Source organism: Arachis hypogaea, chromosome 2 (assembly GCF_003086295.3).
Source record: "Arachis hypogaea cultivar Tifrunner chromosome 2, arahy.Tifrunner.gnm2.J5K5, whole genome shotgun sequence".
NCBI lineage: Eukaryota > Viridiplantae > Streptophyta > Magnoliopsida > Fabales > Fabaceae > Arachis > Arachis hypogaea.
The window spans coordinates 84,678,405-84,750,493 of NC_092037.1; the positions used below are offsets into that span (position 1 = coordinate 84,678,405).

The 72,089-nt window shown below is 38.1% G+C and overlaps 1 non-coding gene and 10 pseudogenes across 1 annotated transcript; all 11 read left to right on the forward strand.

The window, feature by feature from the left end:
- The first annotated feature begins 7,586 nt into the window (after nt 1-7,586).
- On the forward strand, nt 7,587-7,694 carry LOC112766819 (small nucleolar RNA R71). The gene has a single exon (XR_003184568.1). It is a non-coding gene; the product is annotated as a small nucleolar RNA R71 (small nucleolar RNA).
- A 9,814-nt stretch (nt 7,695-17,508) lies between these two features.
- LOC112727145 (uncharacterized) lies at nt 17,509-19,049 on the forward strand (annotated as a pseudogene).
- A 1,146-nt stretch (nt 19,050-20,195) lies between these two features.
- On the forward strand, nt 20,196-23,111 carry LOC112727151 (uncharacterized; annotated as a pseudogene).
- An 856-nt stretch (nt 23,112-23,967) lies between these two features.
- Nucleotides 23,968-25,830, forward strand: LOC112727159 (uncharacterized; annotated as a pseudogene).
- Nucleotides 25,831-26,610: 780 nt separating this feature from the next.
- On the forward strand, nt 26,611-28,449 carry LOC112727163 (uncharacterized; annotated as a pseudogene).
- Nucleotides 28,450-29,248: 799 nt separating this feature from the next.
- Nucleotides 29,249-38,907, forward strand: LOC112727166 (uncharacterized; annotated as a pseudogene).
- Nucleotides 30,842-33,620, forward strand: LOC112727174 (uncharacterized; annotated as a pseudogene).
- LOC112727183 (uncharacterized) lies at nt 33,903-36,275 on the forward strand (annotated as a pseudogene).
- Nucleotides 38,908-39,854: 947 nt separating the features above from the next.
- Nucleotides 39,855-41,587, forward strand: LOC112727202 (uncharacterized; annotated as a pseudogene).
- Nucleotides 41,588-42,480: 893 nt separating this feature from the next.
- Nucleotides 42,481-44,295, forward strand: LOC112727212 (uncharacterized; annotated as a pseudogene).
- A 6,452-nt stretch (nt 44,296-50,747) lies between these two features.
- Nucleotides 50,748-52,373, forward strand: LOC112727234 (uncharacterized; annotated as a pseudogene).
- The last annotated feature ends 19,716 nt before the right edge of the window (nt 52,374-72,089 follow it).

Below are 72,089 nucleotides of genomic sequence, written 5' to 3' on the forward strand. Positions count from 1 at the left end.
AGAACCAGTAGCAGGAGTGTCCCTCCCTCCTACTGAGATCTCAAAAACCTTTCTGGATGAGCAACTCTTTGCTATTCAGGAAGTACCATGGTTTGCAGTCATCGCAAACTATAAACCTGTGAGATTCATATCCAAGGAGTACAGTAAGATGCAAACGAAAAAATTGATTTCTGATGCAAAGTACTACTTGTAGGATGAACCATATCTCTTTAAGAGATGTGCAGATGGAATAATCCGTAGATGTGTGACTAGAGAAGAGGCACAGAAAATCCTATGGCATTGCCATGGATCACAATATGGAGGACATTTCAGAGGTGAGCGAACAGCCACAAAGGTTCTCCAGTTTGGCTTCTACTGGCCTACTCTCTATAGAGATTCCTGAGAGTTTGTATATAACTGTGACAGTTACCAGAGAGCTGGTAACCTGCCTCACGGTTATACCATGCCTCAGCAAGGGATCTTAGAGATTGAGTTGTTTGATGTATAGGGTATTGACTTCATGGGGCCTTTCCCACCATCATACTCAAACACTTATATTCTGGTGGCAGTAGACTATGTATCTAAATGGGTAGAAGCAATTGCAACGCCCACCAATGATACTAAGACCGTGCTGAAGTTCCTCCAAAAGCATATCTTCAACAGGTTTGGTGTCCCTAGAATATTAATCAGTGATGGAGGCACTCACTTCTATAATAAACAGCTTGACTCTGCTCTGGTCCGATATGGAATTAACCACAAGGTGGCAACTCCGTATCATCCACAGATAAATGGGCAGGCTGAAGTCTCAAATAAAGAACTAAAATGAATCCTGGAACGGACTATAAGTACCCGTAGAAGGGATTAGGCGAGAAGTTTGGATGATGCTCTATAGGTATACAGAACAGCATTCAAGACTCCTATAGGGACCTCTCCGTACCAGCTTGTGTATGGCAAGGGCTGTCATCTGCCAGTGGAACTGGAATACAAGGACTACTGGGCAACCAGGTTCCTAAACCTTGATGCTAAGTTAGCTGGAGAGAAGAGATTACTCCAGCTGAATTAGCTAGAGGAGTTCAGACTCAATGCTTTCGAAAATGCCAAAATTTACAAGGAGAAAGCTAAAAGGTGACATGACAAAAAGCTGTCATCTAGAGTCTTTGAGTCAGGATAGAAAGTTACATTATTCAACTCTAGGCTCAGATTGTTCCCCGGGAAATTGAAATCCCGGTGGAGGGGACCATATGTGATTACAAGTGTGTCACCATATCGATATGTAGAGCTTCAGGATACTAACTGGTGGCGCGAAATTGTGAACAATACTTTTCACAACTCTCATAATCCCCGGTCATGAACCCCAAAAACTTGGTGTTCAATACCATGGCATTAACACAACTTCGCACAACTAACCAGCAAGTGCACTGGTTCGTCCAAGTAATAAACCTTACGCGAGTAAGGGTCGATCCCACGGAGATTGTTAGTATGAAGCAAGCTATGGTCATCTTGTAAATCTTAGTCAGGCAAACTCAAATGGATATGGTGCTGAACGCATAAAAACATAAAAGATAAAGATAGAGATACTTATGTAATTCATTGGTAGGAACTTCAGATAAGCGCATGAAGATGCCTTCCCTTCCGTCTCTCTGCTTTCCTACTGTCTTCATCCAATCCTTCTTACTCCTTTCCATGGCAAGCTTATGTAGGGTTTCACCGTTGTCAGTGGCTACCTCCCATCCTCTCAGTGAAAATGTTCCTATGCTCTGTCACAGCATGGCTAATCATCTGTCGGTTCTCGGTCAGGCCGGAATAGAATTCAGCGATTCTTTTGCGTCTGTCAATAACGCCCCGCCTGCTAGGAGTTTGAAGCACGTCACAGTCATTCAATCATTGAATCCTACTCAGAATACCACAGACAAGGTTAGACCTTCCGGATTCTCTTGAATGCCGCCATCAGTTCTAGCCTATACCACGAAGACTCTGATCTCACGGAATGGTTGGCTCGGTTGTCAGGCGAGCACTCGGTTGTCAGGCGATCAACCATGCATCGTGCAATCAGGAATCCAAGAGATATTCACCCAATCGAAGGTAGAACGGAGGTGGTTGTCAGTCACACGTTCATAAGCGAGAATGATGATGAGTGTCACGGATCATCACATTCATCAAGTTGAAGAACAAGTGATATCTTAGAACAAGAACAAGCGGAATTGAATAGAAGAACAATAGTAATTGCATTAATACTCGAGGTACAGCAGAGCTCCACACCTTAATCTATGGTGTGTAGAAACTCCACCGTTGAAAATACATAAGAACAAGGTCTAGGCATGGCCATGAGGCCAGCCTCCCAATGATCTAAGATAGCATAACAATGAAGATAGCTACCCCTCGATCTCTCAATACAATAGTAAAAGGTCCTACTTATAGAAAACTAGTAGCCTAAGGTTTACAGAAATGAGTAAATGACATAAAAATCCACTTCCGGGCCCACTTGGTGTGTGCTTGGGCTGAGAAATGAAGCATTTTCGTGCAGAGACTTCTCTTGGAGTTAAACGCCAGCTTTTATGCCAGTTTGGGCGTTTAACTCCCATTTGGGTGCCAGTTCCGGCGTTTAACGCTGGAATTCCTGAGGGTGACTTTGAACGCCGGTTTGGGCCATCAAATCTTGGGCAAAGTATGGACTATCATATATTGCTGGAAAGCCCAGGATGTCTACTTTCCAACGCCGTTGAGAGCGCGCCAATTGGGCTTCTGTAGCTCCAGAAAATCCGCTTCGAGTGCAGGGAGGTCAGAATCCAACAGCATCTGCAGTCCTTTTTGGTCTCTGAATCAGATTTTTGCTCAGGTCCCTCAATTTCAGCCAGAAAATACCTGAAATCATAGAAAAACACACAAACTCATAGTAAAGTCCAGAAAAGTGAATTTTAACTAAAAACTAATAAAAATATACTAAAAACTAACTAGATCATACTAAAAACATACTAAAAACAATGCCAAAAAGCGTACAAATTATCCGCTCATCACAACACCAAACTTAAATTGTTGCTTGTCCTCAAGCAACTGGAAATCAAACAAGATAAAAAGAAGAGAATATGCAATGAATTCCAAAAACATCTATGAAGATCAGTATTAATTAGATGAGCGGGGCTTTTAGCTTTTTGCCTCTGAACAGTTTTGGCATCTCACTCTATCCTTTGAAATTCAGAATGGTTGGCTTCTTTAGGAACTTAGAATCCAGATAGTGTTATTGATTCTCCTAGTAAAGTATGATGATTCTTGAACATAGCTACTTATTGAGTCTTGGCCGTGGCCCAAAGCACTCTGTCTTCCAGTATTACCACCGGATACATACAGGCCACAGACACATAATTGGGTGAACCTTTTCAGATTGTGACTCAGCTTTGCTAGAGTCCCCAATTAGAGGTGTCCAGGGTTCTTAAGCACACTCTTTTTGCCTTGGATCACAACTTTATTTCTTTTTCTTTCTTTTTCTTTTTTTTTTCTTTCTCTCTTTTTTTTCGAATTTTTTTTCTCTTTTTTTTTGTATTCACTGCTTTTTCTTGCTTCAAGAATCATTTTTATGATTTTTCAGATCCTCAGTAACATGTCTCCTTTTTCATCATTCTTTCAAGAGCCAACATTCATGAACCACAAATTCAAAGACATATGCACTGTTTAAGCATACATTCAGAGAACAGAAGTATTGCCACCACATCAAAATAATTAAACTGTTATAAAATTCAAAATTCATGCAATTCTTTTTCTTTTTCAATTAAGCACGTTTTTATTTAAGAGAGGTGATGGATTCATAGGACATTCATAACTTTAAGGCATAGACACTAATGATCACAAGACACAAACATAGATAAACATAAGCACTAAAATTCGAAAAACAGACAAATAAAGAACAAGGAAATTAAGGAACGGGTCCACCTTAGTGATGGCGGCTCTTTCTTCCTCTTGAAGATCCTATGGAGTGCTTGAGCTCCTCAATGTCTCTTCCTTGTCTTTGTTGCTCCTCTCTCATGATTCTTTGATCTTCTCTAATTTCATGGAGGATGATGGAGTGTTCTTGATGCTCCACCCTTAGTTGTCCCATGTTGGAACTCAATTTTCCTAGGGAGGTGTTTAGTTGCTCCCAATAGTTTTGTGGAGGAAAGTGCATCCCTTGAGGCATCTCAGGGATCTCATGATGAGTGGGGTCTCTTGTGTGCACCATCCTCTTCTTAGTGATGGGCTTGTCCTCATCAATAGGGATGTCTCCCTCTATGTCAACTCCAACTGAATAACAGAGGTGACAAATGAGATGAGGGAAAGCTAACCTTGCCAAGGTAGAGGACTTGTCCGCCACCTTATAGAGCTCTTGAGCTATAACCTCATGAACTTCTATTTCTTCTCCAATCATGATGCTATGAATCATGATAGCCCGGTCTATGGTAACTTCGGACCGGTTGCTAGTGGGAATGATTGAGCGTTGAATAAACTCCAACTATCCTCTAGCCACGGGTTTGAGGTCATGCCTTCTCAATTGAACCGGCTTCCCTCTTGAATCTCTCTTCCATTGGGCACCCTCTTCACATATGATTGTGAGGACTTGGTCCAACCTTTGATCAAAGTTGACCCTTCTAGTGTAAGGATGTTCATCTCCTTGCATCATGGGCAAGTTGAATGCCAACCTTACACTTTCCGGACTGAAATCCAAGTATTTCCCCCGAACCATAGTAAGATAATTCTTTGGATCCGGGTTCACACTTTGATCATGGTTCTTGGTGATCCATGCATTGGCATAGAACTCTTGAACCATCAAGATTCCGACTTGTTGAATGGGGTTGGTAAGAACTTCCCAACCTCTTCTTCGGATCTCATGTTGGATCTCCGGATATTCACTCTTTTTGAGTGAAAAAGGGACCTCGGGGATCACCTTCTTCAAGGCCACAACTTCATAGAAGTGGTCTTGATGCACCCTTGAGATGAATCTCTCCATCTCCCATGACTCGGAGGTGGAAGCTTTTGCCTTCCCTTTCCTCTTTCTAGAGGTTTCTCCGGCCTTGGATGCCATAAATGGTTATGGAAAAACAAAAAACAATGCTTTTACCACACCAAACTTAAAAGGTTTGCTCGTCCTCGAGCAAAAGAAGAAAGAAGAGAGTAGAAGAAGAAATGAGGGGAAAGGGAATGGCTTTTGTGTTCGGCCAAAAGGGGGAGAAGTGGTGTGTATGTTGTGTGAGAATGGAGGAGTGAAGGAGGGTTTATATAGGAGTGGGGGAAGGGTAGGGTTTGGTCATGTATGGGTGGGTTTGGGTGGGAAAGTGGTTTGAATTTGAATGGTGAGGTAGGTGGGGTTTTATGAAGGATGGATGTGAGTGGTGAAGAGAAAGATGGGATTTGATAGGTGAAGGGTTTTTTGGGGAAGAGGTGTTGAGGTGATTGGTGAATGGGTGAAGAAGAGAGAGAGTGGTAGGGTAGGTGGGGATCCTGTGGGGTCCACAGATCCTGAGGTGTCAAGGAAAAGTCATCCCTGCACCAAATGGCAAGCAAAGTCTCGTTTTGTGCCAATTCTGGCGTTAAACGCCAGGCTGGTGCCCATTTCTGGCGTTTAACGCCAGCTTCTTGCCCTTTTCTGGCGTTTAACGCCAGTCTGGTGCCCCTTTCTGGCGTTAAACGCCCAGAATGGTGCCAGACTGGGCGTTAAACGCCCATCTGCTAACCTCACTGGCGTTTAAACGCCAGTAGGTGCGTCCTCCAGGGTGTGCTGTTTTTCTTCCTATTTTTCATTCTGTTTTTGCCTTTTTTCATTGATTTTGTGACTTCTTATGATCATCAACCTACAAAAAAGATAAAATAACAAAAGAAAATAGATAAAATATAACATTGGGTTGCCTCCCAACAAGCGCTTCTTTAATGTCATTAGCTTGATAGAAGACTCTCATGGAGCCTCAGAAATGCTCAGAGCTATGTTGAGACCTCCCAACACCAAACTTAGAGTTTGAATGTGGGGGTTCAACACCAAACTTAGAGTTTGGTTGTGGCCTCCCAACACCAAACTTAGAGTTTGACTGTGGGGGCTCTGTTTTTGAGAGAAGCTCTTCATGCTTCCTCTCCATGATGACAGAGGGATATCCTTGGGCTTTAAACACCAAGGATTCTTCATTCACTTGAATGATCAACTCTCCTCTATCATCATCAATCACAGCCTTTGCTGTGGCTAGGAAGGGTCTGCCAAGGATGATGGATTCATCCATGCACTTCCCAGTCTCTAGGACTATGAAATCAGTAGGGATGTAATGGTCTTCAACTTTAACCAGAACATCCTCTACAAGTCCATGGGCTTGTTTTCTTGAGTTGTCTGCCATCTCTAGTGAGATTTTTGCAGCTTGTACCTCAGAGATCCCTAACTTCTCCATTACAGAGAGAGGCATGAGGTTTACACTTGACCCTAAGTCACACAAGGCCTTCTTGAAGGTCATGGTGCCTATGGTACAAGGTATTGAAAACTTCCCAGGATCCTGTCTCTTTTGAGGCAGTGTCTGCCTAGACAAGTCATCCAGTTCTTTGGTGAGCAAAGGGGGTTCATCCTCCCAGGTCTCATTTCCAAATAACTTGTCATTTAGCTTCATGATTGCTCCAAGGTATTTAGCAACTTGCTCTTCAGTGACATACTCATCCTCTTCAGAGGAAGAATACTCATCAGAGCTCATGAATGGCAGAAGTAAGTCCAATGGAATCTCTATGGTCTCAGTTTGAGCCTCAGATTCCCATGGTTCCTCATTGGGGAACTCATTGGAGGCCAGTGGACGCCCAGTGAGGCCTTCCTCAGTGGCGTTCACTGCCTCTCTTTCCTCCCAAAATTCGGCCATGTTGATGGCCTTGCACTCTCCTTTTGGGTTTTCTTCAGTATTGCTAGGAAGAGTACTAGGAGGGAGTTCAGTAATTTTCTTGCTCATCTGACCCACTTGTGCCTCCAAATTTCTAATGGAGGACCTTGTTTCAGTCATGAAACTTTGAGTGGTTTTGATTAGATCAGAGACCATGGTTGCTAAGTCAGAGGTATTCTGCTTAGAACTCTCTGTCTGTTGCTGAGAAGATGATGGAAAAGGCTTGCTATTGCTAAACCTGTTTCTTCCACCATTATTATTGTTGAAACCTTGTTGAGGTCTCTGTTGATCCTTCCATGAAAAATTTGGATGATTTCTCCATGAAGGATTATAGGTGTTTCCATAGGGTTCTCCCATGTAATTCACCTCTTCCATTGAAGGGTTCTCAGGATCATAGGCTTCTTCCTCAGATGAAGCTTCTTTAGTACTGCTTGGTGCATTTTGCATTCCAGACAGACTTTGAGAAATCATATTGACTTGTTGAGTCAATATTTTGTTCTGAGCCAATATGGCATTCAGAGTGTCAATCTCAAGAACTCCTTTCTTCTGACTAGTCCCATGGTTCACAGGATTTCTTTCAGAAGTGTACATGAATTGGTTATTTGCAACCATTTCAATTAGCTCTTGAGCTTCAGTAGGCGTCTTCTTCAAATGAAGAGATCCTCCAGCAGAGCTATCCAAAGACATCTTGGATAGTTCAGAGAGACCATCATAGAAAATACCTATGATGCTCCATTCAGAAAGCATATCAGAAGGACACTTTCTGATTAATTGTTTGTATCTTTCCCAAGCTTCATAGAGGGATTCTCCTTCCTTCTGTCTGAAGGTTTGGACTTCCACTCTAAGCTTACTCAATTTTTGAGGTGGAAAGAACGTTGCCAAGAAGGCATTGACTAGCTTTTCCCAAGAGTCCAGGCTTTCTTTAGGTTGTGAGTCCAACCATGTTCTAGCTCTGTCTCTTACAACAAAAGTGAATAGCATAAGTCTGTAGACCTCAGGGTCAACCCCATTAGTCTTGACAGTGTCACAGATTTGCAAGAATTCAGCTAAAAACTGATGAGGATCTTCCAATGGAAGTCCATGGAACTTGCAATTCTGTTGCATTAGAGAAACTAATTGAGGCTTAAGCTCAAAGTTGTTTGCTCCAATGGCAGGGATAGAGATGCTTCTCCCATAGAAGTCGGGAGTAGGTGCAGTAAAGTCACCCAGCACCTTCCTTGCATTGTTGGCATTGTTGTTGTTTTCGGCTGCCATAGGTTCTTCTTCTTTGAAGAGTTCGGTCAGGTCCTCTAAAGAGAGTTGTGCTTTGGCTTCTCTTAGCTTTCTCTTCAAGGTCCTTTCAGGTTCAGGGTCAGCCTCAACAAGAATGTTTTTGTCTTTTCTCCTGCTCATAAGAAAGAGAAGGGAACAAGAAAATGTGGAATCCTCTATGTCACAGTATAGAGATTCCTTTAGGTGTCAGAGGAAAAGAAAAGTAGAAGACAGAAGTAGAAAATTTGAACTTATCAAAGAAGATGGAGTTCAAATTTTGCATTAAGGGATAATGTTAGTCCATAAATAGAAGGATGTGAGAAGAGAAGAAGTAATTTTCGAAAATTAAGTAAAATATTTTGAAAACATTTTGAAAAACCTTAATTGATTTTTGAAAATCAAGGGTGGAAAAGAAATCAAGTGATTTTTGAAAAAGATTTTGAAATTAGAAATCAAAAAAGATTTGATTGAAAACTATTTTGAAAAAGATGTGGTTAAGAAGATATGATTGGTTTTTTTTTTTAAAAAAAAATTGTGATTGAGAAGATATGATTTGAAAAACATTAAAAAAAAAGATTTGATTTTGAAAATTAAAAATTTGACTAACAAGAAAAGATATGATTCAAACATTAAACCTTTCTCAACAGAAAAGGCAACATACTCGAAATGTTGAATCAAATCATTAATTGATAGTAAGTATCTTTGAAAAAAGGAAAGAAATTGATTTTGAAAAAGATTTTGATTGAAAAATTGATTTGAAAAAGATTTGATTTTGAAAAGATTTTGAAAACTTAAAAAAAAATTGATTTGAAAACAAAATCTTCCCCCTTTAGCCATCCTGGCGTTAAACGCCCAGAATGGTGCACATTCTGGCGTTTAACGCCCAAAACTATACCCTTTTGGGCGTTAAACGCCCAACCAGGTACCCTGGCTGGCGTTTAAACGCCAGTCTGTCCTTCTTCACTGGGCGTTTTGAACGCCCAGCTTTTTCTGTGCAATTCCTCTGCTGAATGTTCTAAATTTTCAATTCTTCTGTATTATTGACTTGAAAAGACACAAAGTAAAAATATTTTTGGATTTTTAATAATTAGGACAAATCAAAATGCAATAAGAATCAAATAACAATGCATGCAAGACATCAAACTTAGTAGTTTGTATACTACTGACACTAACAAAATGAGAATGCATATGAGACACACAAAATACTCAAGTCAATTGAATTTAAAGATCAGAGCACGAAAAATCATCAAGAACAAACTGAAGATCCTTAAGACACATGAATGAATGCATGCAATTGACACCAAACTTAAGATGAGACACTAGACTCAAACAAGAAATTTTTGGATTTTATGATTTTTTTGATTTTTTTGTGTTTTTCGAAAATTAAGTGGAAAAAGATATCAAAATTCTTAATGAGAATTCCAGGAATCAGTGCAATGCTAGTCTAAGACTCCGGTCCAGGAATTAGACATGGCTTCACAGCCAGCCAAGCTTTCAAAGAAAGCTTCGGTCCAAAACACTAGACATGGCCAATGGCCAGCCAAGCCTTAGCAGATCACTGCTCCAAAAGCAAGATTGATAAAAATCAACAAGCTCTTGTGATGATAAGTTGAAACCTCGGTCCAATGAGATTAGACGTGGCTTCTCAGCCAGCCAGACTTCAACAAATCATCATGAAACTCTAGAATTCTTCTTCAAGAATTTCGAAAAAAATAAATACCTAATCTAAGCAACAAGATGAACCGTCAGTTGTCCAAACTGAACAATCCCCGGCAACGGCGCCAAAAACTTGGTGGCGCGAAATTGTGAACAATACTTTTCACAACTCTCATAATCCCCGGTCATGAACCCCAAAAACTTGGTGTTCAATACCATGGCATTAACACAACTTCGCACAACTAACCAGCAAGTGCACTGGGTCGTCCAAGTAATAAACCTTACGCGAGTAAGGGTCGATCCCACGGAGATTGTTAGTATGAAGCAAGCTATGGTCATCTTGTAAATCTTAGTCAGGCAAACTCAAATGGATATGGTGCTGAACGCATAAAAACATAAAAGATAAAGATAGAGATACTTATGTAATTCATTGGTAGGAACTTCAGATAAGCGCATGAAGATGCCTTCCCTTCCGTCTCTCTGCTTTCCTACTGTCTTCATCCAATCCTTCTTACTCCTTTCCATGGCAAGCTTATGTAGGGTTTCACCGTTGTCAGTGGCTACCTCCCATCCTCTCAGTGAAAATGTTCCTATGCTCTGTCACAGCATGGCTAATCATCTGTCGGTTCTCGGTCAGGCCGGAATAGAATCCAGCGATTCTTTTGCGTCTGTCACTAACGCCCCGCCTGCTAGGAGTTTGAAGCACGTCACAGTCATTCAATCATTGAATCCTACTCAGAATACCACAGACAAGGTTAGACCTTCCGGATTCTCTTGAATGCCGCCATCAGTTCTAGCCTATACCACGAAGACTCTGATCTCACGGAATGGTTGGCTCGGTTGTCAGGCGAGCACTCGGTTGTCAGGCGATCAACCATGCATCGTGCAATCAGGAATCCAAGAGATATTCACCCAATCGAAGGTAGAACGGAGGTGGTTGTCAGTCACACGTTCATAAGCGAGAATGATGATGAGTGTCACGGATCATCACATTCATCAAGTTGAAGAACAAGTGATATCTTAGAACAAGAACAAGCGGAATTGAATAGAAGAACAATAGTAATTGCATTAATACTCGAGGTACAGCAGAGCTCCACACCTTAATCTATGGTGTGTAGAAACTCCACCGTTGAAAATACATAAGAACAAGGTCTAGGCATGGCCATGAGGCCAGCCTCCCAATGATCTAAGATAGCATAACAATGAAGATAGCTACCCCTCGATCTCTCAATACAATAGTAAAAGGTCCTACTTATAGAAAACTAGTAGCCTAAGGTTTACAGAAATGAGTAAATGACATAAAAATCCACTTCCGGGCCCACTTGGTGTGTGCTTGGGCTGAGCAATGAAGCATTTTCGTGCAGAGACTTCTCTTGGAGTTAAACGCCAGCTTTTATGCCAGTTTGGGCGTTTAACTCCCATTTGGGTGCCAGTTCCGGCGTTTAACGCTGGAATTCCTGAGGATGACTTTGAACGCCGGTTTGGGCCATCAAATCTTCGGCAAAGTATGGACTATCATATATTGCTGGAAAGCCCAGGATGTCTACTTTCCAACGCCGTTGAGAGCGCGCCAATTGGGCTTCTGTAGCTCCAGAAAATCCGCTTCGAGTGCAGGGAGGTCAGAATCCAACAGCATCTGCAGTCCTTTTTGGTCTCTGAATCAGATTTTTGCTCAAGTCCCTCAATTTCAGCCAGAAAATACCTGAAATCATAGAAAAACACACAAACTCATAGTAAAGTCCAGAAAAGTGAATTTTAACTAAAAACTAATAAAAATATACTAAAAACTAACTAGATCATACTAAAAACATACTAAAAACAATGCCAAAAAGCGTACAAATTATCCGCTCATCACTAACTCTAACAAAAAATTTATTGTTAATGGATAGAGATTCAAGCATTACCTTGAAGGCAATGTTGAGCAAGAGTGCTCAAGACTGAGACTGGATTAAAGCTCAGTAAAGTCCAGCTAAAGACAGTAAAGAAACGCTTGCTGGGAGGTAACCCAGCCATCAGCAGACATTAGATGTTTGCAAAAATTATATAAGTCTATTCATGTTAGTTAAATAATACAGAGAAATGAAGATTCAGAATATAAAGCAGAAAAATCACAGAAAAAATGATCTCACTGGCGTTAAAACGCCAGTAGAGAAGCATTTTGTGCATTAAACACCAGAATGGCTACCATTCTGGGCGTTTAAATGCCAGTAGAGGTATCATTCTGGGCGTTAAATGCCAAAATGGGCAGCATTCTAGACGTTTAATGCCAGAACAGGCAACATCCTAGGTGTTTAGAAAAATGCCCAGTGACAAAGGATCTTTGGCGTTTAACGCCAGCCAGGGTATATGGCTGGGCGTTAAACGCCCAAATTGGCCACCAGATGGGCATTAAACGCCAGAATGACTATCATTCTGGGCGTTTAACGCCAACATGACAAGGGGGAGGTAATTTCGTTTCCAATTCAATTTTTTTTTTAATTTTCATGATCTCATTCATAATTTTCTGCATAAAAATATTACAAATACTCATCTTTCAAACTCCATTTTCAAAACATTAATTATATTATAAATCCTTTTCAAATCTTTTTCAAATATTTTTAAAACTCATTCATCTTTCTAATTTCTTTCCATATCTTTTCAAATCACCCATATTATCTCTTATTTCTTAGATGCATTAACAAAAATTCAAATTTAATTTCCTCATATTTTTTCCATATCTTTCAAAATTTTAAAATCCTATCTTTTTCATTTCATGTTTATCTTTTTTCAATCATATCTTTCTATCATATCTTTTTCAAAAATTTTCAAAACCCCCTCCCTTTTAAATCCCATTCGGCCATCCCCATTCATTCACCATTCGAATCATTCTCTCCTTCTATCCCTCTTTTTCCCTTTCTTTTGCTTGAGGACAAGTAAATCTCTAAGTTTGGTGTGTTTTTCTGTGATCACTGAGCTAAAACTCTCCAAGATCATGGCTCCTAAAGGAAAACAAACCACTCTAAGAGGCAAGAAAGAGAACAATCCAAAATCTTAGATGCATGAGAGGTTCTGCACCAAAGAACATGCAGACCATTACTTCAAAATCACATGCAGAAGATCAGTGATCCCAGAAGTTAAATTCGATCTGAAAGAAGATGAATATCCAGAGATCCAAGAGCAGATTCAAAATAGAGGCTGGAAAATCCTAGCTAACCCTGAGATAAATGTGGGAAGAAATATGGTCAATGAATTTTATGAAAATCTATGGCTAACAAATAAGCAAAGAATAGAGGGAACTGCCTTCCACACCTTTCGGACTATGGTCAGGGAGAAGATTATTTACTTTCACCTTGACAAAGTAAGAGAAGTCTTCAAACTTCCTCAACTGTAAGATGATCCAGAATCCTTTAATAGGAGAATGCTAAAGATAAAAAGCTGGATCAAGTTCTAGAGGACATATGCCTCCCTAGAACCAAGTGGATAACCAACACAAAAGGTGTCCCAAACCAACTAAAGAAAGGAGATCTCAAACCAGTTGCTAAGGGCTGGCTGGATTTCATTGGGCATTTTATACTTCTCACAAGTAACCATTCTGAAGTTACTGTAAAAAGGACAGTGATGATTCACTGTATTATGTTGGGAAGAGAGGTGGAGGTTCATCAGCTAATTCCTTGTGAAATGTACACAATTGCACAAAAGGAATCTACTGAGGCCAAATTGGCTTATCCGTGCTTGATCTATCTATTATGTAAGGATGCAGGGGTACAGATGGGAGTGGATGAGTTCATCCCAACTGAGCACTCAATCACTAAAAAGATAATGGATGAATCTCAAGCTCAAGACAAACCCACCAAGAGGAGGGCGCATGAGCTTCTCCTAGAAATCCCCCAATTTGACTATTGGGTTTTCTTAGAAGCATCTGTTACCATGCTGCAAGAAGCTGTGGATTAACTCAAAGAAGAGCCGCAAAATTAGAACAGCATGCTTTGCAAATTGCTCAAGGAACAAGAGCAGCAAGGGCGTGAGCTACAGGAGCTGAAGTGCCAGAGGCTATCCCTTGAAGCGCCAGGCATCCCACAGATTGAAGGAGCACCTATCTCCCAAAATCAAGGTTGTTGAGTCCTAACTCTGTGATAACTTTTGTTATTAGGGACCTATATTAGAATTGCGTGAGCATTAGTATTAGGATTACATGAGCATTAGTATTATTTTTATCAATTTGGGTATAATTTAATTTTCTTATCATCATCAAATATGAATAAAATAGTAGATTTTTTTAGAAAAGCAAGGGTGCAAATATCTCGAGTATATAATAAGAAAAATTCAAATTATTTATATGTGGTGGCATTACTTTAGCTCTCTGAATGAATGCTTGAATAGTGCATAATTTTTATAGTGAAGTTTATGAATGTTAAAATTGTTGGCTCTTGAAAGAATAATGAAAAAAAGAGAAATGTTACTGATAATCTGAAAAATCATAAAATTGATTCTTGAAGCAAGAAAAAGCAGTAAAAAATACAAAATAGTCAAAAAAAAGAAAGAAGCAAGCAAAAAAAGCCAGTGATCCTTTAAACTAAAAGGCAAGGGTAAAGAGGATCCAATGCTTTGAGCATCAGTGGATAGGAGGGCCCAAAGGAATAAAATCCTGGCCTAAGTGGCTAAATCAAGCTGTCCCTAACCATGTGCTTGTGTCATGAAGGTCCAAGTGAAAAGCTTGGGACTGAGTGGTTAAAGTCGTGATCCAAAGAAAAAGAGTGTGCTTAAGAACTCTAGACACCTCTAACTGGGGACTCTAGCAAAGCTGAGTCATAATCTGAAAAGGTTCACTCAGTTATATGTCTGTGGCATTTATGTATCCGGTGGTAATACTGGAAAACAAGATGCTTAGGATCACAGCCAAGACTCATAAGTAGATGTGTTCAAGAATCAACATACTTCACCAGGAGAATCAATAACACTATCTGAATTCTGAGTTCCTATGGATGCCAATCATTCTGAACTTCAAGGGATAAAATGAGATGCCAAACTATTCAGAAGCAAAAAGCTCTAAGCCCCGTTCATCTAATTTGAACTTGAGCTTCATTAAAGACTCGCAGAGATTTTATTGCAACATAATCTTCTTTTCATCCTATTTTATTTTTCTAGTTGCTTGGGGATAAGCAACAGTTTAAGTTTGATGTTGTGATGAGCAGATATTTTATACGCCTTTTGATAGTATTTTCATATAGTTTTTAACATGTTTCATTCACTTTTTGGTCATATTTTATTAGTTTTTGTTCAAAAATCACATTTCTGGACTTCACTATGGGTTTGTGTTTTTTTTCTATAATTTTAGGTATTTTCTGGCTGAAATTGAGGGACCTGAGCAAAAATATGATTCAGAGGCTGAGAAATGACTGCAGATGCTGTTGGATTCTGACCCTCCTGCACTCGAAATGGATTTTATGAAGCTACAAAAGCCTAATTAGTGTGCTCTGAATTGTGTTGGAAAGTAGACATCTTGGGTTTTCCAGCAATATATCATAGTCCATACTTTTTCCGAGATTTGATGGGCCAAACTGGCATTTAAACGCCCACTAGAGACCCCTTTTTTGCGTAAAACGCCAGAACTGGCACCAAAGCTGGAGTTAAACGCCCAAACTGGCATCCAAGCTGGTGTTTAACTCCCGAAATGGCACATGCACGTGAAAGCTAGGAAGCTCAGCCCAATTGTATCTTCTACAGTATGAACCTCTAAACCCCATAGGTGGGATGAGGAGCTTGCTGTGTTTTCATGGATTAATGCAATTACTACTTTTTTCTATTCAATCACGTTTGTTTCTATTCTAAGATACTCACTCGTATTTCAACATGGAGAATGTGATGATCCGTGACACTCATCATCATTCCCCAACTTATGAACGTGTGCCTGAAAACCACTTCCATTCTACATGAGCTCAACGTAGTCATTGGGCGACAGCTTGAGTGCGTATCTCTTGGGGAGTTTGACCTGTATCTCTTGACAACAGAGCACTCAAACTCATGAGATCAGAACCTTTGTGGTAGAGGCTAGAACCAATTGGCAGCATTCTTGAGATCTGAAAAGTCTAAACCTTGTCTGTGGTATTCCGAGTAGGATCTGGGATGAGATGACTGTGACGAGCTTCAAACTCGCGAATATTGGGCGCAGTGACAGTGTGCAAAAGGATAAATGTATCATATTCCGACACAAGTGAGAATTGACAGATGATTAGCCATGCGGGAAATCGTAGAAGACATGTTTTCACTGAGAGGACGGATGGTAGCCATTGACAACGGTGATCCACCAACATACAGCCTGCCATGGAAGGGACATGCATTTTTGGAAGAAGAAGATAGTAGGAAAGCAGAAATTCAAAAGACAGAGCAACTCCGAAACCTCAACCTGCTCTCTATTATTGAATAACAAGTACCATTCTTTTCATGCTCTTTTACTTTTCACAAACAAAATCCTTTTTATTATTAATCTCCTGACTAAGAGTTACAAGATAACCATAGCTTGCTTTAAGCCGGCAATCTCCGTGGGATCGAACCTTACTCACGTAAGGTATTATTTGGACGACCTAGTACACTTGCTGGTTAGTTGTGCGTTTTTGTGAAAAGTGTGATCACAATTTCGTGCACCACATAGTATGATGTGATACAATACAATACAAATCTCATGATGTGCGATTTGTTGTTTTACTAGTGTTAAACGGTGCGATGCACAGTTTTATATTTAAATTTGACACGTTGAATCGAAAATAATATTTTATAATAATAAATATTCAAATATACTAATTGATCCTAATTATATTCTAACAATCAAAGTAGTTAAAATGTAATCAGTGAGTACTCTAAATTTATACATACTTTTATCAAATAATAACTCCACTCCTTGAATTCTTGTTAGCATAATATATATACTCAAATTTAGTCTATAAATACGCTAGCAGCGTAGTGCTTGCAACTCATATATAATGTATTGAGTAATTAACAAAAATGTTAGTGTATTCGTTTATGTTTTACGACATAAAATTATTGTCTTATTTAAGTATATAAATTTAATTTTAATCCTACAGTATTTTAATAAATTTATACATTTAAATAATTTTTTAAGTGATTGAATTAAAATTTAATTATTTTTAATAATTTGACATTATAAAATTAAATAGATATATAAATTATATTGGTACATAAAAATAAAACATTTGAGGATAAGATATTTTCTATATACCAGAATTTTTGGAATACAAAAAATGATTTAATGCTAATCCATGTAGTTGTTATTGACAATGTCGTAGATGACAATGGATTAGCCATTTTTATTTTTACGTTATTTTTTGTGTATTATTTTTTTATATTGCTCTACTTTAGTGTGTTGAGTTTTTCTTTATTCAAAAAATTTTTTTGAAGTACCTAAATTTTCTTTTATTTTAAAATTTTGGGTCTCAATAGATTGAAGCCTAGTGAAATCCCTTCACACCATCAGAAAAGGAACCAATAACACATTCAAATGTTTGTTAACGAAAAAACAACATGCAAAGTTTTAACTGAAAAAAATAAAACTTATCTAGAGTCAAAAAAATAAATTAAGTTAATGTATGTTTTAAGGGTGTTTATGGTCATAGTGGCAAAGGCAGTAAAGATGTCGGAGAGAGGGAAGGAGTACATAAGGAGGCCCTCGGGGAACTGAAGAGCAACGCGCTTGGCGCAGGTTGAAAGAACGCGCCAAACGCATTTCTGGACCTCGAAGTTGTATTTGTGAGAGAGAACGGAGATGGCGGCGTTGAGGGTCGCGTCGTTGAGGATGGAATCGAGGATTTGGTTCTTCACAAACCGCTTCGGCGTTGGCTTGGGCTTAGCTTGCTCCACCTCCATCAACCCATCAGCCTTCTTCCCTCTATAATCTTCTGTAAACCCTTTTTTTCCTGAGATTTCTGAAACTCACTCGGCCACCTTCTACATTCCTCATATAAGGATACTCACGTACAACCCGCTCAGCCGTGCCAAAAATGAAACACCAGCACCCGAAAGTGGACTTGAAAACGGATTCGGTGTGGGTTGGGGAGAAGCGGAGGGAGGTGGAAGGGAAAGACAGCCGGTGACGTCACCTACGGCGCTTGTTTCGACGACTTCTTCACCACTGAGCTCTCCGCGGACCTCCTTATCCACTACGGCCACAGCTACCTTGTCCCCATCGATTCCACCACCATCCCCTGTCTCTACGTCTTCATTGACATCAAAATTGATGTTTCCTATTTTGTTGATACTGTTAAATTAAACCTCGTATCTCGTGCCCAGAACCTCGTATTAGCTGGTACTATTCAGTTTGCATCTGCAATTAGGGCTGCGAAGCCGGAATTGGAGAAATCAGGGTTTAGGGTTTTGGTACCGCAGTCCAAGCCTCTTTCGGTCGGTGAGGTTCTTGGCTGCGCTGCTCCCAAGGTTTCATTAATGGATTCGTTTAGTGAGAATCCTGAGAATAGCGTTTTGGTATTTGTAGCTGATGGAAGGTTTTATCTTGAGGCGATCATGATATATAATTTATGGGATTAAGGCTTTTAGGTATGACCCTTACATTAGGAAGTTGTTTTTGGAAGAGTATGATCACGTGGGAATGAAGGAATATAGGAAAGGTGCGATTTTGAGAGCGAGGGAGGAAGCTCGGAATTGAGGTGTTGTTTTGGGGACTTTGGGTAGGCAAGGAAACCCTAAGATTCTGGAGAGATTGAAAAAGAATATGAAGAAAAAAGGATTCCTTTACATTGTTTTCTTGATGTCTGAGATTAGCCCTGCAAGTATTGCATTGTTTGAGGACTCCGTGGATGCTTGGATTCAGATTGCTTGTCCTCGGTTATCGATTGATTGGGGTGATGCTTTTGGGAAACCAATGCTCAAGCCCTTTTAGGCAGAGATCGCATTGGGGATGTTACCTGGCTGGTGGGAGAAGAAGAAAAATGCGTTGGTGGTAAAGGTGGAAGAAGGTTGTAAAGATGGTGGTGTAAGTTGCCAGAAAAGTAGTGATTCTTCCTGTAAGTGTAGCTGTGGAGAAGATGAAAATGGAATTTGAAAGAGCAATTTTGGTGGTGAATATCTAATGTACTATTATTCTCAAGATGGTGGGGAGTGGAATTCCTCTTATGTGAAGAAGTCCTCTCGTCCTGTAAGGAGAATTTCTGTATCTTCGGTTGCTACTAGTGTCATTTCTCAGCAGTATTAAACTTTCTATAGGTTATATATATCGATATTTTTTTAGTTGCTGGATATTGGCTTTTGCTTATAAACAACATTGGATGTTTAGGGAGAAAACATAGTATGATGTGATACAATATAATACATCATCTCATGATGTGCGATTTGCTATTTTACTAGTGTTAAATGGTGCGATGAACAGTTTTATATTTAAATTTGACACATTGAATCGAAAATAATATTTTATAATAATAAATATTCAGATATACTAATTGATCCTAATTATATTCTAACAATCAAAGTAGTTAAAATGTACTCAGTGAGTACTCTAAATTTATACCCACTTTTATTAAATAATAACTCCACTCCTTGAATTCATGTTAGAATAATATATATATAGATACACACACACACACACTCAAATTTAGTCTATAAATACGCCAGCAGCGCAGTGCTTGCAACTCATATATAATGTATTGAGTAATTAACAAATATATTGGTATATTCATTTATGTTTTACGACATAAAATTATTGTCTTATTTAAGTATATAAATTTAATTTTATTATTACAGTCTTTTAATAAATTTATACATTTAAATAATTGTTAAAGTGATTGAATTAAAATTTAATTATTTTTAATAATTTGACATTATAAAATTAAATAGATATATAAATTATATTGGTACATAAAAATGAAACATTTGATGATAAGATATTTTCTATATACCAGAATTTTTTGTATACAAAGAATGATTTAGTGCTAATCCATGTAGTTGTTAATGACAATGTCGTAGATGACAATGGATTAGCCATTTTTATTTTTAAATTATTTTTTGTGTATTATTTTTTTATATTACTCTACTTTAGTGTGTTGAGTTTTTCTTTATTCAAAAAAAAAACTTTTGAAGTACCTAAATTTTCTTTTATTTTAAAATTTTGGGTTTCAATAGATTGAAGCCTAGTGAAATCCCTTCATACCATCAGAAAAAGAATCAATAACACATGCAAAAGTTTGTTAAAGAAAAAACAACATGCAAGGTTTTAACTGAAAAAAATAAAACTTATATAGAGTCAAAAAAATAAAATGAGTGAATGTATATTTTAAGGGTGTTTATGGTCATGGCGGCGAAGGCAATGAAGATGTTGGAGAGAGGGAGGGAGTACATGAGGAGGCCCTCAGGGAACTGAAGGGCAACGTGCTTGGCGGCGGTGAAAGAACGTGCCAAACGCATTTGTGGACCTCGAAGTTGTAGTTGTGAAGGAGAACGGAGATGGCGTCGTTGAGGGCCGCATCGTTGAGGATGGAATCAGTGATTTGGTTCTTCACAAATCGCTTCGGTGTTGGCTTTGGCTTAGCTTGCTCACCTCCATCGACCAATCAACCTTCTTCCCTCTCTAATCTTCTGTAAACTCTTTTTTTCTTAGCCTTTTTGAAACTCACTCGGCCACCTTCTACCATCCTTACCTAAGGGTACTCGCATACAACTCGCTCAGTAGCGCCAAAAATGATACACCAGTACCGAAAGTGGACTTGAAAACGGATTCAGTGTGGGTTGGGGAGAAGCGGAGGGAGGTGGAAGGGAAAGACAGCTGGTGACGTCACTTACGGCGCTTGTTGTGTCGACGACTTCTCCGCTGCTGCGCTCTCCGCGGACCTCCTCATCCACTACGGCCATAGCTGCCTTGTCCCCATCGATTCCACCACCATCCCCTGTCTCTACGTCTTCGTCGACATCAAAATCGACGTTTCCCATTTGGTTGATACCGTTAAATTGAACTTCGAATCGCGTGCCCAGAGCCTCGTATTAGCTGGTACTATTCAGTTTGCATCTGTAATTAGGGCTGTGAAGCCAGAATTCGAGATTTCAGGGTTTAGGGTTTTGGTACCGCAATCCAAGCCTCTTTCGGTCGGTGAGGTTCTTGGCTGCGCTGCTCCCAAGGTTTCGTTAATGGATTTGTTTAGTGAGAATCCTGAGAATAGCATTTTGGTATTTGTAACTAATGGAAGGTTTTATCTTGAGGCAATCATGATAGCTAATCCTGGGATTATGGCTTTTAGGTATGCCCCTTACATTGGGAAGTTGTTTCTGGAAGAGTATGATCACGTAGGAATGAAGGAATCTAGGAAAGGTGCGATTTTGAGAGCGAGTTGGGGACTTTGGGTAGGCAAGGGAACCCTAAGATTCTGGAGAGATTGGAAACGAATATGTAGGAAAAAGGGTTCCTTTACACTATTTTCTTGATGTCTGAGATTAGCCCTGCAAGGATTGCATTGTTTGAGGACTCTGTGGATGCTTGCATTCAGGTTGCTTGTCCTCGGTTATCGTTTGATTGGGGTGATGCATTTGGGAAACCAGTGCTCAATCCCTTCGAGGTAGAGTGACGAACGGATTTTCTCTCGGTAAAGAAATTCACAAATGTAATCGCGTTGTAAGTATAGCTTCTAAAGCAACAGAAAATTCCTTCGTACAAACATTTGGTTGTCACAAGTAACAAACCTAATAAAATTTATAAACCGAAGTATTCAAACCTCGGGTCGTCTTCTCAAGAAATTATAGGGAAGTATGATTTATAATTGGTTATGAAAAACAGTATTTTTGGGTGAAAGGTGTGAACAAGAGAAATAAATTGCAGGAATTAATAAATCAATAGAAAAGAAAACTCTTGGCAAGATATGAAAACTGGAAGTCCTATCCTAGTTATCCTTATCAATGGTGATGAGAATTATATTTTTGCTCCCACTCAGTCAACCTCTAACTATGAAGGTAAGTCAAGTGGACAAATCAATTTAATACCTAAAGTCCTAGTCAACTCCTGAGGAAAGACTAGAGTTATAGAGATCTAAATCAATCAGCAAAGATAACAATTATCAATCACGATGAGTTTTATAACTCAAGAGTCACCAATTAATCAACTAGAACTAAGAATATAGAAAACTAAATCAAAATCATATGTCTGAAATACCTCAAATTGCATTAATAAAAGAAATCAAATCCAACATGGAAAAGTATACGAGAATTGAGTAAAGGAACATTGAACCTGTGATGAAGAAGAAATAATCCCAATAAGGTAAATCCTAAGATAAATCCTAATCCTAAGAGAGAGGAGAGAGCCTCTCAATCTAAAACTACATCTAATTCTAAAGTTGTGTATATTATGAATATTGTATCTGATATGTTGAGTCTCTACATGATCTCTGACTTTAGTCTGTGTTTTTGGGCCCAAATCTGGGTCAAAACGCGGCCCAAAATCATCTTCAGCGTATTCTGCAATTTCTGCAGATCGCGCATGTCATGCGTACGCGTCGGTCACGCGTACGCGTCATTTGACAATTTTCCTCTCCACGCGTGGGCATCAGGCACGTGCTCACGTCATTTACGCGAACTCCAATTCACGCGTACGCATCAAGCACGCATGCGCGTCGTTGTGATTTTGTCCAAATTGCGCGCACGCGTCAGCCTTGCGTGCGCGTCACTGTTCGCTGGTTGTCTCCTTTATTTCTTGTGCTCCTTCCATTTTGCAAGCTTCCTCTCCATTCTCAAAGCCATTCATGCCCTATGAAGCCTGAATCACTTAACAGATGGATCACGGCATCGAATGGTATAAAGGAGAATTAAAATATACAATAAAAGGATCTCTAGGAAGCAAGTTTTCAACCATAGAACTAAACTAGGAAGGAATTGTAAAATCATGCAAATCATATGAATAAGTGGGCAAGAATTTGATAAAAACCACTCACTTAAATATAATATAAACCATAAAATAGTGGTTTATCACAGAGATCGCGTTGGGGGTGATACCTGGCTGGTGGGAGAAGAAGAAAAATGTGTTGGTGGCAAAGGTGCAAGAAGGTTGTGAAGATGGTGGTGTAAGTTGCCAGAAAAGTGGTGATTCTTCCTGTAAGTGTAGTTGTGGAGAAGATGAAAATGGAAATTGAAAGAGCGATTTTGGTGGTGAATATCTAATGGACTATTATTCTCAAGATGGTGAAGAGTGGAATTTCTCTTACGTGAAGAAGTCCTCTCGTCCTGTAACGAGAATTTCTGTATCTTCGGTTGCTACTAGTGCCATTTCTCAGCAGTCTTAAACTTTTTATAGGTTATAGATTTCGATATTTTGTTAGTTGCTGGATATTGGCTTTTGCCTCTACACAACATTGGATGTTTAGGGAGAAAACATAGTATGATGTGATATAATACAATACATCATTTCATGATGTGCGATTTGTTGTTTTACTAGTATTAACGGTGCGATGCACAGTTTTATATTTAAATTTGACACGTTGAATCAAAAATAATATTTTATAATAATAAATATTCAGATATGCTAATTGATCCTAATTATATTCTAACAAGCAAAGTAGTTAAAATGAACTCAGTGAGTACTCTAAATTTATACCCACTTTTATCAAATAATAACTCCACTCCTTGAATTCTTGTTAGCATAATATATATCCTCAAATTTAGTCTATAAATACGCTAGCAGCGCAGTGCTTGCAACTCATATATAATGTATTGAGTAATTAACAAATATCTTGGTGTATTCGTTTATGTTTTACGGCATAAAATTATTGTCTTATTTAAGTATATAAATTTAATTTTAATACTACAGCCTTTTAATAAATTTATACATTTAAATAATTTTTTAAGAGATTGAATTAAAATTTAATTATTTTTAATAATTTGATATTATAAAATTAAATATATATATATAAATTATATTGGTACATAAAAATGAAACATTTGATGATAAGATATTTTTTATATACCAGAATTTTTGGTATACAAAGAATGATTTAGTATTAATCAATGTAGTTGTTAATGACAATGTCGTAGATGACAATGGATTAGCCATTTTTATTTTTAAATTATTTTTTGTGTATTATTTTTTTATATTACTTTACTTTAGTGCGTTGAGTTTTTCTTTATTCAAATAAAAAACTTTTGAAGTACCTAAATTTTCTTTTATTTTAAAATTTTGGGTTTCAATAGATTGAAGCCTAGTGAAATCACTTCTCACCATCAGAAAAGGAACCAATAACACATGCAAATGTTTGTTAACAAAAAAACAACATGCAAGGTTTTAGCTGAAAAAAATAAAACTTATCTAGAGTCAAAAAAATAAAATGAATCAATGTATACTTTAAGGGTGTTTATGGTCATGGCGGCGAAGGCAATGAAGATGTTGGAGAGAGGAAGGGAGTACATGAGGAGGCCCTCGGGGAACTGAAGGGCAACGCGCTTGGCGGTGGTGGAAAGAACGTGCCAAATGCATTTGTGGACCTCGAAGTTGTAGTTTTGATGGAGAACGGAGATGGCATCATTGAGGGCCGCGTCATTTAGGATGGAATCAGGGATTTGGTTCTTCACAAATTGCTTCGGCGTTGGCGTTGCCTTAGCTTGCTCCACATCCATCGATCAATCAACCTTCTTCCTTTTCTAATCTTCTGTAAACCCTTTTTTCCCTTAGCCTTTTTGAAACTCACTCGACCACCTTCTACCTTCCTCACTTAAGGGTACTCACATACAACCCGCTCAGTGGCGCCAAAAATGAAACACCAGCACCGAAAGTGGACTTGAAAATGGATTCGGTGTGGGTTGGGGAGAAGCTGAGGGAGGTGGAAGGGAAAGACAGCCGGTGACGTCACCTACTGCGCTTTTTGTATCGACGACTTCTCCGTCGCTACGCTCTCCATCGACCTCCTCATCCACTACGGCCATAGTTGCCTTGTCCCCATCGATTCCACCACCATCCCCTATCTCTACGTCTTTGTCGACATTAAAATCGACTTTTCCCATTTTGTTGATACCGTTAAATTGAACCTTGAATCTCGTGCCTAGAACCTCGTATTAGCTGGTACTATTTAGTTTATATATGTGATTAGGGCTGCAAAGCCGGAATTGGAGAAATCAGAGTTTAGGGTTTTGGTACCGCAGTCCAAGCCTCTTTCGGCCGGTGAGTTTCTTGGCTGCACTGCTCCGAAGGTTTCATTAATGGATTCATTTAGTGAGAATCCAGAGAATAGCATTTTGGTATTTGTAGCTGATGGAAGGTTTCATCTTGAGGCAATCATGATAGCTAATCCTGGGATTAAGGTTTTAGGTATGACCCTTACGTTGGGAAGTTGTTTCTGGAAGAGTATGATCACGTGGGAATGAAGGAATCTAGGAAATGTGCGATTTTGAGAGCGAGGGAGGAAGCTCGGAATTGGAGTGTTATTTTGTGGAGTTTGGGTAGGCAAGGGAACCCTAATATTCTGGAGAGATTGGAAAAGAATATGAAGGAAAAAGGGTTCCTTTACACTATTTTCTTGATGTCTGAGATTAGCCCTGTAAGGATTGCATTATTTGAGGACTTCGTGGATGCTTGGATTCAGATTGCTTGTCCTCAGTTATCGATTGATTGGGGTGATGCTTTTTGGGAAACCAGTGCTCAATCCCTTCGAGGCAGAGATCACATTGGGGGTGATACCTGGCTGGTGGGAGAAGAAGAAAAATGTGTTGGCGGCAAAGGTGGAAAAAGGTTGTGAAGATGGTGGTGTAAGTTGCCAGAAAAGTGGTGATTCTTCCTGTGAGTGTTGCTGTGGGGAAGATGAAAATTGAAATGGAAAGAGCAATTGTGGTGGTGAATATCCAATGGACTATTATTCTCAAGATGGTGGGGAGTGGAATTCCTCTTATGTGAAGAAGTCCTCTCGTCCTGTAAGGAGAATTTCTGTATCTTTGGTTGCTACTAATGCCATTTCTCAGCAGTCTTAAACTTTCTATAGGTTATAGATTTCGATATTTTTTTAGTTGCTACATATTGGCTTTTGCCTCTAAACAACATTGGATGTTTAGGGAGAAAACATAGTATGATGTGATACAATACAATACATCATCTCATGATGTGCGATTTGTTGTTTTACTAGTGTTAAACGATGTGATGCACAGTTTTATATTTAAATTTGACATGTTGAATCGAAAATAATATTTTATAATAATACATATTTAGATATACTAATTGATCCTAATTATATTCTAACAATCAAAGTAGTTAAAATTTACACAGTGAGTACTCTAAATTTATACCCACTTTTATCAAATAATAACTCCACTCCTTGAATTCTTGTTAGCATATAAATATGCTAGCAGCGCAGTGCTTGCAACTCATATATAATGTATGGAGTAATTAACAAATATCTTGGTGTATTCGTTTATGTTTTACGGCATAAAATTATTGTCTTATTTAAGTATATAAATTTAGTTTTAATACTACAGCCTTTTAATAAATTTATACATTTAAATAATTTTTTAAGAGATTGAATTAAAATTTAATTATTTTTAATAATTTGATATTATAAAATTAAATAGATATATAAATTATATTAGTACATAATAATGAAACATTTGAGGATAAGATATTTTCTATATACCATAATTTTTGGTATACAAAGAATGATTTAGTGCTAATCCATGTAGTTGTTGATGACAATGTCGTAGATGACAATGGATTAGCCATTTTTATTTTTACATTATTTTTTGTGTATTATTTTTTATATTACGCTACTTTAGTGTGTTGAGTTTTTCTTTATTCCAAAAAAACTTTTGAAGTACCTAAATTTTCTTTTATTTTAAAATTTTGGGTTTCAATAGATTAAAGCCTAGTGAAATCCCTTCATACCATCAGAAAAGGAACCAATAACACATGCAAATATTTGTTAAGGAAAAAACAACATGCAAGGTTTTAACTAAAAAAAAAAACTTATCTAGAGTCAAAAAAATAAATTGAGTGAATGTATGTTTTAAGAGTGTTTATGGTCATGGCGGCGAAGGCAGTGAAGATGTTGGAGAGAGGGAGGGAGTACATGAGGAGGCCCTCGGAGAACTGAAAAGCAACGCGCTTGGCGCCGGTGGAAAGAACACGCCAAACGCATTTGTAGACCTCGAAGTTGTAGTTGTGAGGGAGAACGGAGATGGCGGCGTTGAGGGCCGCGTCGTTGAGGATGGAATCGGGGATTTGGTTCTTCACAAGCTACTTCGGCATTGGCTTTGGCTTAGCTTGCTCAACCTCCATTGACCAATCAACCTTCTTCCCTCTCTAATTTTCTGTAAACCATTTTTTCCTTAGCCTTTCTGAAACTCATTCGGCCACCTTCTAACTTCCTCACTTAAGGGTACTCACGTACAACCCGCTCAGCGGCACCAAAAATGATACACCAGCACCGAAAGTGGACTTGAAAACGGATTCGGTGTGGGTTGGGGAGAAGCGTAGGGAGGTGGAAGGGAAAGACAGCCGGTGACGTCACCTACGGTGCTTGTTATGTCGAAGACTTCTCCGCCGCTGTGCTCTCCATCGATCTCCTCATCCACTACTGCCACAGCTGCCTTGTCCTCATCGATTCCACCACCATCCCCTGTCTCTACGTCTTTGTCGACATCAAAATCGACGTTTCCCATTTGGTTGATACCGTTAAATTGAACCTCGAATCTTGCGCCCAGAACCTCGTATTAGATGGTATTATTCAGTTTGCATATGCAATTAGGGCTGCGAAGCCAGAATTGGAGAAATCAATGTTAAGGGTTTTGGTACCGCAGTCCAAGCCTCTTTCGGCCGGTGAGGTTCTTCGCTGAACTGCTCCCAAGGTTTCATTAATAGATTCGTTTAGTGAGAATCCTGAGAATAGCATTTTGGTATTTGTAGCTGATGGAAGGTTTCATCTTGAGGCGATCATGATAGCTAATCTTGGGATTAAGGCTTTTCGGTATGACCCTTACATTGGGATGTTGTTTCTGAAAGAGTATGATCACGTGGGAATGAAGGAATCTAAGAAATGTGCGATTTTGAGAGCGAGGGAGGAAGCTCGGAATTGGGGAGTTATTTTGGGGACTTTGGGTAGGCAAGGAAACCTTAAGATTCTGGAGAGATTGGAAAAGAATATGAAGGAAAAAGGGTTCTTTTACACTATTTTCTTGATGTCTGAGATTAGCCATCCAAAGATTGCATTGTTTGAGGACTCCGTGGATGCTTGGATTCAGATTGCTTGTCCTCGGTTATCGATTGATTGGGGTAATGCTTTTTGGGAAACCATTGCTCAATCCCCTTCGAGGCAGAGATCGCGTTGGGGGTGATACCTGGCTGGTGAGAGACAAGGAAAAATGTGTTGGTGGCAAAAGTGCAAGAAAGTTGTGAAGATGGTGGTGTAAGTTGCCAGAAGAGTGGTTATTCTTCCTGTGAGTGTAGCTGTGGAGAAGATGAAAATGAAAATGAAAAGAGCGATTTTGGTGGTGAATATCTAATGGACTATTCTCAAGACGGTGGGGAGTGGAATTCCTCTTATGCGAAGAAGTCCTCTCGTCCTGTAAGGAGAATTTCTGTATCTTCGGTTGCAACTAGTGCCATTTCTCAGCAGTCTTAACTTTCTATAGGTTATAGATTTCGATATTTTGTTAGTTGTTGGATATTGGCTTTTGCCTCTAAACAACATTGGATGTTTAGGGAGAAAACATAGTATGATGTGATACAATACAATACATCATCTCATGATGTGCGATTTGTTGTTCTACTATTGTTAAACGGTGTGATGCACGGTTTTATATTAAAATTTGACATGTTGAATCGAAAATAATATTTTATAATAATAAATATTTAGATATACTAATTGATCCTAATTATATTCTAACAATCAAAGTAGTTAAAATGTACACAGTGAGTACTCTAAATTTATACCCACTTTTATCAAATAATAACTCCACTCCTTGAATTCTTGTTAGCATATAAATACGCTAGCAGCGCAGTGCTTGCAACTCATATATAATGTATGGAGTAATTAACAAATATCTTGGTGTATTCGTTTATGTTTTACGGCATAAAATTATTGTCTTATTTAAGTATATAAATTTAGTTTTAATACTACAGCCTTTTAATAAATTTATACATTTAAATAATTTTTTAAGAGATTGAATTAAAATTTAATTATTTTTAATAATTTGATATTATAAAATTAAATAGATATATAAATTATATTAGTACATAATAATGAAACATTTGAGGATAAGATATTTTCTATATATCATAATTTTTGGTATACAAAGAATGATTTAGTGCTAATCCATGTAGTTGTTGATGACAATGTCGTAGATGACAATGGATTAGCCATTTTTATTTTTACATTATTTTTTGTGTATTATTTTTTATATTACGCTACTTTAGTGTGTTGAGTTTTTCTTTATTCCAAAAAAACTTTTGAAGTACCTAAATTTTCTTTTATTTTAAAATTTTGGGTTTCAATAGATTAAAGCCTAGTGAAATCCCTTCATACCATCAGAAAAGGAACCAATAACACATGCAAATATTTGTTAAGGAAAAAACAACATGCAAGGTTTTAACTAAAAAAAATAAAACTTATCTAGAGTCAAAAAAATAAATTGAGTGAATGTATGTTTTAAGAGTGTTTATGGTCATGGCGGCGAAGGCCGTGAAGATGTTGGAGAGAGGGAGGGAGTACATGAGGAGGCCCTCAGAGAACTGAAAAGCAACGCGCTTGGCGCCGGTGGAAAGAACACGCCAAACGCATTTGTAGACCTCGAAGTTGTAGTTGTGAGGGAGAACGGAGATGGCGGCATTGAGGGCCGCGTTGTTGAGGATGGAATCGGGGATTTGGTTCTTCACAAGCTACTTCGGCATTGGCTTTGGCTTAGCTTGCTCAACCTCCATTGACCAATCAACCTTCTTCCCTCTCTAATTTTCTGTAAACCCTTTTTTTCCTTAGCCTTTCTGAAACTCATTCGGCCACCTTCTAACTTCCTCACTTAAGGGTACTCACGTACAACCCGCTCAGCGGCACCAAAAATGATACACCAGCTCCGAAAGTGGACTTGAAAACGGATTCGGTGTGGGTTGGGGAGAAGCGTAGGGAGGTGGAAGGGAAAGACAGCCGGTGACATCACCTATGGCGCTTTCTATGTCGAAGACTTCTCCGCCGCTGCGCTCTCCATCGACCTCCTCATCCAGTACGGCCACAGCTGCCTTGTCCTCATCGATTCCACCACCATCCCCTGTCTCTACGTCTTTGTCGACATCAAAATCGACGTTTCCCATTTGGTTGATACCGTTAAATTGAACCTCGAATCTTGCGCCCAGAACCTCATATTAGATGGTATTATTCAGTTTGCATATGCAATTAGGGCTGTGAAGCCAGAATTGGAGAAATCAATGTTAAGGGTTTTGGTACCGCATTCCAAGCCTCTTTCGGCCGGTGAGGTTCTTCGCTGAACTGCTCCCAAGGTTTCATTAATAGATTCGTTTAGTGAGAATCCTGAGAATAGCATTTTGGTATTTGTAGCTGATGGAAGGTTTCATCTTGAGGCGGTCATGATAGTTAATCTTGGGATTAAGGCTTTTAAGTATGACCCTTACATTGGAATGTTGTTTCTGAAAGAGTATGATCACGTGGGAATGAAGGAATCTAGGAAAGGTGCGATTTTGAGAGCGAGGGAGGAAGCTCGGAATTGGGGAGTTATTTTGGGGACTTTGGGTAGGCAAGAAAATCCTAAGATTCTGGAGAGATTGGAAAAGAATATGAAGGAAAAAGGGTTCTTTTACACTATTTCTTGATGTCTGAGATTAGCCCTCCAAAGATTGCATTGTTTGAGGACTCCGTGGATGCTTGGATTCAGATTGCTTGTCCTCGGTTATCGATTGATTGGGGTGATACTTTTTGGGAAACCAGTGCTCAATCTCCTACGAGTCAGAGATCGCGTTGAGGGTGATACCTGGCTGGTGGGAGACAAAGAAAAATGTGTTGCTGGCAAAAGTGCAGGAAAGTTGTGAAGATGGTGGTGTAAGTTGCCAGAAGAGTGGTTATTCTTCCTGTGAGTGTAGCTGTGGAGAAGATGAAAATGGAAATGAAAAGAGCGATTTTGGTGGTGAATATCTAATGGACTATTCTCAAGACAGTGGGGAGTGGAATTCCTCTTATGCGAAGAAGTCCTCTCGTCCTGTAAGGAGAATTTCTGTATCTTCGGTTGCAACTAGTGCCATTTCTCAGCAGTCTTAAACTTTTTATAGGTTATAGATTTCGATATTTTGTTAGTTGTTGGATATTGGCTTTTGCCTCCAAACAACATTGGATGTTTAGGGAGAAAACATAGTATGATGTGATACAATACAATACATCATCTCATGATGTGCGATTTGTTGTTCTACTATTGTTAAACGGTGCGATGCACGGTTTTATATTTAAATTTGACACATTGAATCGGAAATAATATTTTATAATAATAAATATTCAGATATAATAATTGATCCTAATTATATTCTAACAATCAAAGTAGTTAAAATGAACTCAGTGAGTACTCTAAATTTATACCCACTTTTATCAAATAATAACTCCACTCCTTGAATTCTTGTTAGCATAATATATATATCCTCAAATTTAGTCTATAAATACGCCAGCAGCGCAGTGCTTGCAACTCATATATAATGTATTGAGTAATTAACAAATATATTGGTGTATTCGTTTATGTTTTACGACATAAAATTATTGTCTTATTTAAGTATATAAATTTAATTTTAATACTACAGTCTTTTAATAAATTTATACATTTAAATAATTTTTAAGAGATTGAATTAAAATTTAATTATTTTTAATAATTTGATGTTATAAAATTAAATAGATATATAAATTATATTGGTACATAAAAATGAAACATTTGAGGATAAGATATTTTCTATATACCAGAATTTTTGGTATACAAAGAATGATTTAGTGCTAATCCATGTAGTTGTTATTGACAATATCGTAGATGACAATGGTTTAGCAATTTTTATTTTTACATTATTTTTTGTGTATTATTTTTTTATATTACGCTACTTTTGTATGTTAAGTTTTTCTTTATTCAAAAAAACTTTTGAAGTACGTAAATTTTCTCTTATTTTAAAATTTTGGGTTTCAATAGATTGAAGCCTAGTGAAATCCCTTCACACAAGGAACCAATAACACATGCAAATATTTGTTAATGAAAAAACAACATGCAAGGTTTTAACTGAAAAAAATAAAACTTATCTAGAGTAAAAAAAATTGAGTGAATGTATGTTTTAAGGGTGTTTATGTTCATGGCGGCGAAGGCAGTGAAGATGTCAGAGAGAGGGAGGGAGTACATGAGGAGGCCCTCGGGGAACTGAAGGGCAACACACTTGGTGCCGGCGGAAAGAACGCGCCAAACGCATTTGTGGACCTCAAAGTTGTAGTTGTGAAGGAGAACGGAAATGGCAGCATCGAGGGCTGCATTGTTGAGGAGGGAATCGGGGATTTGGTTCTTCAGAAACCGCTTCAGCGTTGGCATTGGCTTTGGCTTAGCTTGCTCCACCTCCATCGACCAATCAACCTTCTTCCCTCTCTAATATTCTGTAAACCCTTTTTTTCCTTAGCCTTTCTGAAACTCACTCGACCACCTTCTACCTTCCTTACCTAAGGATACTCGCGTACGACCCGCTCAGCGGCGGCAAAAACGATACACGAGCACCGAAAGTGGATATGAAAACGAATTCGGCGTGGGTTGGGGAGAAGTGGAGGGAGGTGGAAGGGAAAGATAGCCGGTGACGTCACCTGCGGCGCTTGTTATGTCGACGACTTCTCCGCCGCTGCGCTCTCCACCGACCTCCTCATCCACTACGGCCACAGCTGCCTTGTCCCCATCGATTCCACCACCATCCCCTGTCTCTACGTCTTTGTCAACATCAAAATCGACGTTTTCCATTTGGTTGATACCGTTAAATTGAACATCAAATCTTGCACCCAGAACCTCGTATTAGCTGGTATTATTCAGATTGCATATGCAATTAGGGCTGCGAAGCCGGAATTGGAGAAATCAATGTTAAGGGTTTTGGTATCTCAGTCCAAGCCTCTTTCAGCCGGTGAGGTTCTTCGCTGCACTGCTCCCAAGGTTTCATTAATGCATTCGTGTAGTGAGAATCCTGAGAATAGCGTTTTGGTATTTGTAGCTGTGGAAGGTTTCATCTTGAGGCGATCATGATAGCAAATCTTGTGATTAAGGCTTTTAGGTATGACCCTTACATTGGGATGTAATTTCTGAAAGAGTATCATCACGTGGGAATGAAGAAATCTAGGAAAGGTGCGATTTTGAGAGCGAGGGAGGAAGCTCGGAATTGGGGTGTTATTTTGGAGACTTTGGGTAGGCAAGGAAACTCTAAGATTCTAGAGAGATTGGAAAAGAATATGAAAGAAAAATGGTTCCTTTACACTATTTTCTCGATGTCTGAGATTAGCCGTGCAAGGATCGCATTGTTTGAGGACTTCGTAGATGCTTGGATTCAGATTGCTTGTCTTCGGTTATCGATTGATTGGGGTGATGCTTTTGGAAAACCAGTGCTCAGTCCCGTTCGAGACAGAGATCGCGTTGGGGGTGATACCTGGTTGGTGGGAGAAGAAGAAAAATGTGTTTGTGGCAAAGGTGCAGGAAGGTTGTGAAGATGGGGGTGTAAGTTGCCAGAAGAGTGGTGTTTCTTACTGTGAGTGTAGCTGTGGAGAAGATGAAAATGGAAATAAAAAGAGCGATTTTGGTGGTGAATATCCAATGGACTATTCTCAAGACGGTGGGGAATGGAATTCCTCTTATGTGAAGAAGTCCTCTCGTTCTGTAAGGAGAATTTCTGTATCTTCGGTTGCAACTAGTGCCATTTCTCAGCAGTCTTAAACTTTTGATAGGTTATAGATTTTGATATTTTGCTAGTTGTTGGATATTGGCTTTTGCCTCTAAACAACATTGGATGTTTAGGGAGAAAACATAGTGTGATGTGATACAATACAATACATCATCTCATGATGTGCGATTTGTTGTTTTACTAGTGTTAAACGGTGCGATGCACAGTTTTATATTTAAATTTGACACATTGAATCGGAAAAAATATTTTATAATAATAAATATTCAGATATACTAATTGATCCTAATTATATTCTAACAATCAAAGTAGTTAAAATGAACTCGGTGAGTACTCTAAATTTATACCCACTTTTATCAAATAATAACTCCACTCCTTGAATTCTTGTTAGCATAATATATATATCCTCAAATTTAGTCTATAAATATGCCAGCAGCGCAGTGCTTGCAACTCATATATAATGTATTGAGTAATTAACAAATATGTTGGTGTATTCGTTTATGTTTTATGACATAAAATTATTGTCTTATTTAAGTATATAAATTTAATTTTAATACTACAGTCTTTTAATCAATTTATACATTTAAATAATTTTTTAAGATATTGAATTAAAATTTAATTATTTTTAATAATTTGATGTTATAAATTTAAATAGATATATAAATTATATTGGTACATAAAAATGAAACATTTGAGGATAAGATATTTTCTATATACCAGAATTTTTGGTATACAAAGAATGATTTAGTGCTAATCCATGTAGTTGTTATTGACAATATCGTAGATGATAATGTATTAGCCATTTTTATTTTTACATTATTTTTTGTGTATTATTTTTTTATATTACTCTACTTTTATGTGTTGAGTTTCTGTTTATTCAAAAAAACTTTTGAAGTACCTAAATTTTTTCTTATTTTAAAATTTTGGGTTTCAATAGATTGAAGCCTAGTGAAATCCCTTCACACAATCAGAAAAGGAACCAATAACACTTGCAAATATTTGTTAATGAAAAAACAACATGCAAGGTTTTAACTGACAAAAATAAAACTTATCTAGAGTAAAAAAAATTGAGTGAATGTATGTTTTAAGGGTGTTTATGTTCATGGCGACGAAGGCAGCGAAGATCTCGGAGAAAGGGAGGGAGTACATGAGGAGGCCCTCGGGGAACTGAAGGGCAACGCTCTTGGCGCCGGCGGAAAGAACGCGCCAAACGCATTTGTGGACCTCAAAGTTGTAGTTGTGAAGGAGAATGGAGATGGCGGCGTTGAGGGCCGCGTCGTTGAGGAGGGAATCGGGGATTTGGTTCTTCAGAAACCGCTTCGGCGTTGGCTTTGGCTTAGCTTGCTCCACCTCCATCGACCAATCAACCTTCTTCCCTGTCTAAAATTCAGTAAACCCTTTTTTTTCTTTAGCCTTTTTGAAACTCTCTCGACCACCTTCTAGCTTCCTTACCTAAGGGTACTCGCGTACAACCCGCTCAACAGCGCCAAAAATGATACATCAGCACCGAAAGTGGACTTGAAAACGGATTCGGCGTGGGTTGGGGAGAAGCGGAGGGAGCTAGAAGGGAAAGACAGCCGGTGACGTCACCTACGGCGCTTGTTATGTCAACGACTTCTCTGCCGCTGCGCTCTCCACTGACCTCCTCATCCACTACGGCCACAGCTGCCTTGTCCCCATCGATTCCACCACCATCTCCTGTCTCTACGTCTTTGTCGACATCAAAATCAACGTTTCCCATTTGGTTGATACTGTTAAATTGAACCTCGAATCTTGCGCCCAGAACCTCGTATTAGCTGGTATTATTCAGTTTGCATATGCAATTAGGGCGGCGAAGCCGGAATTGGAGAAATCAATGTTAAGGGTTTTGGTACCGCAGTCCAAGAATTTTTCGGCCGGTGAGGTTCCTCGATGCACTGCTCCCAAGGTTTCATTAATGGATTGTTTAGTGAGAATCCATGTTTTGGTATTTGTAGCTGATGGAAGGTTTCATCTTGAGGCGATCATGATAGCTAATCTAGGGATTAAGGCTTTTAGGTATGACCCTTAGATTGGGATGTTGTTTCTGAAAGAGTATGATAACGTGGGAATGAAGGTATCTAGGAAAGGTACGATTTTGAGAGCGAGGGGGAAGCTCGGAATTGGGGTGTTGTTTTGGGAACTTCGGGTAGGCAAGGAAAACCTAAGATTCTGGAGAGATTGGTAAAGAATATGAAGGAAAAATGGTTCCTTTACACTATTTTCTTGATGTCTGACATTAGCCCTGTAAGGATTGCATTGTTTGAGGACTCCGTGGATGCTTGGATTCAGATTGCTTGTCCTCAGTTATCGATTGATTGGGGTGATACTTTTTAGAAAACCAGTGTTTAATCCCCTTTGAGGCAGAGATCACGTTGGGGGTGATACCTGGCTGGTGGGAGAAGAAGAAAAATGTGTTGGTTGCAAAGGTACAGGAAGGTTCTGAAGATGGTGGTGTAAGTTGCTAGAAGAGTGCTGATTCTTCCAGTGAGTGTAGCTGTGGAGAAGATGAAAATGGAAATGAAAAGAGCGATTTTGGTAGTGAATATCCAATGGACTATTCTCAAGACGGTGGGGAGTGGAATTCCTCTTATGTGAATAAGTCCTCTCGTCTTGTAAGGAGAATTTCTGTATCTTCGGTTGCAACTAGTGCCATTTCTCAGCAGTCTTAAAATTTCTATAGGTTATAGATTTCGATATTTGTTAGTTGTTGGATATTGGCTTTTGCCTCTAAACAACATTGGAAGTTTATGTAGAAAATATAGTATGATGTGATACAATACAATACATCATCTCATGATGTGTGATTTGTTATTTTACTAGTGTTAACGGTGCGATGCACAGTTTTATAATAATAAATATTCAGATATATTAATTGATCCTAATTAATTCTAACAATCCAAGTAGTTAAAATGTAATCAGTGAGGACTCTAAATTTATACCCACTTTATCAAATAATAACTCCACTCCTTGAATTTTGTTAGCATAATATATATCCTCAAATTTAGTCTATAAATACGCCAGAAGCGCAGTGCTTGCAACTCATATATAATGTATTGAGTAATTAACAAATATGTTGGTGTATTCGTTTATGTTTTACGACATAAAATTATTGTCTTGTTTAAGTATATAAATTTAATTTAATACTACAGTCTTTTAATAAATTTATACATTTAAATAATTTTTTAGAGATTGAATTAAAATTTAATTATTTTTAATATTTAATTTATAAAATTAAATAATATATAAATTATATGGTACATAAAATGAAACATTTAGGATAAGATTTTTCTATATACCAGAATTTTTGGTATACAAAGAATAATTTAGTGCTAATCCATGTAGTTGTTAATGACAATGTCCTAGATGACAATGGATTAGCCATTTTTATTTTTACATTATTTTTTGTGTATTATTTTTTTTATATTACTCTACATTAGTGTGTTGAGTTTTTCTTTATTTAAAAAAAAACTTTTAAAGTAACTAAATTTTTTTTATTTTAAAATTTTGAGTTTTAATAGATTGAAGCCTAGTGAAATTCCTTCACACCATCAGAAAAGGAACCAATAACACATGCAAATGTTTGTTAACGAAAAAACAACATGCAAGGTTTTAACTGAAAAACATAAAACTTATCTAGAGTCCAAAAAATAAATTGAGGGAATGTATGTTTTAAGGGTGTTTATGGGCATTGCGGCGAAGGCAGTGAAGATGTCGGAGAGAGGGAGGAAGTACATGAGGAGGCCCTCGGGGAACTAAAAGGCAACGCGCTTGGCGCCGGTATAAAGAACGCGCCGAACGCATTTGTGGACCTCGAAGTTGTAGTTGTGAGGGAGAACGGAGATGGAAGCGTTGAGGGCCGCGTCATTGAGGATGGAATCGGGAACTCGGTTCTTCACAAACTGCTTCGGCGTTGGCTTTGGCTTAGCTTGCTCCACCTCCATCGACCAATCAACCTTCTTCCTTCTCTAATCTTCTGTAAACCCATTTTTTTCCTTAGCCTTTCTGAAACTCACTCGGCCACCTTCTACCTTCCACACTTAAAGGGTACTCACGTACAACCCGCTCAGCGGTGTGAAAAACAAAACACTAGCACCGAAGGTGGACTTGAAAATGAATTCGGTGTGGGTTGGGGAGAAGCGGAGGGAGGTGGAAGGGAAAGACAGCCGTTGACGTCACCTACGACACTTGTTATGTCGGCGACTTCTCCACCGCTGCACTCTCTGCCGATCTCCTCATCCATTACGGCCACAGCTGCCTTGTCCTTATCGATTCCACCACCATCCCCTGTCTCTACATCTTTGTCGACAACAAAATCAACGTTTCCCATTTCGTTGATACCGTTAAATTGAACCTCGAATCTCGCGCCCAGAACCTCGTATTAGATGGTATATTCAGTTTACATTTCAAATAGGGTGCGAAGCTGAATTGGAGAAATCAGATTTAGGGTTTTGGTACCGCAGTCCAAGCCTCTTTCGGCCGGTGAGGTTCTTGCCTGTGTTGCTCCCAAAGTTTTATTAATTGATTCATTTAGTGAGAATCTTGAGAATAGCATTTTGGTATTTGTACCTGATGGAAGGTTTCATCTTGAGGCGATCATGATAGCTAATCTTGGGATTAAGGCTTTTAGGTATGACCCTTACATTGAGAAGAAGTTTCTGGAAGAGTATGATCACGTGGGAATAAAGGAATCTAGGAAAGGTGCAATTTTGAGAGCGGGGGAGGAAGCTCGGAATTGGGGTGTTGTTTTGGGGACTTTGGGTAGGCAAGGAAAACCTAAGATTCTGGAGATATTGGAAAAGAATATGAAGGAAAAAGGGTTCCTTTACACTGTTTTCTTGATGTCTGAGATTAGCCCTGCAAGGATTGCATTGTTTGAGGACACCGTGGATGCTTGGATTCAGATTTCTTGTCCTCGGTTATCGATTGATTGGGGTGATGTTTTTGGAAAACCAGTGCTCAATCCCTTCAAGGTAGAGATCGCGTTGGGGGTGATACCTGGCTGGTGGGAGAAGAAAAACTGTGTTGGTGGCAAAGCTGCAAGAAGTTTGTCAAGATTGCAGTGTAAGTTGCCAGAAGAGAGGTGATTCTTCCTGTGAGTGTAGCTGTAGAGAAGATGAAAATGGAAATGGAAAGAGCGATTTTAGTGGTGAATATCCAATCGAGTATTATTCTCAAGATGGTGGGGAGTGGAATTCCTCTTATGTGAAGAAGTCTTCTCGTCCTGTAAGGAGAATTTCTGTATCTTCGGTTGCTACTAGTGCCATTTTTCAGCAGTCTTAAACTTTCTATAGGTTATAGATTTCGATATTTTTAGTTGCTGGATATTGGCTTTTACCTCTAAACAACATTGGATGTTTAGGAGAAAACAGAGTATGATGTGATACAATACAATACATCATCTCATGATGTGCGATTTGTTGTTTTACTAGTGTTAAACGGTGTGATGCACAGTTTTATATTTAAAATTGATACGTTGAATCGAAAATAATATTTTATAATAATAAATATTCAGATATACTAATTGATCATAATTATATTCTAACAATCAAAGTAATTAAAATGCACTCAGTGAGTACTCTAAATTTATACCCACTTTTATCAAATAATAACACCACTCCATGAATTCTTGTTAGCATTATATATATATATATATATATATATATATATATATACACACACTCTCAAATTTAGTCTATAAATACACCAACAGCGCAGTGCTTGCAACTCAAATATAATGTTTTGAGTAATTAACAAATACGTTAGTGTATTCGTTTATGTTTTACGACATAAAATTATTGTCTTATTTAAGTATATAAATTTAATTTTAATACTACAGTCTTTTAATAAATTTATACATTTAAGTAATTTTTTAAGAGATTGAATTAAAATTTAATTATTTTTAATAATTTGATGTTATAAAATTAAATAGATATATAAATTATATTGGTACATAAAAATAAAACATTTGAGGATAGGATATTTTCTATATACCAGAATTTTTGGTATACAAAGAATGATTTAGTGCTAATCCATGTAGTTGTTAATGACCATGTCGTAGATGACAATGGATTAGCCATTTTTATTTTTACATTATTTTTTGTGTATTATTTTTTTATATTACTCTACTTTAGTGTGTTGAGTTTTTCTTTATTCAAAAAAAACTTTTGAAGTACCTGAATTTTCTTTTATTTTAAAATTTTGGGTTTCAATAGAGTGAAGCCTAGTGAAATCCCTTCACACCATTAGAAATGGAACCAATAACACATGCAAAAGTTTTTTAACGAAAAAACATGCAAGGTTTTAACTGAAAAAAAATAAAACTTATCTAGAGTCAAAAAAATAAATTGAGTTAATGTATGTTTAAAGGGTGTTTATGGTCATGGCGGCGAAAGCAGTGAAGATGTCGGAGAGAGGGAGGGAGTACATGAGGAGGCCTTCGGAGAACTGAAGGGCAACGCGCTTGGTGCCGGTGGAAAGAACGCGCCAAACGCATTTGTGGACCTCGAAGTTGTAGTTGTGAGGGAGAACGGAGATGGCGGCGTTGAGGGCCGCGTCGTTGAGGATGGAATCAGGGATTTGGTTCTTCACAAACCGCTTCGGCGTCGGCTTTGGCTTAGCTTGCTCCACCTCCATCGACCAATCAACCTTCTTCCCTCTCTAATCTTCTGTAAACCCTTTTTTTCCTTAGCCTTTCTGAAACTCACTCGGCCACTTTCTACCTTTCTCGCTTAAGGGTACTCACGTACAACCCACTCAGTGGCGCCAAAAATGAAACACCTGCACCGAAGGGGACTTGAAAATGACTTCGGTGTGGGTTGGCGAGAATCGGAGGGAGGTGGAAGGGAAAGACAGCCGATAACGTCACCTATGGCGCTTGTTGTGTTGATGACTTCTCCGCCGCTGTGCTCTCCGCTGACCTCCTCATCCACTATGGCCACAGCTGCCTTGTCTCCATCAATTCCACCACCATCCCCTGTCTCTACGTCTTCGTCGACATCAAAATTAACGTTTTCCATTTGGTTGATACCGTTAAATTGAACCTCGAATCTCGTGCCCAGAACCTCATATTAGGTGGTACTATTCAGTTTGCCTCTTGCAATTAGGGCTGCAAAGCTGAAACTAGAGAAATTAGGGTTTAGGGTTTTGGTACCGCAGTCCAAGCCTCTTTCGGCCTGTGAGGTTCTTGGCTGCACTGCTCCCAAGGCTTCATTAATGGATTCGTTTAGTGAGAATCTTGAGAATAGCGTTTTGGTATTTGTACCTGATGGAAGGTTTCATCTTGAGGCGATCATGATAGCTAATCTTGGGATTAAGGCTTTTAGGTATGACCCTTACATTGAGAAGTAGTTTCTGGAAGAGTATGATCACGTGAGAATGAAAGAATCTAGGAAAGGTGCGGTTTTGAGAGTGAGGGAGGAAGCTTGGAATTGAGGTGTTGTTTTAGGGACTTTGGGTAGGCAAGGAAACCCTAAGATTCTGGAGATATTGGAAAAGAATATGAAAGAAAAAGGGTTCCTTTACACTGTTTTCTTGATTTCTGAGATTAGCCCTACAAGGATTGCATTGTTTGAGGACTCCGTGGATGATTGGATTCAGATTGCTTATCCTCGGTTATCGATTGATTGGGGTGATACTTTTAGGAAACCAGTGCTCAATCCCTTCGAGGTAGAGATCACGTTGGGGGTGATACCTGGCTGGTGGGAGAAGAAGAAAAATGTGTTGGTGGCAAAGCTGCAGGAAGGTTGTGAAGATGGTTGTGTAAGTTGCCAGAAGAGTGGTGATTCTTCCTGTGAGTGTAGCTGTGGAGAAGATGAAAATGGAAATGGAAAGAGCGATTTCGGTGGTGAATATCCATTGGACTATTATTCTCAAGATGGTGGGGAGTGGAATTCCTCTTATGTGAAGAAGTCCTCTCGTCCTGTAAGGTGAATTTTTGTGTCTTCGGTTGCTACTAGTGCCATTTCTCAGCAGTCTTAAACTTTCTATAGGTTATAGATTTCTATATTTTCTAAGTTGCTGGATATTGGCTTTTACCTCTAAACAACATTGGATGTTTAGGGAGAAAACATATTATGATGTGATACAATACAATACATAATCTCATGATGTGCGATTTATTGTTTTACTAGTGTTAATAGGTGTGATGCACAGTTTTATATTTAAATTTGACACGTTGAATCGAAAATAATATTTTATAATAATTAATACTCAGATATACTAATTGATCTTAATTATATTCTAACAATCAAAGTAGTTAAAATGTACTCAGTGAGTACTCCAAATATATATACTTAAATTTAGTTTATAAATACGCCAGTAGCGCAGTGCTTACAACTCATATATAATGTATTGAGTAATTAACAAATACGTTGGTGTATTCGTTTATGTTTTACGACATAAAATTATTGTCTTATTTAAGTATATAAATTTAATTTTAATACTACAGTCTTTTAATAAATTTATACATTTAAGTAATTTTTTAAGAGATTGAATTAAAATTTAATTATTTTTAATAATTTGACATTATAAAATTAAATAGGTATATAAATTATATTGATACATAAAAATGAAACATTTGAGGATAAGATATTTTCTATATACCAGAATTTTTAGTATACAAAGGATGATTTAGTGCTAATCCATTTAGTTATTTATGACAATATCGTAGATGACAATGGATTCGCCATTTTTATTTTTACATTATTTTTTGTGTATTATTGTTTTATATTACTCTACATTAGTGTGTTGAGTTTTTCTCTATTCGAAAAAAACTTTTGAAGTACCTAAATTTTCTTTTATTTTAAAATTTTGGGTTTCGATAGATTGAACCCTAGTGAAATTCCTTTACACCATCAGAAAAAGAACCAATAACACATGCAAATGTTTATTAACGAAAAAACAACATTCAAGGTTTTAACTGAAAAAAATAAAGCTTATCTAGAGTCAAAAAAATAAATTGAGTGAATGAATGTTTTAAGGGTGTTTATGGTAATGGCGGCGAAGGCAGTGAAGATGTCGGAAAGAGGGAGGGAGTACATGAGGAGTCCCTCGGGGAACTGAAAGGCAACGCGCTTGGCGTCGGTGGAAAGAACGCGCCGAACGCATTTGTGGACCTTGAAGTTGTAGTTGTGAGGGAGAACGGAGATGGCAGCGTTGAGGGTCGCGTCGTTGAGGATGGAATTGGGGATTTGGTTCTTCACAAACTGCTTCGGCGTTAGCTTTGTCTTAGCTGGCTCCAACTCCATCGACCAATCAACCTTCTTCCCTTAGCCTTTCTGAAACTCACTCGGCCACCTTCTACCTTCCTCACTTAAGGGTACTCACGAAAAACCCGCTCAGCGGTGCAAAAAACAAAACACCAGCACCGAAAGAGGGACTTGAAAACGAATTCGGTGTGGGTTGGGGAGAGGCGGAGGGAGGTGGAAGGGAAAGACAGTCGGTGACGTTACCTACGGCGCTTGTTGTATCGGCGACTTCTCCGCTGCTGCACTCTCTGCCGACCTCGTCATCCACTATGGCCACAACTGCCTTGTCCCTATCGATTCTACCACCATCCCCTGTCTCTACGTCTTCGTCGATATCAAAATCAATGTTTTCCATTTGGTTGATACCGTTAAATTGAACATTGAATCTCGCGCCCAAAACCTCGTATTAGCTGGTAATATTCAGTTTCCATTTGCAATTTGGGCTGCGAAGCTGAACTTGGAGAAATCAGGATTTAGGGTTTTGGTACCGCAGTCTAAGCCTCTTTCAGCCGATGAGGTTCTTATCTGTGCCGCTCCCAAGGTTTTATTAATGGAATAGTTTAGTGAAAATCCTGAGAATAGTGTTTTGGTATTTGTAGCTAATGGAATCTTTCATCTTGAGGCAATCATGATAGCTAATCTTGGGATTAAGGCTTTTAGGTATGACCCTTACATTGGGAAGTTATTTCTGTAAGAGTATGATCACGTGGGAATGAAGGAATCTAGGAAAGGTGCGATTTTGAGAGTGAGGGAGGAAGCTCGGAATTGGGGTGTTATTTTGGGGAGTTTGGGTAGGCAAGGGAAACCTAAGATTCTGGAGTGATTGGAAAAGAATATGAAGGAAAAATGGTTCCTTTACACTATTTTCTTGATGTTTGAGATTATCCCTGCAAGGATTGCATTGTTTGAGGACTCTGTGGCTGCTTGGATTCAGATTGCTTATCCTCGGTTATCAATTGAATGGGGTGATGCTTTTGGAAAACCAGTGCTCAATCCCTTCGAGGCAGAGATCGCATTGGGGGTGATACCTGGCTGGTGGGAGAAGAAGAAAAATGTGTTGGTGGCAAAGGTGCAAGAAGGTTGTGAAGATGGTGGTATAAGTTGCCAAAAGAGTGGTGATTCTTCCTGTGAGTGTAGCTGTGGAGAAGATGAAAATGGAAATGGAAAGAGTGATTTTGGTGGTGAATATCCAATGGAATATTATTCTCAAGATGGTAGGGAGTGAAATTCTTCTTATGTGAAGAAGTCCTCTCTTCCTGTAAGGAGAATTTCTGTATCTTTGGTTGCTACTAGTGCCATTCCTCAACTGTCTTAAACTTTCTATAGGTTATAGATTTCGATATTTTGTTAGTTGCTGGATATTGGCTTTTGCTTCTAAACAACATTGGACGTTTAGGGAGAAAACATAGTATGATGTGATACAATACAATACATCATCTCATGATGTGCGATTTGTGGTTTTTCTAGTGTTAAACGGTGCGATGCACAGTTTTATATTTAAATTTGACACGTTGAATCGAAAATAATATTTTATAATAATAAATATTCAGGTATATTAATTGATCCTAATTATATTCTAACAATCAAAATAGTTAAAATGTACTCAGTGAGAACTCTAAATTTAAACCCACTTTTAATCAAATAATAACTCCAATCCTTGAATTATTGTTAGCATAAAATTATAATGTATTGAGGGTTTAGGGTTTAGTCTATAAATACGCCAGCAGCGCAGTACTTGCAACTCATATATAATGTATTGAGTAATTAACAAATATGTTGGTTTATTCGTTTATGTTTTACGACATAAAATTATTGTCTTATTTAAGTATATAAATTTAATTTTAATACTACAGTCTTTTAATAAATTTATAAATTTAAATAATTTTTTAAGAGATTGAATTAAAATTTAATTATTTTTAATAATTTGACATTATAAAATTAAATAGATATATAAATTATATTGGTACATAAAAATGAAACATTTGAGGATAAGATATTTTCTATATACCAGAATTTTTGGTATACAAAGAATGATTTAGTGCTAATTCATATAGTTGTTAATGACAATATCGTAGATAACAATGGATTAGTCATTCTTATTTTTACATTTTTTTTGTGTATTATTTTTTTATATTACTCTTCTTTAGTGTATTGAGTTTTTCTTTATTCAAAAAAACTTTTGAAATACCTAAATTTACTTTTATTTTAAAATTTTGGATTTCAATAGATTGAAGCCTAGTGAAATCCCTTCACACCATCAGAAAAGGAATCAATAACACATGCAAATGTTTGTTAACGAAAAAACAAAATGGAAGGTTTTAACTGGAAAAAATAAAACTTATCTAGAGTCAAAAAAATAAATTGAGTGAATGTATGTTTTAAGGGTGTTTACGGTCATGGCGGCGAAGGCAGTGAAGATGTCGGAGAGAGAGAGGGAGTACATGAGGAGGCCCTCGGGAAACTGAAGGGCAACGCGCTTGGCGCCGGTGGAAAGAACGTGCCAAACGCATTGTGGACCTCGAAGTTGTAGTTTTGAGGGAGAACGGAGATGGCGGCGTTGAGGGCCGCGTCGTTGAGGATGGAATCAAGGATTTGTTTCGTCACAAACTGCTTCGGCGTTGGCTTTGGCTTAGCTTGCTCCACCTCCATCAACCAATCAACCTTCTTCCATCTCTAGTCTTCTGTAAACCCTTTTTTTCTTAGCCTTTCTGAAAGTCACTCGGCCACCTTCTACCCTCCTCACTTAAGGGTACTCACGTACAACCCGCTCAGTGGCACCAAAAACAAAACACCAGTACCGAAAGTGGACTTGAAAATGGATTCAGTGCGGGTTTGGGAGAAGCGGAGGGAGGTGGAAGGGAAAGACAGCCGGTGACGTCACCTACCGCTTGTTGTGTTGATGACTTCTCCGCTGCTGTGCTCTCCGCCGACCTCCTCATCCACTACGGCCATAGCTGCCTTGTCCTCATCGATTCCACCACCATCCCCTGTCTCTACGACTTCGTCGACATCAAAATCGACGTTTCCCATTTGGTTAATACCATTAAATTGAACCTTGAATCTCGTGTCCAAAACCTCGTATTAGGTTGTACTATTTAGTTTGCATCTGCAATTAGGGTTGCGAAGTCGGAATTGGAGAAATCAGGGTTTAGGGTTCTGGTACCGCAATCCAAGCCTCTTTTGGCCGGTAAGGTTCTTGGCTGCACCGCTCCCAAGGTTTCATTAATGGATTCGTTTACTGAGAATCCTGAGAATAGCATTTTGGTATTTGTAGCTGATGGAAGGTTTCATCTTGAGGCGATCATGATAGCTAATCCTAGGATTAAGGCTTTAAGGTATGACCCTTACATTGGGAATTTGTTTCTGGAAGAGTATGATCACGTGGGAATGAAGGAATCTAGGAATGGTGCAATTTTGAGAGCGAGAGAGGAAGCTCGGAATTGGGGTGTTGTTTTGGAAACTTTGGGTAGGCAAGAAAACCCTAAGATTCTGGAGAGATTGGAAAAGAATATGAAGGAAAAAGGGTTCATTTACACTGTTTTCTTGATGTCTGAGATTTGCCCTACAAGAATTGCATTGTTTGAGGACTCCGTGGATGCTTGGATTCAGATTGCTTGTCCTCAGTTATCGATTGATTGGGGTGATGCTTTTGGGAAACCAGTGCTCAATCCCTTCGATGCAGAGATCGCAGTGGAGGTGATACCTGGCTGGTGGGAGAAGAAGAAAAATGTGTTAGGGGCAAAGGTGCAGGAAGGTTGTGAAGATGGTGGTCTAAGTTGTCAGAAGAGTGGTGATTCTTCCTTTGAGTGTAGTTGTGGAGAAGATGAAAATGGAAATAGAAATAGCAATTTTGGTGGTGAATATCCAATGGACTATTATTCTCGAGATGGTGGGGGAGTGGAATTCCTCTTATGTGAAGAAGTCCTCTGGTCCTGTAAGGAGAATTTCTGTATCTTCGGTTGCTACTAGTGCCATTTCTCAACAGTCTTAAACTTTTAATAGGTTATAGATTTCCATATTTTTTTAGTTACTAGATATTGGCTTTTGCCTCTAAACAACATTGGATGTTTAGGGAGAAAACATAGTATGATGTGATACAATACAATACATCATTTCATGATGTGCGATTTGTTATTTTACTAGTGTTAAATGGTGCGATGCACAGTTTTATATTTAAATTTGACACGTTGAATCGAAAATAATATTTTATAATAATAAATATTCAGATATACTAATTGATCCTAATTATATTCTAACAATCATAGTTAAAATGTACTCAGTGAGTACTCTAAATTTATACCCACTTTTATCAAATAATAACTCCACTCTTTGAATTCTTGTTAGCATAATATATATAAATATATACTCAAATTTAGTCTATAAATACGCCAGCAGCGCAGTGTTTGTAACTCATATATAATGTATTGAGTAATTAACAAATATGTTGATGTATTCGTTTATGTTTTACGACATAAAATTATTGTCTTATTTAAATATATAAATTTAAATTTAATACTACAGTCTTTTAATAAATTTAAACATTTAAATAATTTTTTAAGAGATTGAATTAAAATTTAATTATTTTTAATAATTTAACATTATAAAATTAAATAGATATACAAATTATATTGGTACATAAAAATGAAACATTTGAGGATAAGATATTTTCTATATACCAGAATTTTTGGTATACAAATAATGATTTAGTGCTAATCCATGTAGTTGTTAATGACAATGTCATAGATGACAATGGATTAGCCATTTTTATTTTTACATTATTTTTTGTGTATTATTTTTTTATATTACTCTACTTTAGTGTGTTGAGTTTTTGTTTATTCAAAAAAACTTTTAAAGTACCTAAATTTTCTTTTATTTTAAAATTTTGGATTTCAATAGATTGAAGCCTAGTGAAATCCCTTCACACCATTAGAAAAGGAACCAATAATACATGCAAATATTTGTTAACGAAAAAACAACATGCAAGGTTTTAACTGAAAAAAATAAAACTTATCTAGGGTCAAAAAAATGAATTGAGTGAATGTATGTTTTAAGGGTGTTTATTGTCATGGCCGCGAAGGCAGTGAAGATGTCGGAGAGAGGGAGGGAGTACATGAGGAGGCCATCGGGGAACTGAAGGGCAACGCGCTTGGTGCCGGTGGAAAGAACGCGTCAAACGCATTTGTGGACCTCGAAGTTGTAGTTGTGAGGGAGAACGGAGATGGCGGCGTTGAGAGCCGCGTCGTTGAGGATGGAATAGAGGATTTGGTTCTTCACAAACCACTTCGGCGTTGGCCTTGGCTTAGCTTGCTCCACCTTCATCGACCAATCAACCTTCTTCCCTCTCTAATCTTTTGTAAACCCTTTTTTTCTTAGCCTTTCAGAAAATCACTCGGCCACCTTCTACCTTCCTCACTTAAGGGTACTCACATACAACCTGCTCAGCAGCACCAAAAACAAAACACCAGCACCAAAAGTGGACTTGAAAATGGATTCGGTGTGGGTTGGGGAGAAGTGGAAGGAGGTGGAAGGGAAAGACAGCTGGTGACGTCACCTACGGCGCTTGTTGTGTCGACGACTTCTCCGCCGCTGCGCTCTCCGCCGACCTCCTCATCCACTACGGCCACAGCTGCCTTGTCCTTTTCGATTCCACTACCATCCCCTGTCTCTACGACTTTGTCAACACCAAAATCGACGTTTCCCATTTGGTTGATACCGTTAAATTGAACCTTGAATCTCGTGCCCAGAACCTCGTATTAGGTGGTACTATTTAGTTTGCATCTGCAATTAGAACTGCGAAGCCAGAATTGGAGAAATCAGGGTTTAGGGTTTTGGTACCGCAGCCCAAGCCTCTTTCGGCCGGTAAGGTTCTTGGCTGCACTGCTCCCAAGGTTTCATTAATGGATTCATTTAGTGAGAATCCTGAAAATAGCATTTTGGTATTTGTAGCTGATGGAAGGTTTCATCTTGAGGCGATCATGATAGCTAATCCTAGGATTAAAGCTTTTAGGTATGACCCTTACATTGGGAATTTGTTTCTGGAAGAGTATGATCACGTGGGAATGAAGGAATCTAGGAAAGGTGCAATTTTGAGAGCGAGAGAGGAAGCTCGGAATTGGGATGTTGTTTTGGAAACTTTGGGTAGGCAAGAAAACCCTAAGATTCTGGAGAGATTGGAAAAGAATATGAAGGAAAAAGGGTTCATTTACACTGTTTTCTTGATGTCTGAGATTTGCCCTGCAAGGATTGCATTGTTTGAGGACTCTGTGGATGCTTGGATTCAGATTGCTTGTCCTCGGTTATCGATTGATTGGGGTGATGCTTTTGGGAAACCAGTGCTCAATCCCTTCGATGCAGAGATCGCAGTGGGGGTGATACCTGGCTGGTGGGAGAAGAAAAAAAATGTGTTAGTGGCAAAGGTGCAGGAAGGTTGTGAAGATGGTGGTCTAAGTTGCCAGAAGAGTGGTGATTCTTCCTTTGAGTGTAACTGTGGAGAAGATGAAAATGGAAATAGAAGTAGCGATTTTGGTCGTGAATATCCAATGGACTATTATTCTCGAGATGGTGGGGGAGTGGAATTCCTCTTATGTGAAGAAGTCCTCTGGTCTTGTAAGGAGAATTTCTGTATCTTCGGTTGCTACTAGTGCCATTTCTCAGCAGTCTTAAACTTTCTATAGGTTATAGATTTTGATATTTTGTTAGTTACTAGATATTGGCTTTTGCCTCTAAACAACATTGGATGTTTAGGGAGAAAACATAGTATGATGTGACACAATACAATACATCATCTCATGATGTGCGATTTGTTGTTTTGCTAGTGTTAAACGGTGCGATGCACAGTTTTATATTTAAATTTGACACGTTGAATCGAAAATAATATTTTATAATAATAAATATTCAGATATACTAATTGATTCTAATTATATTCTAACAATCAAAGTAGTTAAAATATATTCAGTGAGTACTCTAAATTTATACCCACTTTTATCAAATAATAATTCCACTCCTTGAATTCTTGTTAGCATAATATATATATATATATATACTCAAATTTAGTCTATAAATATGCCAGCAGGGCAGTGTTTACAATTCATATATAATGTATTGAGTAATTAAGAAATATGTTGGTGTATTCGTTTATGTTTTACGACATAAAATTATTGTCTTATTTAAGTTTATAAATTTAATTTTAATACTACAGTCTTTAAATAAATTTAAACATTTAAATAATTTTTTAAGAGATTGAATTAAAATTTAATTATTTTTAATAATTTGACATTATAAAATTAAATAGATATATAAATTATATTAGTACATAAAAATTAAACATTTGAGGATAAGATATTTTCTATATACCAGAATTTTTGGTATACAAACAATGATTTAGTGCTAATCCATGTAGTTGTTAATGACAATGTCGTAGATGACAATGGATTAGCCATTCTTATTTTTACATTATTTTTTGTGAATTATTTTTTTATATTACTCTACTTTAGTGTGTTGAGTTTTTCTTTATTGAAAAAAAACTTTTGAAGTACCTAAATTTTCTTTTATTTTAAAATTTTGGATTTCAATAGATTGAAGCCAAGTGAAATTCCTTCACACTATCAGAAAAGGAACCAAAAACACATGCAAATGTTTGTTAACGAAAAAACAACATGCAATGTTTTAACTGAAAAAAATATAACTTATCTATAGTCAAAAAAATAAATTGAGTGAATTTATGTTTTAAGGGTGTTTATGGTCATCGCGGCGAAGTCAGTGAAGATGTCGGAGAGAGGAAGGGAGTACATGAGGAGGCCCTCGGGGAACTGAAGGGCAACATGCTTGGCGCCAGGGGAAAGAATGCGCCAAACGCATTTGTAGACCTTGAAGTTGTAGTTGTGAGGGCGAACGGAGATGGCGGCGTTGAGGGCTGCGTTGTTGAGGATGGAATCGAGGATTTGGTTCTTCACAAACCGCTTCGGCGTTGGCTTTGGCTTAGCTTGCTCCACCTCCATCGACCAATCAACTTTCTCCCTCTCTAATCTTCTGTAAACCCTTTTTTTTTCTGAACCTTTCTGAAACTCACTCGGCCACCATCTACCTTCCTCACTTAAGGGTACTCACGTACAACCCGTTTAGCGGCGCCAAAAACGAAACACCAGCACCGAAAGTGGGCTTGAAAACGGATTCGGTGTGGGTTGGGGAGAAGCGGAGGGAGGTGGAAGGGAAAGACAGCCGGTGATGTCACCTACGGCACTTGTTGTGTCGACAACTTCTCCGCCGCTGCGCTCTCCGCCGACCTCCTCATCCACTACGGCCACAGCTGCCTTGTCCCCATCGATTCCACCACCATCCCCTGTCTCTACGACTTCGTCAACATCAAAATCGACGTTTCCCATTTGGTTGATACCGTTAAATTGAACCTTGAGTCTCGTGCCCAGAACCTCGTATTAGGTGGTACTTATTTAGTTTGCATCTGCAATTAGGGCTGTGAAGTCGGAATTGGAGAAAACAGTGTTTAGGGTTTTGGTACCGCAGTCCAAGCCTCTTTCGGCAGGTGAGGTTCTTTGCTGCACTGCTCCCAAGGTTTCATTAATGGATTCGTTTAGTGAGAATTCTGAGAATAGCATTTTGGTATTTATCGCTGATGGAAGGTTTCATCTTGAGGCGATCATGATAGCTAATCCTGAGATTAAGGCTTTTAGGTATGACCCTTACATTGGGAAGTTGTTTCTGGAAGAGTATGATCACTTGGGAATGAAGGAATCTAGGAAGGTGCAATTTTGAAAGCGAGGGAGGAAGCTCAGAATTGGGGTGTTATTTTGGGGACTTTGGGTAAGCAAGGGAACCCTAAGATTCTGGAGAGATTGGAAAAGAATATGAAGGAAAAAGGGTTCCTTTACACTGTTTTCTTGATGTCTGAGATTAGCCCTGCAAGGATTGCATTGTTTGAGGACTCTGTGGATGCTTGGATTCAGATTGTTCATCCTCGGTTATCGATTGATTGGAGTGATACTTTTGGGAAACCAGTGCTCAATCCCTTCGAGGCAGAGATCACATTTGGGGTGATACTTGGCTGGTGGGAGAAGAAAAAAAATGTGTTGGTGGCAAAGGTGCAGGAAGGTTGTGAAGATGGTGGTGTAAGTTGCCAGAAGAGTGGTGATTCTTCCTGTGAGTGTAGCTGTGGAGAAGATGATAATGGAAATCGAAAGAGCGATTTTGGTGGTGAATATCCAATAGACTATTATTCTCATGATGGTGGGGAGTGGAATTCCTCTTATGTGAAGAAGTCCTCTCGTCCTGTAAGGAGAATTTCTGTATCTTTGGTTGCTACTAGTGCTATTTATCAGCAGTTTTAAACTTTCTATAGGTTATAGATTTCGATATTTTGTTAGTTACTAGATATTGGCTTTTGCCTCTAAACAACATTAGATGTTTAGGGAGAAAACAAAGTATGATATGATACAATACAATACATTATCTCATGATGTGCGATTTGTTGTTTTACTAGTGTTAAACGGTGCGATGCACAGTTTTATATTTAAATTTGACACGTTGAATCGAAAATAATATTTTATAATAATAAATATTCAGATATACTAATTGATCCTAATTATATTTTAACAATCAAAGTAGTTAAAATGTACTCAGTGAGTACTCTAAATTTATACCCACTTTTATCAAATAATAACTCCACTCCTTAAATTCTTGTTAGCATAATATATATATATATATATATATATATATATATATATATATTACACTCATTCTATAAATACGCCAGCAGCGCAGTGCTTGCAACTCATATATAATGTATTGAGTAATTAACAAATATGTTGGTGTATTCGTTTATGTTTTACGACATAAAATTATTGTCTTATTTAAGTATATAAATTTAATTTTAATACTATAGTTTTTTAATAAATTTAAACATTTAAATAATTTTTAAGAGATTGAATTAAAATTCAATTATTTTTAATAATTTGACATTTGATAAACTCCGATTTTGTGGTTTATCTTATGCTTAATTTGGGGAATTTTATCACCTTTTCTCATATTTATTCAATGAAATAGCATGGTTTTGCAATTCTCCCTTGATTTGTGCTTAAATGTGAAAACATGTTTTTTAGGCCCTAAAATTGGTGATTTTAATTCACTTTAATTCCATTCGATGCCTTGATATGTTTGTTAAGTGATTTCAGGTTCATAAGGCAAGTATTGGATGGAAGAAGTGAGGAGAAAAGCATGCAAGTGGGAGAACTCATGAAGAAATGAAGGAACCGTAAAGTTGTCAAGCCTGACCTCCTGCCACTCAATCAACCATAATTTGAGCTATAGAGGCCCAAATGAGGCGGTTCCAGTTGTGTTGGAAAGCTAACATCCGGGGCTTTAAAATAATATAAAATTTGCCTGACGTCTAGGGACGCGCACGCGCACTATACGTGTGTGCGCCGATGGAGCACGTGGTTCACTAAAGTGAAATTGTGGCCAGCGATTTTGCAGCTCATTTTGGGCCCAATCCAACCCATTTCTGATGCCATTTCATGCAGAATTCAAGCTTGGGCAAGGGGAAGCAATTGTTTGGTAGTGTAGCATCATGTAGGTTAGTTTCTAGAGAGAGAAGCTCCCTCTTCTCTCTAGAATTAGGTTAGGTTAATCTCCATCTTAGATTAGGTCAATTTTCATGTTTTCATCTTGGTTCCTTCATAATTTCTTGTTCCTACTACTTGACTCTCTTTGTTTTTTTGTTAATTTCCCTTTTTGTTCTCTTTTGTGATGTTGAACTCTTGATGGATTTGGATCTCTTTTATGAAATTTATGTTTGATGTTCTTTTAATTGTTAATTTGAGTTGTTGATCTTGCCTCCTTACAATTTGTAGTTGGTAGATTTTACTATTCTTGCACATTTACCATGCTTTCCATTTGTACCCACCAAGTGTTTGACAAAATGCTTGGTTGGGCTTTAGAGTAGATTTTGAACATTCTTGGCTTGGAAAGAGTAATTAGGTGATCTTGAGTCATGAATACCCAACTAATGTTGGTGATCTAGAGTTGTTAGTTAATATGATTTCCATTAACTCTAATCTTTTGCTAATTTTATTAGTAAGTTGATTAGTACATTTGGATTGAGGTTAACTAGTCTTGTTTGACTTTCTCTCATGGAAGATAACTTATACCTTCTTCCAATGTTGGGGATGACGAAATGAGATAAATTCTTGTTTATTATTGTGATATGATTGATTAGTCTTGCTTGACTTTCTTCCTATTTGTTGGAGTTGACTAGATAAGATGAATTAATCATTGTATGACTATGATAGAAAGCCTATGATCTCAAACCTTGTCATGAATGTCTCTCTTTATTGCTTGCTTTCTTTAATTGCTTGTTTGATTTACTCTTCTTGCCATTTTATAAACAAAACCCCTTGATCCCCGTAGTTAATAATTGAGCACTTCATTGCAATTTCTTGTGAGACAACCCGGAGTCTAAATACTTCGGTTAATTTTTATTAGGGATTGTTAACTGTGACAACCAATATTTTTGTATGAAAGGATTATTGATTGGTTTGGAAACTATACTTTACAACGAGACTCCATTTGATAAATTCTAAACTGTCAAGAATTCGTTCATCAAAATGGCGCCGTTGCCGGGGATTGCAATGGTGCAATGTTATTGGCTATTGTATATATTGTGAATATCTTGATTTTTGGTTTGTTTGTTAGTTTTTGCTAGTTGTAGGATTTTTGTTCTCTTTGTTTCTTGTTAGCTTTTGTTTTTATTTTCTCTTTCACTATGAGTTCTCATCACTTTGGCTATGAGTTTGGTTCAAACTATGTTGTAGGAGATGGAAATTACAATGAGGACATGCATCAAAGATTTGGAGATCAAAGGTGGGAGGAGCCCCAAGCTTATGGACAACCTTCTTGGCAACAACCTCCTCCGGCTTCTTATGGGTACAATTCAAATCTTGATGCATACTGGTGGATAAAATTGTGATTCTTTTGTTATTGTATTTTGTAAAATTCATTGCTTTTTTCAACTATGTGTGGACACAACTCCGTTCAACTTAACCAGCAAGTGTACTGGGTCATCCAAGTAATACCTTACGTGAGTAAGGGTCAATCCCACAGAGATTGTTGGTATGAAGCAAGCTATGGTCACCTTGTAAATCTCAGTTAGGCAGATTAAATGGTTATGGGTTTCGAAAATTAATAATAAATAGAAAATAAAAAGGGATAGAAATACTTATGTAAATCAATAGTGGGAATTTCAGATAGGCGTGTGAAGATGCTAGAATCCTTTCGAATCTCTACTTTCTTATTGCTTTCATCCAATCCTTCTTACTCCTTTCCATGGCAAGCTGTATGTAGGGCATCACCATCATCAATGGCTACTTTTAATTCTCTCGGGAAAATGGTCCTATGCGCTGTCACTGCACGGCTAATCGTCTGGAGGCATTACCCTTGTTGATAGCTACATCCCATCCTCTCAGTGAAAATGGTCCAAATGCTCTGTCACAGCACGGCTAATCATCTGTTGGTTCTCAATCAGGTTGGAGTAGAATCCCTTGATTCTTTTGCGTTTGTCATCACGCCCAGCCTTCAGGAGTTTCAAGCTCGTCACAGTCATTCAATACCGGAATCCTACTCGGAATACCACAGACAATGTTAGACTTTCTGGATTCCCGAGATCCTACTCGGAATACCACAGACAATGTTAGACTTTCTGGATCCCCATGAATGCCGCCATCTATCTAGCTTATACCACGAAGATTCTGTTGGGGAATCTAAGAGATATGCGCTCGGCCTAAGGTAGAACGGAAGTGGCTGTCAGTCACGCACGTTCATAAGTGAGAATGATGATAAGTGTCACGGATCATCACATTCATCAAAGTGTTGTGCAACGTATATCTTGGAATAAGAATAAAAGAGAATTGAATAGAAAGTAATAGTAATTGTATTGAAACTTGAAGTACAGCAGAGCTCCACACCCTTAATCTATGGTGTGCAGAAACTCCACCATTGAAAATACATAAGTGAGGGTTCAGGCATGGCCGAATGGCCAGCCCCCTAAAACGTGCTCAATGGCCTCCTAAGATGAAGAATAAAACAAAACTGAGACCAAAGATGAAACGTGGTCAAAAGACGACTAATACATTAGTAAAAAGTCTTATTTATACTAAACTAGCTACTAGGGTTTACATGAGTAAGTAATTGATGCATAAATCCACTTCCGGGACCCACTTGGTGTATGCTTGGGCTGAGCTTGATCTATCCACGAGCTGAGGCTTTTCTTGGAGTTGAACTCCAAGTTATAATGTGTTTTGGGCGTTCAACTCCGGATCATGACGTGTTTCTGGCGTTTAACTCCAGACAGCAGCGTGTACTTGGCATTCAACGCCAATTTACGTCATCAATTTCCGAATAAAGTATAAACTATTATATATTGCTGGCAAGCTCTGGATGTCTACTTTCCAACGCCGTTGAGAGCGCGCCATTTGGAGTTTTTTAGCTCTAGAAAATCCATTTCGAGTGCAGGGAGGTCAGATTCCAACAGCATCAGCAGTCCTTTTGTCAGCCTTTTTCAGAGTTTTGCTCAAGTCCCTCAATTTCAGCCAGAAATTACCTGAAATCACAGAAAAACACACAAACTCATAGTAAAGTCCAGAAATGTGAATTTAACATAAAAACTAATGAAAACATCCCTAAAAGTAGCTTGAACTTACTAAAAACTACCTAAAAACAATGCCAAAAAGCGTATAAATTATCCGCTCATCACAACACCAAACTTAAATTGTTGCTTGTCCCCAAGCAACTGAAAATCAAATAGGATAAAAAGAAGAGAATATACTATAAATTCCAAAATATCAATGAATATTAATTCTAATTAGATGAGCGGGACTTATAGCTTTTTGCTTCTGAACAGTTTTGGCATCCCACATTTTCCTTTGAAGTTTAGAATGATTGGCTTCTCTAGGAACTTAGAATTTTTGATAGTGTTATTGATTTTCCTAGTTAGAACTTAGAACTTATGAGTCTTGGCCGTGGCCCTAAGCATTTTGTTTTCCAGTATTACCACCGGATACATAAATGCCACAGACACATGACTGGGTGAACCTTTTCAGATTGTGACTCAGCTTTGCTAGAGTCCCCATTTAGAGGTGTCCAGAGCTCTTAAGCACACTCTTTTTGCTTTGGATCACGACTTTAACCACTCAGTCTCAAGCTTTTCACTTGAACCTTCATGACACAAGCACATGGTTAGGGACAGCTTGATTTAACCGCTTAGGCCTGGATTTTATTTCCTTGGGCCCTCCTATCCATTGATGCTCAAAGCCTTGGATCCTTTTTACCCTTGCCTTTTGGTTTTAAGGGCTATTGGCCTTTTTCTGCTTGCTTTTTCTTTTTCTTTCTATTTTTTTTGCAAGCTTTTGCTATTCACTGATTTTTCTTGCTTCAAGAATCAATTTCATGATTTTTCAGATTGTCAATAACATTTCTCTTTGTTCATCATTCTTTCAAGAGCCAACAATTTTAACATTCATAAACAACAAGATCAAAAATATGCACTGTTCAAGCATTCATTCAGAAAACAAAAAGTATTGTCACCACATCAATATAATTAAACTAAATTCAAGGATAAATTCGAAATTCATGTACTTCTTGTTCTTTTGAATTAAAGTATATTTCATTTAAGAGAGGTGAAGGATTAATGGATTTTATTCATAGCTTTAAGACATAGTTACTACATACTAATGATCATGAAGTAGAGACACAAAACATAGATAAACATAACATAGAAACCGAAAAACAGAAAGAAATAAGAACAAGGAATGAATCCACCTTAGTGGCGTCTTCTTCTTGAAGGACCAACAATGTCCTTAAGCTCTTCTATGTCCCTTCCTTGCTTTTGTTGCTCCTCCCTCATTGCTCTTTGATCTTCTCTTATTTCTTGGAGAATGATGGAGTGCTCATGATGTTCCACCCTTAATTGTTCCACATTGTGGCTCAAATCTTCTAAGGAAGTGTTGAGTTGTTCCCAATAGTTGTTGGGAGGAAAGTGCATCCCTTGAGACATCTCAGGGATTTCTTGATGATGAGTTTCCTCATGCATCACTTGAGAACCGTGGATGGTCTCTCTTGCTTGCTCCATCCTCTTCTTGGTGATGGGCTTATCCTCTTCAATGGAGATGTCTCCTTCTATGATAACTCCAGCTGAGTAACATAGATGGCAAATAAGGTGAGGAAAAGCTAGCCTTGCCATGGTGGAGGGCTTTTCGGCTATTTTGTAGATTTTATTGGAGATGACCTCATGAACTTCTACTTCCTCTCCAATCATGATGCTATGAATCATGATGGCCCGATCCACAGTAACTTCAGATCGATTGCTAGTGGGAATGATGGAGCGTTGAATGAACTCCAACCATCCTCTAGCCACAGGCTTGAGGTCCAGTCTTCTTAGTTGGACTGGCTTGCCTTTGAAGTCTCTCTTCCATTGAGCTCCTTCCACACATATGTCCGTAAGGACTTGGTCCAACCTTTGATTAAAGTTGACCCTTCTAGTGTAGGGGCGTTCATCTCCTTGCATCATGGGCAAGTGGAATGCCAATCTCACATTCTCCGGACTAAAATCTAAGTATTTCCCCCGAACCATTGTGAGATAATTCTTTGGACTCGGGTTCATACTTTGATCATGGTTCCTAGTGATCCATGCATTGGCATAGAACTCTTGAACCATTAAGATTCCGACTTGTTGCATGGGGTTGGTTAGGACTTCCCAACCTCTTCTTCGGATTTCATGTCGGATCTCCGGATACTCATTTTTCTTGAGCTTGAAAGGGACCTCAGGGATCACCTTCTTCTTTGCCACAACATCATAGAAGTGGTCTTGATGGCTCTTGGAGATGAATCTTTCCATCTCCCATGACTCGGAGGTGGAAGCTTTTGTCTTCCCTTTTCCTTTTCTAGAGGATTCTCCGGCCTTAGGTGCCATTGATGGTAATGGAAAACAAAAAGCTTATGCTTTTACCACACCAAACTTAAAATATTGCTCGCCCTCGAGCAAGAGAAGAAAGAAGAGAAGAAGAAGAAGAAGAAGAAGAAGAAGAAAATGGAGGAGAGTGAGGAGAGATAGATTCGGCCATTTAGGGTGGGATTGAGTGGGAAAATGGTTTTGAATTTTGAAGGTAGGTGGGGTTTATGGGGAAGAGTGGATGGATATGAGTGGTGAATAAGTGACTGGGAAGAGAGATTGAGGTGATTGGTGAAGGGTTTTTGGGAAGTGTGACATGGAGAAGAGTAAAATAGGATTAGGAGGTAAGGTCGGAATATAGTAGGTGGGGATCCTGTGGGGTCCACAGATCCTGAGGTGATCCTGTGGTGTCCACAGATCCTGAGGTGTCAAGGAATTCCATCCCTGCACCAAATAGGCATGTAAAATGCCTTTGCACACCATTCTGGCGTTTAAACGCCGAGTGGTGCACGTTCTGGCGTTCAACGCCCATGTAAAGCATGTTTCTGGCGTTGAACGCCAGTTTCATGCTTGTTACTGGCGTTCAGCGCCAGCTTTTCTTCTAGGCACATTCCTGGCATTCAGCGCCAGAATGTTGCTTGTTTCTGGCGTTCAGCGCCAGATTCATACTATGTTCTGGCGTTGAATGCCAGCCAGATGCTCCTTACTGGCGTTGAACGCCAGCCTGTGCTTCCTCCAGGGTGTGATTTTTCTTCTGCTGTTTTTGATTCTGTTTTTAATTTTTATATTTTTTTTCGTGACTCCTCATGATCATGTACCTAATAAAACACAAAATAACAATGAAATAAAATAAAATAAAAATTAGATAAATAAAATTGGGTTGCCTCCCAACAAGCGCTTCTTTAATGTCAATAGCTTGACAGTGAGCTCTCATGGAGCCACAAGGTGATCAGGTCAATGTTGTATAGTCCCAACACCAAACTTAGAGTTTGGATATGGGGTCTTAACACCAAACTTAGAGTTTGGTTGTGGCCTCCCAAAACTTAGAGTTTGACTGTGGAGGCTCTTCTTAACTCTGAACTGAGAGAAGCTCTTCGTGCTTACTCTCTTTTGTCACAGAGGGATGGCCATGTGCTTTAAACACAAGGTAGTCCCCATTCAATTGAAGGACTAATTCACCTCTGTTGACATCTATCACAGCTCCTATTGTGGCTAGGAAAGGTCTTCCAAGGATGATGCAATCATCCTCTTCCTTCCTAGTGTCTAAGATTATGAAATCAGCAGGGACGTAAAGGCCTTCAACCTTTACTAACACGTCCTCCACTATTCCATAAGCTTGTCTCAATGACTTGTCTGCCAATTGTAATGAGAACAAGGCAGGTTGTACCTCAATGATCCCCAGCTTCTCCATTACAGAGAGTGGCATAAGATTTATCCCTGACCCCAGATCACACAGAGCTTTTGCAAAGGTCATGGTGCCTATGGTACAAGGTATTAAGAACTTGCCAGGATCTTGTTTCTTTTGAGGTAAAATTTGCTGAATCCAGGTATCTAGTTCATTAATGAGTAAGGGAGGTTCACTTTCCCAAGTCTCATTACCAAACAACTTGGCATTCAGCTTCATGATAGCTCCTAAATATTGAGCAACTTGCTCTCCAGTCACATCTTCATCCTCTTCAGAGGAAGAATAGTCTTCAGAGCTCATGAATGGCAGAAGGAGATTTAATGCAATCTCTATGGTCTCTATATGAGCCTCAGATTCCCATGGATCCTTAATAGGAAACTCTTTCTTGCTTGAGGGTCGTCCCAGGAGGTCTTCCTCACTAGGATTTTCGTCCTCCTCCTCCCTTGTGCATTCGGCCATATTGATTATATCAATGGCCTTGCACTCTCCTTTTGGATTCTCTTCTGTATTGCTTGGGAGAATACTGGGAGGAGTTTCAATGACTTTCTTACTCAGCTGGCCCACTTGTGCCTCTAGATTTCTGATGGAGGATCTTGTTTCACTCATGAAACTGAAAGTGGCCTTTGACAGATCAGAGACTAGATTGGCTAAATTAGAAGTGTTTTGTTCAGAATTCTCTGTCTGTTGCTGAGAAGATGATGGGAAAGGCTTGCTATTGCTCAGCCTATTGCGTCCACCATTGTTAAAGCCTTGTTGAGGATTTTGTTGATCCTTCCATGAGAAATTTGGATGATTTCTCCATAATGAGTTATAGGTGTTTCCATAAGGTTCACCCATGTAATTAACCTCTGCCATGGCAGGGTTCTCAGGATCATAAGCTTCTTCAGAAGCTGCCTCTTTAGTACTGTTGGATGCATGTTGCCATCCATTCAGACTTTGAGAGATCATGTTGACCTGTTGAGTCAACACTTTGTTCTGAGCCAATATGGCATTCAGAGCATCAATTTCAAGAACTCCTTTCTTCTGAGGTATCCCATTATTCACGGAATTCCTCTCAGAAGTGTACATGAATTGATTGTTTACAACCATATCAATGAGTTCTTGAGCCTCTTCAGGCGTTTTCTTTAGGTGAATAGATCCACCTGCAGAATGGTCCAATGACATTTTCAAAAATTTAGATAGACCATAATAGAATATATCTAATATGGTCCATTCTGAAAACATGTCAGATGGACATCTTTTGGTCAGCTGCTTGTATCTTTCCCAAGCTTCATAGAGGGATTCACCATCTTTTTGTTTGAAGGTTTGAACATCCACTCTCAGCTTGCTCAGCTTTTGAGGAGGAAAGAATTTATCCAAGAAGGTTGTGACCAGCTTATCCCAGGAATCCAGGCTATCCTTGGGTTGTGAATCCAACCATATTCTAGCTTTGTCTCTTACAGCAAAAGGGAAAAGCATGAGTCTGTAGACTTCAGGATCAACTCCATTCGTCTTTACAGTCTCATAGATCTGCAAGAACTCAGTTAAAAACTGATAAGGATCTTCAGATGGAAGTCCATAAAACTTGCAGTTTTGTTGCATTAAAGCAACTAGTTGAGGCTTAAGCTCAAAATTATTGGCTCCAATGGCAGGAATGGAGATGCTTCTTCCATCAAATTTGGACGTTGGCTTTGTGAAGTCACCAAGAATTCTCCTTGCATTATTATTATTTTCGGCTGCCATCTCCTTCTCTTGTTCGAAAATTTCTGAAAGGTTGTTTCTGGATTGTTGTAATTTAGTTTCTCTTAGTTTCCTTTTCAGAGTCCTTTCAAGTTCAGGATCAATTTCAACAAGAGTGCCTTTTTCCCTGTTCCTGCTCATATGAAAGAGAAGAAAACAAGAAAAGAAGAGGAATCTTCTATGTCACAGTATAGAGATTCCTTTATGTTAGTAGGAGAAGAAAGGGGAGAAGAATGTAGAAGAGTGGGTTCGGATTTTTAGATGAAGAGAGGTGAAGAGAAGTGTTAATAAATAATTAATTAAATAGAATAAGAAAAGAGATGGAGAATTTCGAAAATAATTTTAAAAAAAAGGGTTAGTAATTTTCGAAAATTAAAGATAAAATATAATTAAAATTAAAACATGAAACAATAAGAATTTTTAAAAAAAGAGGTGAGATATTTTCGAAAATTAGAGAGGGAAAAGTAGTTAGGTGGTTTTTAAAAAGATAGGAAACAAACAAAAAGTTAGTTAGTTGATTGAAAAAGATTTGAAATCAAATTTTAAAAAGATAAGAAGATAAGAAGTTAGATAAGATATTTTGAAATCAAATTTTGAGAAAGATAAAATTTTTTGAAAAAGATATGATAAAAGATAAAAAGATTTAATTCAAAAATTTGAAATTACTTACTTCACAAACAAGAAATTACAAGATAAGATTCTAGAACTTAAAGATTGAACCTTTCTTAACAAGAAAGTAACAAACTTCAAATTTTTGAATCAATCACATTAATTGTTAGTGAATTTTTGAAAATATGATATGAAGATAAGAAAACGATTTTGAAAAAGATTTTTGAAATTTTCGAAAAATAGAAAAAAAATGAAAGGGATATAATTTTTGAAAAAGATTTTGAAAAGATAAGATTTTTAAAATTGAAAATTTGACTTGACTTGTAAGAAACAACTAATTTTGAAAATTTTTGACCAAGTCAACCCAAAATTTCGAAAATTTGGAGAGAAAAAAGGAAAAGATATATTTTTTATTTTTGAATTTTTAATTATGAGAGAGAAAAACACAAACATGACCCAAAACATGAAAATTTTGGATCAAACACTTAATGCATGCAAGAACACTATGAATGTCAAGATGAACACCAAGAACACTTTGAGGATCATGATGAACATCAAGAACATAATTTTGAAAAATTTTTGATGCAAAGAAAACATGCAAGACACCAAACTTAGAAATCTTTAATGCATGGACTCTAACAAACGAAAAATGCATATGAAAAACAACAAACAACACAAAATAAGAAAACATCAAGATCAAACAAGAAGACTTGTCAAGAACAACTTGAAGATCATGAAGAACACTATGAATGCATGAGATTTTCGAAAAATGCAAGAAAAATTTTTTAAAGCATGCAATTAACACCAAACTTAAAAATTGACTCAAGACTCAAACAAGAAACACCAAATATTTTTGATTGTTATGATTTTATGATTTTTTTTGTATTTTTATAAAAATTTTTCGAAAATAAAGTTTGAAAAAAAAAACGAAAAATAAAAGAAAAATTTTGAAAAAGATTTTTGAAAGGAAAATTACCTAATCTGAGCAACAAGATGAACCGTCAGTTGTCCATACTCGAACAATCCCCGGCAACGGCGCCAAAAACTTGGTAGACGAAATTGTGATTCCTTTGTTATTGTATTTTGTAAAATTCATTGCTTTTTTCAACTATGTGTGGACACAACTCCGTTCAACTTAACCAGCAAGTGTACTGGGTCATCCAAGTAATACCTTACGTGAGTAAGGGTTGATCCCACAGAGATTGTTGGTATGAAGCAAGCTATGGTCACCTTGTAAATCTCAGTTAGGCAGATTAAATGGTTATGGGTTTCGAAAATTAATAATAAATAGAAAATAAAAAGGGATAGAAATACTTATGTAAATCAATAGTGGGAATTTCAGATAGGCGTGTGAAGATGCTAGAATCCTTCCGAATCTCTACTTTCTTATTGCTTTCATCCAATCCTTCTTACTCCTTTCCATGGCAAGCTGTATGTAGGGCATCACCATCATCAATGGCTACTTTTAATCCTCTCGGGAAAATGGTCCTATGCGCTGTCACTGCACGGCTAATCGTCTGGAGGCATCACCCTTGTTGATAGCTACATCCCATCCTCTCAGTGAAAATGGTCCAAATGCTCTGTCACAGCACGGCTAATCATCTGTCGGTTCTCAATCAGGTTGGAGTAGAATCCCTTGATTATTTTGCGTTTGTCATCATGCCCAGCCTTCAGGAGTTTGAAGCTCGTCACAGTCATTCAATACCGGAATCCTACTCGGAATACCACAGACAAGGTTAGACTTTCTGGATTCCCGGGATCCTACTCGGAATACCACATACAAGGTTAGACTTTTCGGATCCCCGTGAATGCCGCCATCTATCTAGCTTATACCACGAAGATTCTGTTGGGGAATCTAAGAGATATGCGCCCGGCCTAAGGTAGAACGGAAGTGGCTGTCAGTCACGCGCGTTCATAAGTGAGAATGATGATGAGTGTCACGGATCATCACATTCATCAAAGTGTTGTGCAACGTATATCTTGGAATAAGAATAAAAGATAATTGAATAGAAAGTAATAGTAATTGTATTGAAACTTGAGGTACAGCAGAGCTCCACACCCTTAATCTATGGTGTGCAGAAACTCCACCGTTGAAAATACATAAATGAAGGGTTCAGGCATGGCCGAATGGCCAGCCCCCTAAAACGTGCTCAATGGCCTCCTAAGATGAAGAATAAAACAAAACTGAGACCAAAGATAAAACGTGGTCAAAAGACGACTAATACATTAGTAAAAAGTCTTATTTATACTAAACTAGCTACTAGAGTTTACATGAGTAAGTAATTGATGCATAAATCCACTTCCGGGACCCACTTGGTGTATGCTTAGGCTGAGCTTGATCTATCCATGAGCTGAGGCTTTTCTTGGAGTTGAACTCCAAGTTATAACGTGTTTTGGGTGTTTAACTCCGGATCATGACGTGTTTCTGGCATTTAACTCCAGACAGCAGCGTGTACTTGGCGTTCAACACCAATTTACGTCGTCAATTTCCGAATAAAGTATGGACTATTATATATTGCTGGAAAGCTCTGGATGTCTACTTTCCAACACCATTGAGAGCGCGCCATTTGGAGTTCTGTAACTCCAGAAAATCCATTTCGAGTGCAGGGAGGTCAGATTCCAACAACATCAGCAGTCCTTTTGTCAGCCTTTTCCAGAGTTTTGCTCAAGTCCCTCAATTTCAGCCAGAAATTACCTGAAATCACAGAAAAACACACAAACTCATAGTAAAATCCAGAAATGTGAATTTAACATAAAAACTAATGAAAACATCCCTAAAAGTAGCTTGAACTTACTAAAAACTACCTAAAAACAATGCCAAAAAGCGTATAAATTATCCGCTCATCACATACCAATCTAATGTATGTGATGACCCTCATTGTGGTTGTCAACCACAATCATCATATGCATATGAACCCCCTCCTCAACATAACCCTCAACCACACTCACAAGCCTTATACCACCAACCACCTCCATATGATCCTAACTCATATCCACCATACTAACCACCATATGAACCATATCTAGAGCCACCACTATTCCAACACCCATACTCCCATGAACCATAAAGTCCATACACACCACCTCAAGAATTTTACCAATATGAACCACCTTCCAATTACAACAACCTTCCCTCAAACAATGAACCATCTCTTCCACCATCACCTCCCGATGAAGCCCCCATGCTAGAATTGAGAGATCTTGAATCTCATCTCTTAAGGTGACAAGAGGAGGATGAAAAGAAGTTTGCGGAGTTAAGAGCAAAAATGGCTATCATAGTAGAAGCCATTGGTAACATAGTCTCATTCCACCTAAGCCTATGCGATCAAGGCACTCCCATTGTTGAATGTGGAGAAGCACCCAAGGAGCTTAGTGAGGGAATGGACTTGAAGCTCCAAGGTGAAGAAGAGAAGTTAAAGCAAGAAATGCAACAAGAGGAGGAGGTAGAGGTTATTGAACCAAAGGAAGTAGTGGTTGGCACCTTAGGATATGTTGAGTACATAGAGGAATCACAAGTTGAAGAGCCTTCTTCCATGGGATTTGAAGTTGATGTTGAGGAGGAGAGTGCACAACCTCCAAGGCACAATGTGATTGAAGAATTGGAAGAAGTGACCCAAGAAATAGGTCCTCCTATTTATGATGATTCCGCATCAACATATGATCCTTTTGAGTTTGAAGAGTCCTTCCCCACTATACTTGGAATTAATGATGAGGTAGATTTTACTAAACCTCCTATCTATGATTTGAGTAATGGGGAAGAGATTGAAGGCATTGGTGAAGAAGAATGGAAACTTGAGGAAGTTTGGCAAGAGGTAAAGCTTGAAGAATCTTGCCAAGTGGTGGAAGCCTCTAGAAGAGGATGGACAGGAGTAGAGCGCGCCTTGTCAAGATCATTGGGAACTCCTCCTCCTAGGTTGTCATCCAATCCTTCATTTGAGTGGGTAAAACTTCTAACTCTTAGCTCTATTATCCCACTTGGATTTGGTTTGCTTGAGACAGATGGCCAACTTAGGGCGATTTGCGGAATTAAGCATAAGAGGAGGATATTTAGTGGTTGGTGTTATAAGTCTAGGCTCATTATGGTTGAAGCTTCAAGGAGCAAGGGTTGGACTAGTGCTCAATTTGATGGGTCTAGAAGGTTAATTTGGTGCTTCCATGAGAATTCATCCCTCTTTCCACCCGGAAGAAATCACCATGATCAACTCAAGGACGGGTGTGAAAACAAAGTGTGGGATCCCGGATCGTACAAGGAAGATCAACTTTGGGAGCCCATGGTTTGTGAAGAACTCCATCAAAGCTTGAAGTTATTAACTTTGAATGAGGAACTAGAATGGAAGTCCAAGCATTAGTGGATGTTCAATGAGGGATTCAAGCACAAGCCACCTTGATGGATAGCTCCCCATAAGTCCAACTTAAGGACAATAAACAAAAATGCTAGGTGGGAGACTGACGTTCAGACTTTCTATCAGTAAAGAAATATAAAAATATGATTGCGTTGTAAGTATAGCTTCTAAACCAACAGAAAATCTTTTTGTACAAATGTTTGGTTGTCACAAGTAACAAACCCAATAAAATTTATAAACCGAAGTATTCAAACCTCGGGTCATCTTCTCAAGGAATTGCAGGGAAGTATGATTTATTATTGGTTATGGAAAACAGTATTTTTGGGTTTTTGAAAAGGTTTGAACAAGAGAAATAAATTGCAGGAATTAATAAATTAATAACTAGAAAACTCTTGGCAAGGTATGAGAATTGGAAATCCTATCCTAGTTATCCTTATCAGGTGTGATGAGTATTGTCCGTTGCTCCCACTTAGTTAACCCTTACTAAATAAAGGAAAGTCAAGTGGACCAATTAATTTGATTCCTCAAGTCCTAGTCAACTCCTAAGGAAAGACTAGCTTTAGAGGGATCCAAATCAACCAGTAAACTTCAAATATTAATCAACTGCTGAGTTTGATAACTCAAGAGTTACCAATTACTCAACCAAAGCCAAAAGGGAAAAATCCAAATTATTTATATAATAAATAAAAGAAAGCAATCATATGTTTGAAATACCTCAAATTGTATTAAATAGAAGATTAATCTAAACATAAAGAGTTCATAAACCAAATTGAGAAAATAAATAAAAGGAATATTAAACCTGGAACTTAGAAGAAATTGTAAGTTGAAATAATAAGAAATCCTAAATCCTTTTAAGAGGAATCCTAATCCTAATCCTAAGAGAGAAGAGAGAACCTCTCTCTCTAAAAACTACATCTAAATTATGAAAAATGAATTATGAGTCATATCCCTTTATTCCTCCACTTTGCAGCCTTTAATGTGTGTTTTCTGGGCTTGAAACTGGGCCGAAAATAGCCCAGGATTCGCTGGTTGCGAAATCTGCCACAGTGATTTTCGTCACTGCGATGCGTCCGTGTGGAGCATGCATTCGCGTCGTCTATTTGTACGGCCACTATAACAAATTATATATCAAATCGAAGTCCCGGACGTTAGCTTTCCAACACAACTAGAACCGCGTCATTTGGACCTTGGTAGCTCAAGTTATGGTCGTTTTAGTGCGAGAGGGTCAGGCTGACAGCTTTGCAGTTCCTTCAACTTCTTGTATTCCTTCCACTTTTACATGCTTCCTTTCCATCCTCTGAGCCATTCCTGCCCTGTAATCTCTGAAATCACTTAACACACATATCAAGGCATCGAATGATAATAAAAGAGGATTTAAATAAAAGAAAATAAGAGCCAAAGAAGCATGTTTTCAATCATAGCACAAAATCAGGAAGGAGAATGTAAAATCATGCAAATCATATGAATAAGTGGGCAAGGACTTGATAAAAATCACTCAATTGAGCACAAGATAAATCATCAAATAAGGGTTTATCAACCTCCCCACACTTAAACATTAGCATGTCCTCATGCTAAGCTCAAGAGAAGCTATAAAGGAGTGAAGAGGAATGATAGAGAGTATGAAATGCAACCTATCTATGTGAATGAAACTACATGCAAAATGTTTCTACCTACTTGGTTAAAAGTAAATAAACTCTACAAGACAAATATGAATCAAATTCCACTAATTCAAATCATACAGTGAAAACAAGTAAATTGTAAGAAGATAGCTCATGAAAGCAGGGAACATAGAATCAAGCATTGAACCCTTACTGGTCATGTATATCACTCTAACTCTCAAGTGTCTAGGGTCAATCACTCTACTCTTCTCTAATCATGCTTTCTAAACTTTGTTCTTCATCCAACCAATCAACAAATATTTAGTATACCAATGCAAACATCATGAGGTCTTTTCAAGGTTGTAAAGGGGCTAAGGTAAAGGTAAGAATATATATATAAGGCTAAGTGAGCTAACAAAATGAATCCTTGATTAGTCTAAGATCTCACCTAACATATACATACTTTATATAATTTAAAATGCTTTACCTAGCTACCCAAATTTTTCCCACTTTTGTATTACATGCTCATGTATCAAACTTATTTTTGAATTTTGTCCCATGTGCATTGATTCTTTTTATTTTGCATTTGGGGTAACATTTTTTTTTTTACTTTTTTTGTATCCCCTTATTTAATTACTTAATAAATTCTTTTTTTCAATGCACATGGTAATTTAATTATTTTGATTTCACATGAGCATGCTTCCCAAATTTTGAAATAACTTATTCAATTTAATTCCCTTTTTTCCTATCATCCCATGTTCCCATAAAATTTCCCATACTTAAATTATACACAATATCTATCTTAAGCTAACCAAGGATTCAACTTGGGATTTTTAATTTGTTTTTCTGCTTAAGGCTAGTAATGTGGTTATAAAACAGAAGAGGGGGTCAAAAAGGCTCAAGGGGCCTAACAAAGGTGATTGAAAGGGTAGGCTATTTGGGATAAGTGAGCAAAAATAAGTAATGGCCTCAATCATATGCAAGCATGTAAATATACTAAATAATGGACATATAGAATGGAACAAAGCAAAGATTGCAATTATAGAGAAGAAAACACACAAGAATAAAAATTTATGGTTAAATAATGTGACCATATAAATAAGCTCAAAATCTCACAGGTTGTGTGTTCTTTGGCTCAAAAACCATGTTCCAAATACAACTTCAAACAAATTTAACACAAAAAATTTTGATTTTAAATTAGTGAAAATTTTTAAAAATAGGGTCTTTAGAAAAAACTTATTATTTTTCAACCAAGTAGAATATGCATAAAATCAAACAAACATGCAATCAAATATGCAAATGCAACAATGAACAAACAAAAAAATAGAGTATTGGTGTTGAAAAGAAGGTAACTAACCCCTGGAAGTCGATATCGACCTCCCCACACTTAAAGATTGCACCGTCCTCGGTGCATGCTAAGATGTGCAAGTGGATGGGGGTTGTGGTTCCTCAGCTGGTGCTCTTTTTGTTCTTTTCCTTACTAGTGGTTTGGGAGTAGCTTTCTCTTTACCCTTCTTGGTGGCCATCCTAAAAAAGGAAAAAGAAAGTAACTTTTAAAGCTAAGGGTTAGAGCAAGAAAGAGGATGGTACAAGTGATAATCAATGCATGGTAAAGAAGGATGTTGTTAACGCATGGTCATGACTACATGTGAAAAGTTCATCAATTAGAAATATGGCAAGTGCATGTGATGGATATTAAATGTAAGATATTTATTGGCATGTTGGCAAAGGTATGAGTAGCATAGATCAAGCATTAAATGCCCAAGTTAAATTATCAAGTCTTTCAAACTAACAATATGTTTGTATAGACAATTATAAATAATTAACAAAATATAAAAGGGTTTTGGAAAAACAAGCATTAAAGTAGTAGGATAACATAAAAGTAGTGCATGATGCCATACGGGCTTTTTCACAAACACTTAGCATGCATGGTAATAAGTTATTGAAAGTATTAAATTGAACATGCAAGCAACCCTATAAAAAGTAATATATAATTGTCAAACACTTCCTTAATAATCCAAAAGCAAAATAATGACCCAAATAAATTTCTAACACCAATTAAAAGAAAAAAGAAAGAAAAAAAAGAAGGGAAAGAAAAGATTTAGATTTGGGGAAGAAAAGATAAGATAGTTGGCGGTGATTTGGATAAGCTGTGCGTCGCATGTGACGTGGACGCGTGGAGCACACGTTCGTGCGGTTGGCGCGATTTATGAAGTGACGCGGACGCGTGGGTCATGCGTTCGCGTGGAGTGATTTGTGCCATTAGCGCGAGGGTAGCCTCGCGGTCGTGCAACTTTCTGTTTTAAATGCATTTTGCCAAAAATCTGGGTGACGCGGTAGCATGGTTGACGCGATTGCGTGAATGGCCATACTTTGAAAAACGACGCAGACGCATGGGGCACGCATTCGCGTGGTAGGGCTTGTGCATCTAGCATGGTTCCAGCCCCACTCCATCACAACTTGCTGCCATACACCCTTTTTTACGCCGATTTTCAGGTCATGCGTTCGCGTGGTTGACACGGACGTGTGGGAGGCATTTTTTGCAAATGACGCAAACACATCAGCGACACAGTCACGTGGATCAATTTGTGCCAAAGGCACGCCTCCAGCTACACTTTCGCGTGACTTTCTGTTCAATTTAGTTTTCTTCCCAATGCACATATGACGCGGACGCGTCAGCGACGCTGTCGCGTCGCGTGCGTGATTTTTTTTATAATGCAATATGCAGAATACAGTGCTTAAATGAATGCTATGCATAATTCCAGGTTCAATCAAAACTCAAAAATAGACTAAAATTAAAACTAAAAAAGGAGCGATCATACCATGGTGGGTTGTCTCCGACCTAGCACTTTTAGTTAAAGTCCTTAAGTTGGACATTTGATGAGCTTTCCTGTTATAGTGGCTTGTGCTTGAATTCATCCAGAAATCTCCACCAATGTTTGGAATGCCAACAGCCTCCGGGGTCCCAAACAAGGCATGTAAAGCCCTTGAGTAGTATTAAACAGGTTCTCAGGCTTCCAGTGTGCTAAATGTCAGAACAGACTCCAGGATCCCAAACTTTGCTTTTACACCCGTTCTCGTCTTGATATACATTTTTCCAGCCGAGTGGTAAGTAATCTGAATTCTCACTGCAGTGACCAAACAGCTTCCGAGATCCTTTCAATTGAGCTTGACACCAATCTCCGCACCTCAAATTGAAGTGCGAAACCTCATTGAATCTTGCATACCAGCTCTGAGTGCAAGTCATTTCCCTTTTACTCTTAAAGCTGCAAAGAGCTCTAAGCTGGCCATCTATTTCAAGTAAACCATATTCAAGTGGAAAAGTAAAGATAAAAGTTAAGGATTTTACCCACTTGAAGTTGGAGTTGGGTGGTAGTGGCCTTGGGATAAGTGTTTCCAGTGGTTCTGCAAGCTCTACTCCCTTATGTTCTTATGTGAATTCCTCCACTTCTTTGCAAACTTCTTCAATTTCAACCATGTCTTGATCAAAGTCTTCAATATCTTCCTCATCACTTGAGTCATAATAGGGAGGTTGAGAAAAGTCTACCTCTGCATCATGTTCGTATTCACTTGGGGAAGATTCTTCTATCTCAAGGAATTCACTTGCGGATG